General features: G+C 37.4%; 4 protein-coding genes across 10 annotated transcripts; 2 read left to right on the plus strand and 2 right to left on the minus strand.

Annotated features, from left to right (window-relative positions):
• Positions 1 to 697: 697 nt before the first annotated feature.
• LOC139119088 (intraflagellar transport protein 81 homolog) lies at positions 698 to 18,441 on the minus strand. Its single transcript, XM_070682721.1, has 14 exons — positions 18,300 to 18,441; positions 17,855 to 18,012; positions 17,145 to 17,239; positions 16,617 to 16,797; positions 15,681 to 15,836; positions 13,575 to 13,685; positions 12,706 to 12,790; positions 12,223 to 12,386; positions 7,778 to 8,020; positions 4,740 to 4,889; positions 4,108 to 4,236; positions 3,464 to 3,640; positions 2,481 to 2,684; positions 698 to 1,757 (listed from the first exon to the last, which is right to left on the minus strand). Exons 2-14 carry the CDS (start codon positions 17,996 to 17,998, stop codon positions 1,572 to 1,574), a joined length of 2,025 nt encoding a protein of 674 aa, XP_070538822.1. The 5' UTR covers positions 17,999 to 18,012; positions 18,300 to 18,441; the 3' UTR covers positions 698 to 1,571.
• Positions 18,442 to 18,504: 63 nt separating this feature from the next.
• LOC139119090 (signal peptidase complex subunit 2-like) lies at positions 18,505 to 27,243 on the plus strand. The gene is made up of 5 exons (XM_070682725.1): positions 18,505 to 18,671; positions 20,364 to 20,447; positions 21,049 to 21,209; positions 22,972 to 23,106; positions 25,061 to 27,243. Exons 1-5 carry the CDS (start codon positions 18,636 to 18,638, stop codon positions 25,245 to 25,247), a joined length of 603 nt encoding a protein of 200 aa, XP_070538826.1. The 5' UTR covers positions 18,505 to 18,635; the 3' UTR covers positions 25,248 to 27,243.
• A 1,676-nt stretch (positions 27,244 to 28,919) lies between these two features.
• On the minus strand, positions 28,920 to 34,665 carry LOC139119089 (uncharacterized). 3 transcript variants are annotated; one of them, XM_070682722.1, is made up of 6 exons: positions 34,522 to 34,665; positions 32,985 to 33,149; positions 32,610 to 32,718; positions 31,997 to 32,061; positions 31,292 to 31,369; positions 28,920 to 30,410 (listed from the first exon to the last, which is right to left on the minus strand). In XM_070682722.1, the coding sequence occupies exons 2-6, from the start codon at positions 33,124 to 33,126 to the stop codon at positions 30,133 to 30,135; spliced, it is 672 nt and encodes a 223-aa protein (XP_070538823.1). In that variant the 5' UTR covers positions 33,127 to 33,149; positions 34,522 to 34,665; the 3' UTR covers positions 28,920 to 30,132. The 3 variants fall into 3 exon arrangements, with proteins under 3 accessions (XP_070538823.1, XP_070538824.1, XP_070538825.1); XM_070682723.1 differs by lacking the exon at positions 34,522 to 34,665 and adding an exon at positions 34,285 to 34,420; XM_070682724.1 differs by lacking the exon at positions 34,522 to 34,665 and adding an exon at positions 34,267 to 34,291.
• Positions 34,666 to 34,701: 36 nt separating this feature from the next.
• Positions 34,702 to 52,980, plus strand: LOC139119086 (transcription initiation factor TFIID subunit 6-like). Of its 5 annotated transcripts, none has more exons than XM_070682715.1 (14): positions 34,702 to 34,913; positions 37,028 to 37,118; positions 38,823 to 39,070; positions 39,969 to 40,055; positions 41,626 to 41,779; positions 42,046 to 42,102; positions 43,126 to 43,337; positions 43,968 to 44,033; positions 44,666 to 44,845; positions 45,291 to 45,415; positions 45,737 to 45,995; positions 47,302 to 47,484; positions 49,625 to 49,786; positions 51,719 to 52,980. In XM_070682715.1, the coding sequence occupies exons 3-14, from the start codon at positions 38,897 to 38,899 to the stop codon at positions 52,262 to 52,264; spliced, it is 2,205 nt and encodes a 734-aa protein (XP_070538816.1). In that variant the 5' UTR covers positions 34,702 to 34,913; positions 37,028 to 37,118; positions 38,823 to 38,896; the 3' UTR covers positions 52,265 to 52,980. The 5 variants fall into 5 exon arrangements, with proteins under 5 accessions (XP_070538816.1, XP_070538820.1, XP_070538819.1 ...); XM_070682716.1 differs by having other exon boundaries at positions 34,720 to 34,913; positions 38,807 to 39,070; XM_070682719.1 differs by lacking the exon at positions 49,625 to 49,786 and having other exon boundaries at positions 34,709 to 34,913.
• Positions 52,981 to 53,324: the final 344 nt, after the last annotated feature.

Here is a 53,324-nt window from a genome sequence, read left to right on the forward strand (position 1 = left end):
TGAAAGTTAAAACATGTTTTTCATAATGTACATCGTAAATTTAAATGATCCAGCTATGTTGACATGATGCATCTGTATACAGTGCATGAAATACATTGTTTGTAAACAAGTCGCACATGTGCAGTTCTGACGACCGCTTCCCTTTAATAAGACTCCTACTGAAATGGAGGACCCCAACATTTGCAGTGTTGTATTTTACATCAACAGTTCAAAGAAATCAGGTTGAAACTCCTCAACCAGATATAAAGTTATCCTATTAAACATTTTGGCATTAACATCTTGGTCAACAAAGGAACAATATAAAGGTGTTCATAGCGTGAATTTAGATAAATTGCAAGTTTGTGCCAAAGATTGTTCTGAAATGGCTTAGGTTGTCATGCCCAACATGTGCCAATTTTTCTATTCCAGATGAAATGCACTCCTCATGTTTATCAGTTTTTGAGTAATCCCTGTCCATCATTTTTGAGTGACTCCCCCCATCCCCACCCCCATCCCGTCGCAAATAACAACAGCTCCCAAAGTACAGTGTTTCTTTGATGAAAATAACATTTTAAAACAAAAAATTAGAAGAGTTTGATTTTCAGTGTATGTTGATAGAAAATTACTCCACGTTTTGATTCCAAACTAAGGTGTGTACATTTTGCTGGGGTATAGCAGATAGGACTCTATGAAAAGAAAGTGTACAAAGACGACAATGTTGCAACGTTTTTTATGTCGACGTTTAATATTTACACAAATGTGAAGATAAAACTACAATACAATAACTGACAAGACTCTTAATTTAAAGGTGGGGAAAGTTTTTTTTTCATCACGTTGTCGAGTGCTACAAAGTGTAAGTATCTAACTTGAAATATATGGACGGCTTATGTGCTTACCAACTACACGTAGGATAAGCTAGTTTGTTGTAATGAGTTTGGTTTGTTGTAAGAAACTGTCACTGATATGGACAGGCACATGTATATACAAGAGAGTTCAGAGTTCATATTAACAGCACTGAAGTTGTTGAGTCCTTGAAAAGTTTCTCTACAGATTTATGTACAAAGTCATACATAGAAGAGGCCTTATTTTACAATGTAACTGGAATGAAAGTTTGTAACTGGCATAACAATTTCTCTTTTCGGTTTATTTTACACAATTTTGATGTGATGCACAGAGCACTTTTACAAGCCAGGGCACATCACCAGCTTGGTGAGTACATCTTGTATTGACATTAATTCACGTTAATTCTGCAACATAAAACTTGGCACTGAATAAAAACAAGAGTGCAGATTCAAAGATCTGAAAATTCCCTACTCTGGGCCGATTTGGATTTAATAACAGAAGTTCAAGGTTGAGCAAATGACGCTTGATCTTTCTTTATAGGGGAAAAAAAAACTGGTTAAATCTCATTATTATTTCTTTGTTCTTGAGCCATGGCATTGCACTTCTGAAAAAGTAAAATTCTTCAAGACAAAATGAAACAACAAAATAACGGCAGAAAATTGTGAAATCAACACATTTGCAGGCCCTAATTTCTCTGACTTTGATACAGTGAATCCACGACACAATTTCTTTGACTTTGATAAAGCAACCTATAGAACGAGTCTGTCTTCTCCCCCGTCATCCCGTATCACTGTGCCGCTGTCTGGCTGATTCTGTTCTTTCTGCAAACACTGCCTCTTGCAGTCCATCAACATTTCAAAGTCCTTCCACATCTTCATCTGTCTCATGCTCGGACCGTGACTTTCTCTGACGGCCTTCTGCTTCTCACGCAGACCCTGAATAAAGACAGAAAGAAAAAACCACATCCATGAAATCAATGATCACTAAGTATTGACATTTCACACAGTTGATAAGAAGCAGGTTTGCCAAAATGTAGCAGAAAGAAAGATATTAACCCTTGACCTTTCAATGTGTACGGTCAAACACATGAAATCAATCGCAAATCCTATCCAAAGAAAGGGGAATTTGATCCCCATAATACACCTGGAGGGGGATTTGACAATGCCACAAAATTGTAGATTTAATTTTGACAGACATCAAGTCTACATTATCTACATGTAGCCTCTATTTTCCCCCACCCTTGGGTATTTGACATATTTTTGTAGCCTGCTGGTGGGAAATTTGATCTGGCTTGGACAAAACAATGTTAAATTTCCCTGTTAGGCCTGCACTCCCCAGCCTTGTGGAAAACATTGATAGGTGCATAATAATATTTATTTACAACTGTTCTAGAAGTTCAAAAATTATGAATTTTTAATAGTAATGTGTTCAGAAAGCATGCTTGTACAGGAGACAACACCTGCATCTAGCAGGTTCAAGTTTATTCCTTGCACAGTCACATAGCATGTTCCTCCTATAAAGCAGCTGTCTGTGGAGCTCACATTCCAATCGAACCCTTTCATCACCATGGTTTGGCCCAAACCTATTGTTATCAATGGTGAATGTGGACCTGTTTACAAGGAGTTGGGGGTGAACAGGTTCAGGTTGACCTCTCTCACCTTGCCCAAATTTTCCTGTTCTTGAATTTTTCTCGTGTACTGCTCACGGAAAGCTTTCTTCTTCTCCTGAGGGTCTGATGACACATACGCTTTCATTTCGTCGGCCACCCTCTGTTGTTGAAGCTCGATAATTTTTGTCATGCAATTCAGATAATGAAAGCGACTTTCTTCCTGGGCGCACTCCTCTCTGTATGCACGCACTTCCTGTAAGTTAACATGTGATCAATCACACAGTGATGACATATTTTTATGAACTTGTCAATGCAGCCTATGTGTATGATGTCCACTATTATTGTAGATGACTGGATTTAAGTTCATGCTTGGATTAATTTATCAATGCAATATTACATTGTGTTTGCAAGGCTAGTACTGAATATTTCAACATTGGGAATGTCTTCAATTCTGCCCTCCACAAAGTTTCAGTCTGTATTGAGATATTCATAAAAATTTTTATAGTCAGAATGCAATGATCAATCAGGTTTGTACGGGTTAAAGCCTCGTTAGCTGTACCTTTTTGCATTATGCAAAAATATACCATCCAACCTTCAATGAGATGTTTTTGATTCCTGTTACAAGGCCATTTTGTCTTTGAAAATGTCACTCTTTCAATCGTTGGTGAAGAATTTGGTTGACTGTTGACAGTTTTCCTTTACAAGCTCGCAGTGGCCATATTTGACTTGCATGTCAAACTTTTTTTTTAATATTTTAATCTTTGTTGTATATTTGTCACCAATGTTAGAAAAATACATTCGGTGGTCGCACTTCGGTAAGCAGTTTGCTTGGCCATTGACAGTCTTGTAAGTTGGCACAAAAATCTTAAGATCAAGAGTCTTGAACTACTCACTTGCAAGATACTGAAGAACCAGATTCATATAGTGTAATTTTTCAAGGCTGTGGCAATTCAAGCTGCTGTATTTTTAGTACACTGAAGGCAAATTAATGCAGTTAAAAATGAATAACACTGAATCTGAACATTCACTGACCTGTTCTAGCTTGGATCTGTTACTTTCAAGACCAGCTGCCATTGTGTCATACTGTGCTTTCTTCTCATCGTACACCTGTTGTATTTCTTGACAACGTTGTCGTAACGGACGTAATTCTTTGATGACAGGCGCCAGGGCAGACTTCTTGTTTGCAATGGTCTGTGTTAATTTCCTCACCTGTGACAAGTAACAATTGTACATTTCACTCTTGTTGTCACACTGAAACCCTTCAATGTAAATTTTTTATTCTCTAAAAAGTAAGGATGTTCGAAAACAACTATATGAACATATTACCCCAACATTAAAACTTTCACATTCAAAAATTTTAAAGGTCAGAGTAATAGTGACATGTAACACAGTTACTGTGACATGGTAAATTTTTGAAACATGAAATTTTTTTTTCAAGAGTAAGATTTTAGTGTTACTGTGACTTCTCCATCGCACCACTTCTCTGACAATAGAAACGTAATTTGTAAAGCCTTTTTATTTCGCAAAATGTGACAAAGTCGATTTTTCAATAACTGCGAATGTTAGCAATAATCACTTCATGCAATCTTCTTATGTAATTTCCAATCATTCTTAACTTGATTTCAGGTGGGAGGTATACTGGTCACTGGTCAAAGTTCAGAGGTCATCACACTTACCATTTCCGACATATCTTCCAGTGTTTTTCCTTTCATCTCATCCAATTCACTCTTGATGGTTGAGACTTTTTCCAGTTCTTCCTGAGTGTCTTGGTAGCCCGACACACCCTTCTTTGCCTCAAGATGGGACTGTAAAGAATTGACAGATGATGAGGCAATTGACCAATATCAAGGATTCCTAAAAAGCTTCTTCCAGTGTGAAAGTGTTTCAGGCAGTTTTTGTTGATTTCCACTTTTTGCGTGGTATGATTTTCGACAGAACAGACTTTAAGTGCTGTTGCTGTTTTGCTGCATTTGCAGAACAAGATATGGTCAATTCACACATCTTTGGGCATCTAAAAGAAGACCTATATTAGCTAGCTATCATTTAGCTATCATTATAAAAGTTATGAGCAGGTCTTACTACAATTTATAACGGACAGCAGAGATGATGGTAAAATATTGATGATTGATGATTTTTTTTCCCAGAGGGTAGGCGAATTTACATAACACTGCATAATTTGCATCTTCCTTCGTATTGTTGTGAAAGTGTTTGTCTATTTGTATGGTTAATATCATATGAATAGATTGCTCCAAAAACTGCTCAAAACACCCCTTGTGGAGAAGCCTGAAACTGGTTGACAGGGACTCACCAATGCATATGAAACCTGGCCATCTCTTTGTTTCAGTATTTCCTCAGTTCTGGACAGCACGCCGTATTCAGCTCTGAGTTCAGCTAGTTCTTGTCTTTTCTTCTTGTACACTGTACTCTTACCTCTCAGCTTGTTGACGTAACGTTTGAACTGTTGACAACACAAGAAAGCACATGTTTTAAGTTGTAAACACCTTAAAAACCAATGTTCTTTGAACTTTTTGATTTTTAGATCAATAAATCTTGCAGTTTAAATGTTACATGTTATGACTGGATTGCTTGTACAGGATAAACAACAGAAAACCGACACCGAAATATATCTGACATGTAAGCCTTGAGACAGATTACTATCACCTGTCTGGGTGCAAATTAATGTCTTTACGACCAGACCTGTCATTAGGTTCCTTCCTGTTAATGATATGAAATGTTTAGTGTGTGTAAAAAAGATGCATACCAGGCATCGAAGTGGCACGGCTTGCCTGCAAGCGTTGTATTTTCTTTGTCCAATGGTGATTGGCCATTTTCAACGCCACCCAGATGCTATATATTATTATGTAAATTTGCATGCGCTAACTCAGTATAAGTAGGGATTTTAGGTCACGTGACATTTGTGTTGAACGTACGCGTTCGATGCAGGTCTAGTCCGAACTTTCGTGTTAATTCTTAAATAGACCAAATAATCAGAGAAAATGAAACTGTAGTGTTGAAGATTATTATTTTAACTTCATTTTGGGAAATTTTCACTTTTGTACTACAATAAATGGCAAAGCAGCACGACTACAAACTCACGCGTACCGGCGATTTTGGCGTCCATTATGAGCGTTGTGCCGTGACCTCGAATGTCCCGCGAAGGAGATCGAACATATACCTCTTTGATAGGCTCTCCGCATGACTTATTCTGATCGCATCACTATTTTTTAGGGGTGGTACGAAAGTAGAGATCATGGGCTTCATTTTGAGGGGGCAAACGTGAAAATCGCCGAGAAAAACTCAATCTGTGATCAAACTTTGTGTTTCGTTTGTGTTTTTTTGAAAGAAAATCTTGATTTCCTTAAACGTTCGGCCCCAAAATTAATTTTATGATAAATATTAATTGTAATTCTGCAATTATTACGAGTCTGACAATGCGAAAAATGATGCTTAAGGCCCTTTTTAGCGAGTATGGTTTCACCCCAACTTTACATCCGGGCACTCCCAGGAATCACATACAAGTAATCGGCGCTTCGCCGCATGTTCTGTGTCAGGAAGTCTAAGCTGAGTTCCGACGTTCATGATTTTGCAGCTAGATTTGTCTGATTTCTTATCTAACGCAAGGAACTAGAGAAATATACTTTACCTTTTCAAACGTTATCTTGTTCGAAGTAGTTTGACTTCCGGTGATATTTTTCGATAGACACTGAGAAGTTGTCATGCCAGCACTGCACTGCAGTGTAGGCATACGCACGAGCACCACACTTTGCCGATACTATACTGAAATTATAGTTTCTATCTTTAGTTCCCGAGAAGGGGACTATTTTGGTTCTCTCTGAAGAACAAGGCCATAGATTATTAATTTGTTCTTTCCTCATTGATGGTGTCCCGGACTTTGAAAAGTTGTATTTATACTGGTTTGTATTTCGGATCGCTGACTTCGACATGTTCGAGGGTCTATGTTATTTCCGGGGCAGCTTAACTTTGCATCCAGTTTAATGCAGTTGTTCATTCTATAAATGCGTGTTGCTGTTTTACGGCATTGACAAAGGGTTGAGAACGAAGTTTTTTTGACTTTTTGGAAAAGTTCTTTGTTTTAACTTTAAATCGACATTAATCGGACATATTTCATAATCATTTAATAAAAGTTGTAATCACACAAAATTTTTTAAAAAATTCGAAGTTCAAATTAAAAAAATCTAAAAAAATATTTTGTTAAATTTAAATCAAGTTCTAAAATGTCACAGGTATCATTTGATTGTTTACAGGTATTGTTGTTTATTTGTTTACCTTGTAAATATAAATCTAAATAACTTTTTTCATATATACAAAGTAAATATTATGGAATATGATTATCATATTTCTGTAGATGTTCACGATACATAATGCATACAGCGATCAATGTCACAGGTATCATTTGATTTTTTACAGGTATTGTTTTTTTGTTTACCTTGTAAACAGCATTCTAAATAACCTTTTTCATTTAAAAAAAATTAAAAACCATTGAACATTTCGTCAGCAATATCCACAAAAAATTTCATCAATTTTCAATAAGAAATGCTTGAGTTATTGCAAAAAGCACAAGAAATTGCAATTCTAGTTTCCTCAAACAATGTTCAAAATGGGGTCACCTGGTGGTTATGATAACTACAGGTGTCTACCATGGCATAATTTCTAAATAGGAGAAAGTTTTTTTCTAATTCAACAGGATATATCTCTGCATGTACTGAACCGATTTTCATCAAACAAATGCAATCAATTGGTCTTGAAGAGAGCTTTCTTTTGATATATAATTTATTATTATTGTAGCTGTCTATCGATTTCATGCTAAATCCCCAGTATAAGTTGCACTTGAACGATAGTGCAATTCTCTTTCAAATATTTCAAAAGCCAGAAAAGCTGAATATGCAGTAGTGCTACTCATGATTTTGAAAATTTGAACTGAAAATCTATGTAGAAATCACATCACTACATGGTAACATAACATATCATGATGCTTGACTAGAGACAGATTGAACTAAACTAACTTGTTGGCGGTTCATAGAATTCAATTGATCATCACTGCCAGACACAAATGACTCTACATTTTTCCAAAATGTCAGCTGACATGAATATTCATGACTATGGTAAGCCCTATGTATGAGAATGCCTGGAACAAAACAATTATCACCTAACTGTGTTTACAGCACTGAAAGGAGTTATGATTAACATGACACCTGTGATGTATATCGTGTGCAGTGTTGGTTTAACCCCTTCATCACCATGGTTTGGCCCAAACTTATTGTTATGAATGGTGATTTTGGACCTGTTTATTGGGAATGAACAGGTTATGACAATATAAGAACTTACATCATCTCCTTTAAGAACCTCTTCCCCTTGCACACTCTTTGCTTGCTCTCTCTTCTCCCGTACTTCTCTCTGACAGGCCTGAAGCTCTTCCTTTGTCTCCGATAGAACCTCAGCTGCTGCCTCCTTCTTCCTGGCGATGATGGACGCCTGCTGTCTGAAGAGTGACAGCTTGTCATCGATGGGGTCATTTCTCATCATTCTCTTTTCGATGAGCTGGTTAATCTCAGCATTGACAGCACGGATCTGTGAACAAAGCAGGTGTCAGAAATGGTTAGTGAAAATGATCAAATGTTTATCAGGTTTTGATGTAATTTTAGAACTTCAGGACTATTATGACAGCCCCAATTTTATGGACATGATTATTCACTTTTAACATTATGGTTTCATCCAAATCAATTGTTATCCACGGTGAACGTGGACCTATCCATAAGAAATTAGGGGTGAGCAACTTAAAGGAATTTGGCCACCTGTATTTACATTAGCCAATCATGGATTTTCACTAAGGGTGCCCAAATAAAAAAGTGACCTGCCCATACTGTAAGGTGCTCCTGACCTTCAATGAGTAAACAAGGCTGGCATGTCACTTTTACTATACATGGATATATATATGCCAATTTGCAGTTATACAGTTATAACTTATGTATTTAAATTAGCGGTTAAGCTGAACAATTTATAAATGTAAATTTGTGGTTATAGTGAATAACATGTTAATACAAATTTGCAGTTATATTGAATAACTTATATGGAATCACCGAGATAAAATTTAAGCTTATTGAATGGATCATATCACAATTTTGTAACACATTACAACATAAAATATTTAAGCTATAAAGCACACACACAAGATTTTGACCAGTTCACGACATATATGCACGAGCAATAGCGAGGCCTATATGATTTACTATGATTTACTATGATTGCCATGGAAAAAAAAAAACCATGGCAAGATAGGGAAGGAAGCCTGAAAGGCTTATATAATCCCTCATTCTGTTAATATGCTGGTCCAGTCTTATTTTAAAGTCACACACAGTTTTGGCTTGAATAACATGCTCAGGTAAGTCATTCCAGTGGGATACAGTCCGTTGAGTGAAAAAATGTTTCCTAGTGTCCAATCTGACGGTTGATTTGGCAAGCTTTAGTGAGTGTCCTCTGGTTTTGCTTGAATGGGCAAATGTAAATAGTTTGTCTACAGCTACTTTATCCCATCCTTTTAGAATCCGAAAGACCTGAATCATGTCCCCACGACGTCGTCTTTCCTCCAATGTAGTTAAGTTCAAAGCCTTTAGCCTGTCTTATAACACAAATGCTGCAGCTCTGGTATTAACTTGGTAGCTCTTCTTTGTATGTTCTCAAGTAGATCTATGTCCTTCCTGTAATATGGGTTCCAACATTGAATTGCATACTCCAAGTGTGGCCTGACAAGAGATTTGTATAGTTTCATGATGATATATTTTGATTTGTACGTTATGTTCCTTTTAATCATTCCAAGTGTTCTGTTTGCTTTCATTGCTGCTGCTGCACATTGATTGCTTGGCTTTAGTGAGTTATGAATTAAAACACCCAAGTCCTTTTCTTCTGTTGCAACTTTCAGCTGAATGTCATTCATTGTGTAGTCATATGCTGGATTTGTTCTGCCAATGTGCATTACCTTACACTTGTCAACATTAAAGGCCATTTGCCAATCAGAAGACCATTCTGTTAACTTGATTAAATCCTCTTGGAAATTGTTCTTATCATCAATGGAATTTACAATTGTACAGAGTTTAGTGTCATCAGCAAACTTCAACATGAATGAATTTACAGCATTGTCAATGTCATTAATATAGATCAAAAACAGAACTGGTCCCAATACAGATCCTTGTGGAACACCACTTGTAACCGGTAACCATTGTGATTCCGCTCCTCTTAGTACTGTTCGCTGATATCTATTTGATAGCCAATTACTAATCCAGCTTCCAAAATGTCCTGTTATACCATGGGCTTTCAGTTTCGCAGCCAGTCTTACATGGGGAACTTTATCGAAAGCCTTACTAAAGTCTAGATATGCAATGTCTACTGGATCACCATCATCAATAGCCTTTGTTACATAGTTTAAAAATACCAATAAATTTGTCACACATGACAGACCAGAAGTAAATCCATGTTGGCTGTCCTTAATAAGTGTAAACTTTTCTAAGTGGTTGACTATGGAATCTCTAATTATCGTCTCCAGAACTTTACAAAGAACAGCTGTAAGGCTAACTGGTCTGTAGTTTCCTGCACTGTGTTTAGGGCCTTTTTTGTATATCGGTGAAACATTTGCTCTTCTCCAAGCCTCTGGGATGACTCCATGCTTCAGTGATAGATTATAAATGACTGCAATTGGTGATGAAATTTCTTCAGCAAGTTCCCGTAAGACTCTTGGGTGGATGCTATCTGGACCTGGAGTTTTGTGTGGATTTAGCTTCATTAACTCTTTGTATACATCTTCAGCTGTTATAATAATGTCAGTTAGCCAGTCGTTTTCCTTCGTAAGAAGTAGTTTTGGCTGTGGAATATTACTGGTGTCTTCTTTGGTAAAAACAGAACTAAAGAAATTGTTCAATGTCTCAGCTGTTTCCTTATCTGAGTCTATCACTTTGCCTGTATTGTCCTTTAATGGTCCAACAGTGTCTTGGTTTTCTGTTTCCTTCTAATATACGAGTAAAAACTTTTTGGGTCCTTCTTTATGTTACCACATAGTTTTCTTTCGAAGAGGCGTTTTGCTTGGCGAACCTCTTTATTTACTCTTTGCTGAGATTGTTTATACTCATGATAGTCACTGTAGTCCTTAGTGGATACATATCTCTTCCACACATGGTATTTCTTCCTTATACATTTTAATATCTTCCTATTCATCCACAGCGGTCGTTTACCTTTCTTCTTATTTTGCAATGGAGTGATCTTATTACACTTGGCGCACAAGTTATTGGAACACTTAATTAAGTAATTACCCAGCAACTTGGCTGAGTACTTTGCTATTTGACCTGGCGTTTACCTAAACAAGTGTCTGTTTTATTGTCTGAAGACTGATAAGATATCCACCACACTCAGCAGGCAGCTCCTCCACTGAGTAAACTGATATACCTGCACTGCAAAAAACATTTTTGACTGGCAGCTGCATGTAGTTGATGGGAGAGTTTTGAAGGATCGGAATAAAATGTTGTAAAGTGTTAAACATGATTTGCCGCTGTCATTTTGTGTCCTGTTTTTGTATATATGCATGTTATTACCAGTTTTTTAATCACAATTACATACATTGAAGAAAAACTGACTGTCAGAGCAACCATCCAATCATATGATAAAAATGGACTGTTCCATCAACGTCGGTGGTGGGCTCATGGAAGGTGGTAAATTTGACGAGTTTTGTAACTCTAGATTTACAAGGGATGCTGCGATGTTTCAATTCCAAATAACATACAGAGGCAAAACCTGTCAGGTTCAGGCCCAGGACACAAAATGAGTACAATAGATTGTGTTACATCATAATATTTATTCCCCCTTTTCACAATTTTCCCATGAACTAGATGCCAGTTGAAAATGGGTTGTTCCTGTGTAGGCATATCAATTTACTCAGTGGGAGCTGCCTGCTAAGTTTGGTGGATATCTTATCAGTCTTCAGACAATAAAACAGACTCTTGTTTAGTAAATGCCAGGTCAAATTGCAAAGTGCTCAGCTAAGTTGCTGGGTAATTACCTAATTTGGTGTTCCGATAACTCGTGCCGTCGCTGTAACAGTATCTTGTAGTTTAGCATGAAGACTGTTCCAGCACTCCTCAACATTTTCATGATGATATGAAGTGGACTGGTCAAAATCGAGTGGTATACCGTTGCTGGGTGTGATTTATTGTTATTGTATCATAATAGTATATTGAAATTCTGGCATGGAACGTCACAAAAGGATTTTTCCTCTGGCACAAAGCTTGCGTGTGTGCCAACCGTGGTATATCGCCAATATACCATGGTTCTTTTCACATCTCAACCAATCAGATCGCTGCATTTGTGCCATCAATATACTAGTATCATATAATCCCATTTATCAGCCAAAGGGATGATAATATCATACAAGCTGTACCTTATCATCAAAAGGGGTCTTAGACATCAAAATGTCAAAAATAGTATCTTACAAATGGTAACTTATCTTCGTTGGGAAAAGCAACATGAAACTTTGTGTGATAATACTGTACAAATGGTAATTTGAAATCAACTGTACATGTATCTATCAAATCCTGCTCATCATGCCTCATATAGCTGTGTCACTTGACATCAAATCATATCATATCGTATCATATAAGATTATATCATGTGAATCCTGCTAAGATCATATCAGGGTTTCTCAAATAACCAGTATACTGTGTATGTAATATCACAGTACATCCAAAAACAAGATATGATGCATCGTTTCAAATTTGCAAATGTTAGTTCACCTTCTTGTCCAGTTCATCCAGATCTGACTGTCCCATGGCTGGCTCTGAAATCACTCTCTGTAAATCTTGAACTGTCTTGCGTTTGGCCTCAATCTCTTTCGGCAGTTTCTCCTGGCACAGGTAGGCATTCACTTTGTTTTCTTCTTCCAGTTTCTTGATCAGACCTACAGTGTGAGGACAAAATGTTCAGCAATACACAATGTACAGAGCAAAAACTTTGTCCTGTATCTGAACATGAATCTCTATCTACTTCTGGAGTTATGAAGTTCAAACCCTTCCAACTGGACTGGTGGGAGGAATTTATGTCGATTGTGAGGATGACTACAGCCTAAATACATTAGAAAATGCTGCAGTATATTGAAGTTTTAAGAATAAATGATGACTTGTTGTTGACAGACTGACTCACAGACACTCACATTATATCATATCTGTAGTAGAAGACTGCAAGAGTTAATAATTAAAGACAATCTAGATTTCACTCACCGTCAGCTGAGGCCCCTGCTGTTGTCTGTTTCAGATCTTTGAGGGAATGTATTGTTCTTTGGTATCTCTGTTCTGCATGCAAAAGCTGTGGATGAAAATCAGTTTGATTGTAAAGTATAGTGTGTACTACTAGATAGCATTTCATGCAGAACTTGTTGATTTCACTCATTGACATTCATTGACATGTCGTTCAGTTTCCCAGGCCAGTTAGCAGCTTTGCCATTTGAAAGTAGAATGCGCTTAGGGGAGAGATATTCAGACTCTCTAATAGCGCTGTTCACGGTTACAGGTCTGTTACTAAATATAGCTGTACGCGCGCGACATCGGACACGCAGCTTGAAATGCGGACAAATTTTATCAATGTTGCATGCGTGGCTGTTTTTGCAGCTTGTACTCTGAGTCGTGAATATGTTTTTTAGTATTAACTGTTACACTAGCAGTCGCCCACTGAGATGTATTTACGTCGTTTTTGCATGCGTAATTTTCAAAAGCGTAATCTAAAAATGCAGACAAATATTTATTTTTGCATATTAATGAGAGACTGTGAACGGCCCTATTTTTACAATACTTTTCATGGTCTACTACTTGTGGGGCTCATTTTGAAGCTCATGAGTAACTACATTTTTCACCGCTTCACTTTTGTGAAAATCAGAAATTTATTTTTTTCCTTCAGACTTATATGGAAGGTTGCCATGTTGAACTTCAAGAGCTGGTACATATGGGATAATTTGTTTGTCTAGTACCAAATTTTGCTGATACCCTATCAAAAAGCTGAGAACTGTGTATCACAGACATAAGGCATTTCAAGAAAGATGCACTAGCTTTGCTCTCAACACAACCCAATGACTATTCCATGAGAGACTCCCCACCTGATTTTTCTGTTCCAATTTCTGCTGTGCGATGGTTGATTCTCTCTCCGTCTCTTTCCGGTAGTTCCGGGCTATTTCCAGCATTCTTTCATGGTTTGGAACTGTTTCTACCTGTATGATGGGAACACAACCAGTCATGCATTAAGTACACTTTCTTGCCTACAATGTTAGGCATTGATCCATTGTTTTGAAACACTATATATCTCTCCCCTATCTCGATAATTGGTTTATTTAAAATGTGTTTCCATTATTGTGTAATTGGTATTGTGCTACTTGTATCCTTACACCAGTGATAATGTGTTCCTTGGCTGGAAGCATAAAAGTTGAACAAGTTATAATTTTTACTAATTTTTGGAAAGATAAGTAAATGGCTACTGAGCCCGTTTACCATATATGTTGCTCATTATATACTAGCTTTGAAAATACTGTGAGGACACCAGTAACATGACTGGGAACCTTAGTAAAATTTATTCGGGTGCTATTTTGACAAAAACACTGATGTTGGGTAAGATTTTGAATTTGTCCCTGGCACATATCAAAATCCTACACAAGCATGTATACATACATACATAAAGACAGAGACGCTTACACTGCTACTCTGATAGCTCATAATATTGCCATAGACTTACATGTCAACTACATATAGGAGCTTGAACGGCCAGTAGATACACCTTTGATGATTTTTTTCACCATTTTGTTCTGTATGTCATTTGCAAGTACTTGTTCTACTTGCCAGTGCATGTTGTAATACCTACTATCTAGCTTGTCAACACAGTGTCTGTACAATGCCATGTAAAATGCACTGTTTTCGTTTACATTTGAATTCTAGTCTCGACCAGAATTTACTTGTCAACAACAACGATGCAATTTACACATGTACAGGCTGAGTTGACAAGCTGAATACTGCGCATCTCCCAAGCTTTTGGGAGTAGAACAACAAACTGTCATTCACATTAAAAACACAAAACGTAGGGCCAATGTCCCTGAAGCTACTATAGATGGTACAGAGGACATACATAGCATAACACCTGATAAAGTGAGAGCAGAGGTCTTTGGCAATACAGTATATTCTTATGGTAGGGGAACTGTTTCAGTATGGCTCATACTTACAGAGCCCCCTATAAACACAGACATTCATCAATAGACAGCATAGCAAACTGCAATCTATGCCTATAAATATGGCAAAAGTGCCCGAGAAACACAAAATTGCAGATTTCATCATTATTTTGATGCATTATAAATAAGATAACCCCTACAAACCTGCGTACCAAATATCAAAGCTATCAAATGAGCAGTTTTTGAGAGACAAATTTTTTGATCAAAAATGGCAAAAATTGCCCAAAAATTACAAAATTGCAGATTTCATCATAATTTTGATATATCAACTTCAGGTCATCACTACAAAACTGTATACTAAACATCAAAGCTGTCAGATAAGTGGTTTTGATGAAATAACTTTTTGACCAAAAACGACAAAAACTTCCTTAAAAATACAAATTTGCATATTTCATCACAATGAGAACAAATCTATTTAAGGTCATCCCTAGGGACCTGTATACCAAATATCAAAGCTGTCAGACAAGCGGTTTTGATGAAATAACTTTTTGACCAAAAATGACAAAAAAATTCCTTAAAAATACAAATTTACATATTTCATCAAAATGTAAACAAATCTACATTAGGTCATCCCTAGGAACCTGTATACTAAATATCAAAGCTGTCTGACCAGCGGTTACGAAGAAGGAGATTTTTTACCAAAAACGCCTTTTTTAAAATCTAATTTGCATATTGTCAACAATATCAAAAAACAAAAAAAAAGTTTCTCATAATCATATTTTGCTTCTACACAACAAATATCAAATCTGTAAGTACTGTGGTTCTCAAGATATTTAAGTGGATGGACATCCTCACAAACGGACACACATACATACATACATAGATACATACATACATACATACATACAGACTGACAACGGATGCTGGATAGATACCCATCCCAATAGCTTCTATAGACTATAGTCTATAATAGCTAAAAAATGAAAAAATCATCAAAATTACAGCTACGAACCCTTTAAGAAAGATTATATTTATCCATTTCACACTTACTTTCTTCTTCAACCTCTCAATTCTTTTCACCAACTGTTCTTTTTCTTCTTCCATTTGGTTGATGTCCTTTCTGATCTCTGACGTGGAGAAGGTGGAGTTCCTCAGTCGTTCAGCCTCCTTGTGCAGCAACTTGAAAGTATCAACAAGTCCTTCATACTGGTGGGAGAAGTGGAAAAGAAATACGGTCAAGATGGAGAATAGTAAAATTAACCACATCATCATGGGGAAAGCAAATCCAATCAAGATTTGCTGATTCTTGTACAGGTACCATGCAACTTTAGGGGTCATGTTCTCTAATTCCTAATGCCTGCATGTGCTGTTTTATCATACCAGCGCACTGTTTTCAAACATCACTTTCACCAACGAGACAGCAAATGGTTAAATCCATACATTTAGTGATCCAAGATGTGGCCCTTGACACTGCCCACCCCTGATAAATAACAACAGGTGTTACAAAAGAATAACAGAATGACCTTTGCAAGTTCAATCTGAAGACTCTTGCGGTTCAAGCTTTTTCCATGAAATGATGTTTCTCATTTCATTATCAAACGGGCAAGAAGCCAATTTACAGGATGAGGTACCCATAACCCATTAACCAATTAAGGAATGAGGAGTAAAGTGCCTTGCTCAAGGGCACAACACCGAGCTAGGGTCTCAAAGCTAACCGTCCCCTGTGGGAGAGTCCACCACTCATGCCACTCCCAGTCTCGAACTCACCAGCCTTTGATGATGAGTCTAGTACTTCTGGGCCATGATGCCTTATTTGTACCACTATGGGAATGATAGCAATCATAGCGGGCAACTTATGGTTTCTCATAGGATTTATCAGAAAAATACCTTTTGCCACTGTATGGATTTTTTTATGTGTGTACCACTTCCCAATGCTACATGTTAAAAGTTCCCTCAAAGCCTGATATTATCTTACAATAGCATTACCTGGGTATATATTTCAGCAACCATATCATCAGCCATGAACTCCTCAGGGACCTCGACTTTGACCAGATATTTGGCCAAATACGCACGCTTTTTCAGATCTGGTATCCTCTTCAGCAACCACTGTAAAATCGGATGTATTACTAACTTGTCTCCGGTGACTAAGCCTTGTCGAAATTGACTCCTGCACAGCAAGGTAAAAAGTGATGATCATGAAAGCCCTTCATTCATACCTTAGGTTTGATATCTCATAAGTTTTGAAACAGGAACAAATTTACTTCTTCAGGTAAAGTTCTGTCTGGTGTCGGTTCACATTATTGATGTTATGAAGAGAAAATGGAAATAACATAGCCATCGCATCTGATCACATCCTCTTTTAGTTCACACAGTCACTGATCATCATGCAAAGAAACCCTATCAAAAATAACTTGGGTGTTTTAGTTTTGCGAACAAAGGGTTTACAGCAAAATGTTCTTTTGAAAAGTTGAAACAGAGAAAAGCTGGCGGTGAAACTTTTGGAAAACGACTTACGGATCTTCTTTCGGTACATATTTCAAAACTTTCAAGGTGCCCATCATACGTACAGCAGTCTGATCTGCTTCTTCCTCTCGGATATCCATTTTGTTCTGGAAAGACAATGGTTTTGAATGTCTTATTCGTGTAGAAATATTTTACTTAGTACTTTACAGCAAATACAGGTTTGGTGGTCTGTATGAATCTTATTCACGATGATCAATTACATACACTGTCCATATAGGGAAAAAGGTGTCTTTTTAAGGCCACAGTATGCTGGTATCATTCAAACATTCCGATGTAATTTAATACCAGTTCCTACAGTACACAATCTGGCAAAAGATCATTCTGGTGAAAAGACTGAAAAATCTGTATTTCTTCCTCATCAATCTACAAGTATATTCAAAATAAAAATTTCAAATATACAGTGGTCACGATTCTGATACAGTGATATTAGTTCAGAAAATACAAATGAGATAAAAAAAATTGAAGAGAAGAGTGGTTTTCATAAAATGATAAGTTTTGAACGTGTTCTTATGTTTGCCACTGTGAGCTTAATTTTGCACACTCAAAACATACACTACAGTAAAAGAAGTGTTGTCTGTAATGGTGTGGTGTTTTAGTTCATTTCTCACAATGTTAATCTCTTGTTCATTTTATTTTGAGTCAATTAGCCCTGTGGAAATTCATCGGTCGTCGATATCATCCTCTGATATTTAGCATCCTACCTGTGGATTGATTTCTGCAAAGACATCGTTCAGAATCTGTAGTAACTGGTGTCCCTCCAAGGCATCAAAACTGATGAGATTATAACTCTTGTTGAAAGGCTCCTTGTTGAGTTGATCAACAAGGTATTTCAATTGTTCACTCATGGTGGCTGTTTTAGCTGTAATAAAAGGAAACAGTCGTGATACACCGCGTTTTGCGCTTTCAACGTTGCTCGATTTACCTCTCAACACATTGTTTTCAAAACACTGAATTGCACTGTCAGAGCTAGACACATCACGGATAGCGGGACAGGTATGCGTGGCGTGGGTACGGTTGTCAAGAGATAGTTTGTGTTGCAGTTGCTACACAAACATCAACATCTTCTGCAAAATATAAAAGTACTCTTTTCTAAGAATACATATCTAATAAATCTTTGTTGCAGTATTCAGAATAATGATAACTCACTTAAAATGTACCATACGTCTTCTCACTTTCAGCTCACTCCAGCTTCGGTTTTCACCAAGGCGCTCAAGAATGTGAACTCCCGGATGTATTTATCATCGATCACTTGTGTGGCTTTAGATTTTACGCTGAAGGTGTCGCTTTTCTTTGAAGCGTAAAGGAACAAAATTTCAGGTTGATTTACAATATCTTATATATTTAGTGACAGCTTATAGCAGTCAATTGCGTAATAAGATAACAAGTGGGATAACAAATGCTCACAATATTCTCTACCCGCCATTTCGCTTAAAAATGTACAGTTAAAGGGTTTGCTGTAGTGGACGTGTACTTCCGGTAAAAATGTCCGCCAACAAGAAAGACGGCGTGCTGAGCAAGGTAAGAGATTTTGCTTGCGCACACCTCAAGGAAAGTTTTTCATTAAACAATGAATGTGTCTTTTATTTGATTTTGGTCCTTGGTATTCAAGTAATGAACGGGATAAATGTCGAATATCGTTTGTATGAAATAATGAAATTTCAATGAAGCAGCTGTTTCATTGTGGAAGCATGTGTACAATATCTGTACAGAGGCCTCTGTCCTTCGATTTTGGACTTCCTCATTGTGTCGTTAAAATGTGATCCAGAAATATAGGTAGACGTGAAACCTGTCAGCAGTCTCTAAAATCTTTGTTTCTCGTTTTACGTGCGCTAAACATGGACAATTGTTCGAAATACTGCTACAGAATGTAAAACACACACAAAAACCTATGTACAAGTTTGTATAAAGGCCATGTACCACCGGACGATATTCTGAAAGAAAAAAACGTTTGTGTTATTTAATCCGATCATGCCATGGATGTCTCGCTCCTGCCTTCATTGTCCGATGAACGCCAACTCAATATGCCAGCTCTCATAGGTCAACATACAATTTTGCAGAGAAATTGATACACTGATTATCAGTAACAAATTACTATTTCATAGGTTTGCTGCGGTTTGGGAGTATTTTCCAGAACTGCCATCACACACCCAAGGCTCCTAATAGTACTAGTACTAGATACTGCCTGTGATTGCTGCAGTTTCGTAGCAACTCCCCTTGAAGACTTCTTTTGTGTTGGGGAAAAAAATCTTCAAGGGGAGTTGCGGGGCTACGAAACTGCAGCAATGCCCGTGACTGCTCAAGGAAAATTAGAGCTTCGCCTGGTCTTTTTTTGCAAAAGTTCAATGATCCATCTTATATTAAGCATAAAATGCGTAAAAGAGTGGCGGGATTAGTTGCCACCGACTATTTTCTGTCGATTTCAGACAGGCATTTTGTGGCCTGGGTAGGCTGCTTGATCAGTCGATCACCTGCTCAGTGCTTGTATTCTTCTGAGGTAGAGGGCAGAGCACTGGGTAGGTGATTGATTGATTGAGCAGACTACCCAGCCCACAAACACCAGTGATGTCAGAACCTGGAAGATGATACTCCATGAGGATAGCCATAGCCAACTTGACTTTAAGATGATACCACTTTCTTATAGGGATGGCAGACTGAGTATCTGCTCAAGCAAAACAGTCGTCATTTGAACCGAAAATGCAAATAAATTTTATCGGTATCTGCTTTTATCATCTTGTGAAATTCCTCTAGTTTGAATTTAACAGGTATTTTCTTATTGGATAATTTTGAGTGGGAAAAATTCCAAAAACTGTATGCCTTGTATTGAACAAGTTTGCATGATGGCAAAAGAGCCAGAGTTACACATGGATTTGCTGAGTAAAATCAACAGAAAATGGGTGTGTGGTTACTAATTTCACCACCTCTTTAGCACTTTGTGCTCAATAAATTGATTCATTGGAATTTAGCTAGGTGAAGGCGAAGCCCACACTTTCCATGGGCAGTCCTCCTGGCAGTCACTGGCAGAAATTAGCCGGACCACCTAACCAAACCTTTTGATTTTCCCGCCATCAAGAAACGAACCCTGCCATACGTATTTAGATCTGGGGTGTCCAATGTGGTATAAAATTACTGTTGAGTGGACATTTCATTCACCTGTGTCCATGCCCTTGTATATTATGACATAATATAACCCAATACCATTATGCTTTTCAGTGGTCTCTAGATGGGGCTCCAATAAAGATTGATAAGTGGGATGGATCTGCGGTGAAAAATGCATTGGACGACGCAGCCAAGAAGGTAAATTTTGTATCAGTGAAGATTTCTTAAATTTCCATGTGCCAGCTAAAAAGAAATAACTTAGTTATACTATTGTGGTTTTATACTGTACATTTCATTATGACACTGTTTGAGTCCGTATTTCTGTGGACTTTTATTGGTAGTCTAGTCCTCAGTCTCTTCCCAGCATTTTACTTGTAGGTCTGGTTACCATAATGGGAATATAATGTAAAAACAGAGACTTGTATCAGGAGCAGTAAATCAGTTCAATTTTGGATAGTCAGAGGGCTAAGAGTCAACTGATAGTATCCATGCGGTTTCTTCCAAATGTCTTCAAAATTGACCTACTGTATGGGTTCTAGACAAGAGGACTAATATTGAGGCACAGTCATTGGCTTGCCAGTGGAATTCGATTGTCCTGGGTACAGTTATATCAAATATTACTATTAGGATCAAGGTAACTTGCCCATAGATCATTACCATGCCATTGTCCACTAGACCACTATAAAGGCAGAATTACTGATATGGGCATAATTTGTCACTTTCACTGATATTAGTCCCTCAAATAAAAGAATTTTCAAATAAAAGGATTGTTGTTAATGGTTTTTCTTTGCTTTTTCAGGTACTGTGTGAAGGCTATGGATACAAAGAGAACCACAACTTGATGGACATCCGTCTGTTTATTTGTACGGTGTCCTGCATGTGTGCTATTATTGCCTTAATCTATGACTATCTGCATCCGTTTCCAGACTCACGCCCTGTTCTCATTGCCTGTGTTGTGTCATATCCTTTCTATGAATGCCCTGCTTTTCTTTCAGACTACGTGCAGTGTATTCGGGTTTGAAAATGGTAGGCTTCATGCATGGGCAGTAGATAGTGCCTCAAAAATGTCTGTCACAGAATGTGTATATGTATATTATCCCATAATCAGAAATATGTGCAAGTGTCAAATTAGGGCTATTTCATATGCTCACTTATCAGGCTGATCAAAATCAACTGTGTAATTTTCCTGGTAGTACCACACAACACACAACCATTAATATCACAGTGGAGCCAATCTCAGACCTCAACAAGAAGGGGCTGTGCCAATGTACAGAGAAAGTGCAACAAGTGGCCCATATGTAGCTTTTGCTTCAAGTCACCTTATTACTATTGTCTAGGGGGAACAGGGTGACAATGTTAGAATATTGGTACAGGATTATTCTTTATGACTCTGGCAAATTTGTCATTTTACATACATTGAAATGTTAACAAGTTTCATTTTACTTACAGATGGCAAATCTGTCATTTTACATATATTTATGTGTAGAAGATTTGATTTTATCTGCATAACATATGGCCAATCTGTCATCATATTTACATTAACATTTGACAAATGTTTGGCAAATGTTTCATTTATGTACATTGATATTGACAAATGTGCCATCTTAATTATGCACAATGGCATATGGCATCTTTGCGATTGTATGTACATTGACATATTGCAAATTTATCATTGAATATCGCTGACATACTTGGCAAATTTGTCACCAACAACATATGACAATTTTTTCATTATTTGTGCATGGACTTGTGGCAAATTGATCATCGTTTGTATATTAATATAGGGCAAATTTATGATTGTCTTTAGTTTAAAGTGACATTTACAAATTTTTAATGTTTACAAAATAACGTGTCAAATTTGTCATTGCACATACGTAGATCTTTGGCTTTGTCAAACAAATTTCAAGGAAATTTCTAATTGGTTCCAAGACAAGAAACTGACCTCTTTAATCTAACAATTCTCTGGTGGTTAATAAGCTCAGAACCCCCGGTAAATTATGCATTTTCTGAAAGCCTAGATATAGGGAACATTTTGGTAACCACAGTGTCACCATTGTTTACATAACTATCACGTGACAAGTAATTTGCATAACCTTTCAAAAATCGGTTTTCCCTATGTTTTGTCTCAATACTTCAGAATATCTGACTAAAACTTGCTGGAATGCAAGCTGTTACAACGCTCTTCAAAAGTGTGTCTCAGATTTTTTATATCTTGCTTAGTTTTTATTTGAGCACAATTTTAAAGAAATCAACTAGGGTTAAATTCACCCCTCTGGAAGTTTTTCTGGAATAAAAATTGTTTAAGAAAGTTTTAAAAAATTCTGAGACACTCTTTGGAAGATCTTTAGAACAGCTTGCACTCACACAAATTTCAGCCACATATCTCAAAGCATTGAAACAAAACATAGGGAAAACCGATTTTTGAAAGGTTATGCAAATTACCTGTCATGTGATTGTTATGTAAACAATGGTGACACTATGGTCACCACAATGTTGCCCTATATCTAGGCTTTGCGGAAATATATAATTTACGGGGGTTCTGAGCTTATTAACCACTAAAGAATTGTTAGCTTAAAAAGGAACCTTAATTTCATGTCTTGGAACCTTAATTGGCTCAAAGACATTTACTATCTGATTGGTTTGGTCCCCCCTCTGGCATCATCTTTTGTCTCTACGTCTTCATTATCTATTTGTCTTCATAAACTCCTTAACTGTGTCTCACATATTTCATTCTGATGGGTGTCATCACTGCCTACACATCTCTCAAGGAAAAGAATATTTTCATGGTAGCACACAAGAAAGACCCATGTGGAGTTGATCCCGATGATGTGTATGAATTCTCTTCCACTCTAAAAAGGTAAATTAACCGTTAGACTTGCTGCAGATGACAAACTTGCTCAGAATGCACACGTGTCTTCATATTTCATTTTCATTATTCTCAGAGTTGCTCATGCATGAGATACTTTGTTTTAGAAAGCAGTTACAGTGAAACCTGTCTAAACTGAACCATTCAGCGATTGAGAAAATTGTTCGGTTTGGTTTATAGAGGTCCTTTTAACATACAGTTCCAAAAGAATGGGACTTGGAATAGGGTTCAGTTTAAACAGGTTTCTAGTTTAGACAGGGTTCGGTTTAGACAGGTTTCACTGTACTTTGTTAGTCCCCACGGACACCGTCCGGGGGGACTTATAGGTTTGGTCATGTCCGTGCGTGTGTGCGTGCGTGCGTGCGTGCGTGCGTGCGTGCGTCTGTGCGTCCGTCCGTCCGTCCGTTCACGCAGATATCTCAGAAATGCCTGAAGCGATTTCATTCAAAGTTGGTACAAGGATTACTTCATATGTCATACAGATGCACGTCGATTTGTTTTGTGATACGATCCAATATGGCTGCCAGGCGGCCATTTTATTACGATTTTTTCATATACAGAGCCATAATTCAGGCATGTTTCAACTGATTTTATTCAAAGTTGGTACAAGGACATTGACCAATGTCATAGATATGCACGTCAATTCTTTTTGTGATACGATCCAATATGGCGGCCGTGCGGCCATTTTGTTACGATTTTTTCATGTACAGAGCCATAACTCAGGCATATCTCAACCGATTTTATTCAAACTTGGTACAAGGACATTGACCAATGTCATACATATGCACGTCAATTTGTTTTGTGATACGATCCAATATGGCCGCCAGGCGGCCATTTTATTTCGATTTTTTCATGTACAGAGCCATTACTCAGGCATGTTTCTACAGATTTTATTCAAAGTTCGTACAAGGACATTGACCAATGTCATAGCTATGCACATCAATTTGTTTTGTGATACGATCCAATATGGCCGCTGTGCGGCCATTTTGTTACGATTTTTTCATGTACAGAGCCATAACTCAGGCATATCTCAACCAATTTTATTCAAACTTGGTACAAGGACATCGACCTATGTCATACAAATGCACATTGACTTGTTATGTGATAAGCCATAACTCAGGCATATTTCAACCGATTTTAATCAAAGTTGGTACAAGGACATTGACCTATGTCATACATATGCACATTGATTTGTTTTGTGATTCGATCCAATATGGTCACCATGTGGCCATTTTATTGCGATTTTTTTCGTGTCCTGAACTACAACACAGACATGTATCAAGCGTATTTATTCAAAAGTATTTTCATCACAGACCTAATGAAGAGGACTCTATCCTCTCTGAGGACCTGTAATCAAAGCACCCATTAACAAGTGGGGACTGTGTCATCAACGATGACTGTACTTTGTTTTACAAAGTCCTCGTATAGAGCTTATTTTGTGGCATCACAGTATTTTGACTGATAGATCAGTGAACTTTTTTGCCAGGTAATACCCCTTCTGGTATCTTACAGAAATGAATTATCTACTACTTGGAGTTAATAATGTTTATTCATGAAAAGTATACCTCTTACTGTGTGCAAATCCAGCGATAATAAATATTTATAGATAATAGATTGTGCATTGTACAGAATAATTTTGAATATATTTAGGAATTAAAACTCTAGACTTTAGAACAGTATTAATCACCTCTCAATGTAGACTGGTAAATCCATTCTAATTTGCTTTATGAAGCAGTTTCACTGAACTGGTTTGATCCTTCGTTCTCACCAGCATTCAAGTTCATTTCTAACTTTCATTCAACCAAATAGTTTACATCTTAGACTGTCCAGATGATTCTGTATTTTTCACTAATTTGATGACTGAAGTTATTGCTCATGAAACTTTATTCACACGTACACATATCTCTATACATGATAAGTTCCAACATTGTATTTCAATCCACAGATTTGATGACCTTTATACGTTAACATTGGTCTTCACCGATGGGAAGTCATCAGACAGACGACAAGCACAGATACAGAAGTCTGTAGCCACGTGGTTTGACGAAAATGGGTTGCTGTTAGCCGACAAATTTGAACCTGAAGTGAGAGCACTGCATGACGGCATTTCTGGAGAAAAGAAAGACAAATAAAAAGATATTTAACCCTTTCACACCATATTTCTTTGTAAAGATCCATTCAGCCATTGAAAACTATGAAGTTTTACCACATTACAAGGATGAAAGTGTCAACTCAAGGCACAAGCTAACTTCCATCTTCCATGAAGTGTCTTTGATACAAGAACCTCAACTCTTTCAGGCTTTAACACCCGTAAATAGGTGTTGATCTGAAAGGGTTAAAGGTTAAAGTGAAGCAAGTATATCTTGTTGCTTGCTTTACATTTCTTCAAAGGAGTGTTTTCTTACATCTTTTTTCTTAAAGACTAAGTCCACACTGTAGCATGTGTGGCAGGTTTGCATTACGATACTAGAAATCTTTCATGCTTGTCATGCTATGCTTTACATAGTCAAGATATAGTCAGCTACTATTTTCCCAAGAATTGTATTTTTATTGTTTTATGTTTTATTTTTCTGCACAGAGTGCACAGTATTGTCATGCATTATCTATATTCCTACAGTAAGATATACCAAAGTACGCATAAGAAATAATTCTTGCATGTTTGGCCTATGATCAGGTAGCCTGCTATGACAGACTACTTGTATACACACACAGTGTAGTCTTCATGTATCTTATACAGTTTATTTTATACACTGGTACTTCCATTGCATGATGATCAATGAAGCATCATGTAGCAAAAGAGCTGTGAGTGAAATATCTTTGTCCCGTCATTAACCCTTTGAGTGGCGAAGTCAATTTTTGTCGCCTTTAAAAAATATACCCAAATCCAATTATTTTCAGATTTTTGCCAAAATTTTGATAAAAAACTGGAACGCTGAAATTTGAGGTCCATTTAGTTTGAAATTATCAAAAAAATTACAGAAAAATTCATGAAAATTTGTAAAATGTTGCACAAAAATTTTGAAGGGAAAAATTACTACACTCGAAGGGATAACCAGCATTGTGAAAATAGATTACGTTGGTAATAACTTGTAAGGGTACCAATAATGGTAAACTCAAGTAATTTGGATGTACCCAAGCACAGAAAAGTTATAAATTCTGCCTACATGAAATCCAATTTAGGCTTTGCAACCATCTCTAGTGCAGACCATGTTTAATAGCTGTAGATATATTGTATCCAATCTTGTCACGGAGAACAAATGAGTGACTCATGGAATTTGGCAAACGGCTTCTGTAGCCTGCTTGTGTGACAAAATTGGTATTAAAACATGGATGTCATGGTACATCGCTGGATTTTGTTCTCATTTCAAATCTTGACATTGACAATGAAATTGGAATTTGATAGCTTGTGCTATTGTCTGCATTTGGTACTTAGAATTTTGAAGGGGAAACACCATTCCAAACAGTTATAAATATAACAAATGGAAACCACTTTGGATTTTGGATTTTTTTTTGCAAACATTGCTCTGTAGGTAGTATGAGTCCTTTCGTCAGAAATCCATAAAAATGCTTCTAAACCTCTAAAGATTTGCTCCTAGAGCAACTGTCCACTCATTCCTGAAACTTCTGTATCCACATTGCACCCCAAGTATGTACTTATGTTGTAGTTTAAGACCCTGTACCCTGTAATTTTTAAAGAACGCAATTTCCTAGTTCTAACTCCAAAGTTTAACCCTGTCATTACCATTTCCAAGTGTGTAGGACCAATTTTCTGAGTTTGAAAACTCCAGCTTTTACCAAAATAAAACTGCAAATTATACCTTTTCACACCTTCTGCAATGTAAGATGGTCTAATTTTGCCATAGAAACAAAAGCCTGGTCCACAATTTGGTGGCAAGGGGGGTCAAACATGTGGAAATGGTTCAGTTGTGTTGATGTATCATTAGTTGCTCGCCAAACACTTTTCAAGTTGCTTCACTCGTAAACCTTAGCTATGTATTAGTTTAGCTAATGAGATTTCAAGTTTACAAAGTTACCTTTTTGAAGATCTTTTTTAAAGAAAATGTTCTATTGTAATGAGAATGCTTGACAAAATCACAGAATAAAGATTTTTTTTTTTGCGCAAGTTGATGACTATTGCACGTATCATAATTTATAGATACAATACTAGATAAAGCTAGATTGAATACTATACAGAGAGAGCTGGGTACACAAGTTGCAATATTCACAATAAAGATAGTGCAATGAGCTTTCCAAATAATGCTGAATTTTACTCTACACATTCCATGATTTGGACTTCTGATTGTCACATTCGACTTGCAAGAGGTCCTCGACAAATCGGTGAGTGGCAGCACCATGCACAGACCAGCACCTGCTTCGAAAGTGGGGATTACAGTCAAACTTTTGCTGAGGTTACCTTTGCAGAATGGTCAAGTTTTGACTGTCACCCACTCCTGTGATACAATGACAAGAAATATACTGAATGCAAGTTTTTATTGTCACAGGTTGCATATATTCCTGTATGAATATTAATTCTGAAATGAAATATCATGGTAGAATTATGAGACTCGTGTTTTGCTAATTCATTGGTATTTTTCATATTCACCAGTCAGAGGGTCATTTTCCAAAAAAGTAATACGCACAGCTATCCCACTGCAAAAGGGCCACATCTGCATATTATGGTCCCCCCATATTTACCGCCATTTACTGCCAACTTGAACATAATGCCATGATAGTATTACTCATCTCTCTACCTTTCCCTATAGCAGCCACACATTGCTGACGCTTGTGTGGAGACGTGTGGAGCAGTGTCAAACTTGTTTTTTCTTTCTATGAACTGCAACGTAATCAATTTCAACTGTTTGATAAGGGACTCAGAAAATGTGACCACTGTGTTGAGGTGGCATTTCGACTCAGGGTGCATGCATGTGACATGTTTGGTTTAGGTGGTGTGCTGAGTGAAGTTTAAGAAAAGATAACAGCGAGAATAAAATTAAATATTGTATATCTCTTGAAAATCTTGATATATTTATTGAATTTCTGAAACAATTGTCACACTGACGTATAATCAATGAAGTACACTCCTTGCTTTCAGTCCAATAATCTTTTTTCAAAGATCATTCTGAGTCAGATATGCTGACCATTATACACAGGTTTTGTACCAAATTGGAACAATTCTGTGTGGCCATGCATTGACCATTGATTGGCTGTTCTGTAGAGGGCCTTCAACATGTAAAGTGATATAGGACTGTCAAAAGGTGAACACTATAGAGAGGTGACTGCTTTGTGTAATGGGAACCACTAAGACAGGTTTGACTATACTTTATACATGTAAAATCTGGTCACTCTGTTGTTTTTATTATAGGAGTGTAATTGCAAACAAACTCACTGTTGCTAAGCATTACAAACTCTCATCAAATTGGACTTGCCATCTGTTCCATTATAGTTTGTATTTATTACAGTGGAAAGAGATAAGGCACTCATGTCGGCAGAGAAGCAGGCAAGCGACTGTTATGTTAAGGAATCATTTAGGTCTGGTATTTGTTATTCTTGTCTTTGAGAACTTGCCGCTCGCAAGCAATATTGTGAGGTACTAGTGTAGTTTTAGAAATAAAGTGTCTGATGTAAATTAGTAATTGAGTAAGGTATCATTTAATCTCATCGTCTACTTTCCGTTGAGCATAACTGTAAGCACATACCAGTTGTGAAAACATTCCCTGAACTGTACGTGCACCACAATCATACTTCATTGCGACATGTCACTGGTAGAAGTGTATACAATCAACAACAAGATATGTGTCCCTGGGTATGATACTAATAAAATATTACTTTAATTTTCTCAAAATGTAATTGACATATTTGAAAATCTATTTGAAAAATATACAGATTCGTTCTAATAAAAACTATATCACGTTTATTTCCAACCATGGAAAAAATAATCTTAACTGGATTTTCCCTTCTCTCACTTAATCTCCACACCTAATCTTAGAAAATGTTATCACACTGACATACATGTAGAGCTGTAAATTTCAACATGATTTCAGTTTATGTCACTTAAATGATTTTATCAAGACAGGTTTCCAAGAATGCATTACAGACAAAACAGTTCTGTTTTGAATAATCACATTTACAGAAAATGTTTCTGCAAATGCTTTGGATCAAATTTTTGTCAGTAAAAGACACTGATTTTTGCAATCTCCCCTGATTGATTTTTTCCTGCTTAAGATACCAAATTCATTCCGTTGTATCATATTGCTAAAAGTAAAAAAATAATTGGTACTCTATTCTTGAAAGAATAATATGTGTTGACAAGTGAACTAAATAAAAAGACTTTGCTAGTGCATTTTTATTTCAGTGTCTATCAGACCCTTGCACAGCATATTCAAACACCAAGCATACAACTTTACACTGCCAAAGCCCAAAACCTTCACAATGGTGGAAACACCAAGATTTCAAAAGTTTTCATCCATTTGCATCCCTTCAAGAAAACCATATGCACAGGAAGTCAAGAATACACCCCAAATACTAATGAACGCAACAAAAACTTTACCTATTTCTGTAAATTGCATATTATGTAAATTGTTAAAACTACCTACAATTATGAATGAAAGACAAAAAACATTTAAAATTCGACACAAATATTTAAGTATCTTTGGCTCTGATAACCCGTGGGAGGTATGTATTCCTGGATAAAGACTAATCTGAACGCTGTCAATTACCAAAAAGTAATACGGTAGTATCACTAATGTTGTGAGACAACTTGCCTTTTTCCACATAAATATTTAAATTCTTTGACACATGGAAATCTACATTGTAGAAACAAAAGGGAAGTTGTAGCATGTTCTGGTTTCACTTGGAAAGGAAAAACAGAATGTTGGTCACAAGCGCAAAGATATGACATTGGTATGTGGTCATCAACAGATGTGTAGATCTTCAGGCAATGTGATCATTATAATATTTGGCTCTGTAAGATTATCTCTTTCTCTGAGAAAAAAATCTAATTCATTTTGGTGTTTGTTTTCATAGGGACCATTCTCTTGGTCTTGTCACGGTGTCATCCCATCCTCGTTTGTTTTGCCGCACCAACGCAACGTGTGGCATATGGTACTTCGGTAGTGACGGGCTTGTGATGAAGTCATCGTCGTAGTCTTCGTCGTAGAATCCATGTATGGGGGTGCTGCGGTAGCTGTATGTCAATGACGGTGATCGTTCTCGCATTGTTGCCGCTTTGATGTGATTGCTGACTGAGTGGCTCAGGTGGTAGCTGCGGCTCGTTTCAAACCAGTCATCTTCGTAAGCTAAAAAGATAACAATATTTCATTTCGCTATTTTGATGAGGTAGATTTCACCTTAAATTTCTATAAAAGCATAAATTCACCACATGAAAAACAGCAACAGTAAACTGGTTTATTTTGTCAGTAAGTTTGGACATGCAGTTTTGAATTACTTTTATCTACTTCGCAGTACTTTCTGAAATATGAAAAAATGGCCAAGGGTTTATCGGCTGTCTAATGTTTTATGAGCAATAATCATCTGTTAGCCAATGCATATGTCCTGTGAAGACAAGTAATTCACTTGTTAGCAACAATGATGTAAACTATACACATGCTAAAGGCATGTTGTGATTTTAAAATGTGGGGTATTGTAATATATCACTCAGTAAATGTACAAAGATGCTGTAGTTGCAATATAAAAATCAAATGTCCACCAACTCCATCAAATTTATCAAATTTTGAGTTACAAACGGAAATATGCTTTTTTTATATGATTGACATCCTCTTGCCTTTCCACTTCTGTTAACTAAAAAGTTGAAAAAGTCTGGTTTCAAGAACAACTGCTTTTAGCTACTATGGACTGTAGTCTATAGAAACTATTGTTTTCTTTTTTCAAGCTCAGCTCAGGCACCCCATGGGCAAACTTAATGATTTAATACTTCATGGGAAAGTGCCTGAATAATGTAAGCTGCTGAAAGTTTGCCCAATATAAAATAGTGTCAATATCTCAAAGTGAAAATTTTATATGTCTGTGGTGAACAACTCTTAAAAGCAATTATACTGTACTCTGAACACACCTGAAAACAATAAAAATACACTTTCGTAGAGAATGTATTATATGCACATACCATATATGGAAATGTGGACAGTGAAAAAACAAAAAAGGCAAAAGAACATGTGCTTACGTGAGAATGCATCGGTGGCCATATTAACATAGGAACTTGACACCAAAGCAGGGTCTGTGTAGCTCCGTACATAAGGCTCTGAACAAAAGGAAAATAAAACACTTGTACAGTACAAAACACAGGTACCGTAATATGTACAGATGTACATGTTATTATGTGTTACCGTTAGAATTTTATAAGTTTGGAAATACAATCAGATCACTGTTCTGTCACTGTAATTTTGGAGATTTAACAAATGACATCGTAACTGATGTCTACAAAAACCCTTTAACTTTCCTTAGATTACACTGAGTAGATAAATTTTGAAGAGTGTTACAAAATGCATGATACAGCCCTTCATTTTGCCAGAATGTCTTCGAAATCTAACAAGGTAGAGTCAGTAGTTCAAAGTCTTTACATCATCTGTAAGGCCATTCAAAGAAAATTCTTTGTTTTACCGTTCTTGGAAATTTGAAAAAACTACCAGCCAGACAGGGTAAAAACAAACACAGACAAAAAACACAAGCGTATTAACATAGCTCAATTTTTATTTGGTTTCTTTTGGAAAAAGAATATTTAATTTTTTATTTGTAATAATGTTAACATTGTGTTTGTTTTCTTAATTATCTCTGAAAACCTACCAGCACGCGGACGGCAAACAAAGAATTTTATTTAAAGCTCCTAATCAAGGATACATAATAGTATTAGTGAATTCACGGTACTTACTTTCTGTATGGAACAAGGGTTCTTCACAATATGATGGTTTTATTGAATGATAATTGTTGAATAAACTGCAAAAGAAGAAGGATCACGTTGTTAATTTCAGCATGGTTTTCAATGGTTTTAGCTTTTCAACCTAGCATCTAAAAATCTTGAAAAAATTCTTAAATATCCCAAGAAAAAAGTACCAAAAGGAAAAACCATGGTGGATGGTAGATGGCTTAAAATAACGTTTCCAAATACAGGTTCTATTGTATCCTTTCCATGTGATAAATATCCAAAGATTTTGATGATGTAGAACATGATATAGTGTTTTTGCTAAGGTTTTGGTACATTGGTAAATGGTTTTGGAACCCTGTACCATTTCTGTAGTCCCTAAACTCATTGCATTCTGAGGGAACCCTGGTACTATGACTAGGGAACCCCAGTAAAAATTTATCTGGGCTCTGCCCCTAACAAAACCATTGTGATATATCTGTAAATTACAAAATCACTGATCTGTCGTTTCTCACAGTTCAAAATTCATACTGGCAAGGAGTTGTAAATCTGACTATACAAGAATATGGGAACAAATTGGTTGAAGTGAAAGAATAAATTATTTTATATGTGAATGTCTTACCATCTCTTCATGGCCATAAACCTAATTCTAGATGCATGGATGAAAATACCATGGCCAACTTTACAGCTAAAGTACTGTCTGCCTTGAAACAGACCATTATGTTTACCAACTGAAACAGGAAAGGAAGATAAAATTTACTGCAAAACAGCAAACAGAAACAGTCATGTGTATTAAATTAAAATATTAAAATGATTCACAACATTACAATTCATAGTTGTTTCCCTTTATTTTCAAAAAAAGTTTTCAAAACTTCAGTTTATCAAAAAAATATTTATTTGAGAAAGCAGCCACAATATCTTTGAAAAGAGCATTATATGTTTTACATTTGCAGACAAATTTTTAATCCATGTCACATACAACTGATTTGTATCTCACCTGGTTCATCTAATTCTACACCAACCCAGTCACCTTTAATTAGATTGATTGCACCTTTGTACTTAACAACACCTGCGTAAATGTGCCCTTTGTATTTGACCTCTACCCTCTGACCAACAAATACATTTTCGAAGAGCACCATCCTATCTTGAAACTTGAGAGACTCTGGAAGAAAGAGTTGTACAAATAGAATGAACGAAAAATGTTCAAGCACAGTAATAGTTGGGATATATGCAATTGCTCACACATTTAGAACTATAAGGTAAATGAATTCAAAAGAAGTTTGTAAGCACTAAATAATAGAAAGATATATTTGTTTCCTTTTCATTATAAGTTTGATAAGTTCTTTGAGTTTTGGTCAATTTATATGGAATTTTAAACGCCTGGTTACTTTATAGCATAAAAGTAAACAGGATTTCCCTTTTTCTTACCTCATTTGCACATTTTTGACACGGACATGTTCATTTGAACAACGTCACATCTCAACCCCTTCATCTACCTGTACACCAAATATTGAGATGGTAGCTTTGGCGGTATGGGAGCTTTTGTGTGTGGCGGACATACATCCGCACATACAACATACCCACATACATACAGACATACAGACGCCACCGACTCACCATATAAGCTCTTTTTGGTATTTATATACATACCAAATATGAGCTAAAAAATGATGATAAATCTCTCCTGGCAGGCTCTGGAGACCCTGGCCATATGTAATAAATACATGTGAAAATACTGTCATAGAAATTTTGACATGAATAATAGCAATTGCAGGACCATCAATGATTGCAGTAATGCATGAAACTAGAGAGATGAATCATCATTTACTATATCTGAAGGCTTTTCTTATTTTTATACCAAATTGTTCTTTGAATCGAGCATATTATATTTCTCTGAAAAGATAAGTGGAAGCTTTTTCAGAAATCAATAAAATTTAATTTAATAGCCTTTAGCTAACAATGTCTGAGTGCACAAATCAACGAGATTTGTAGGTAGCCTTACTCACTGTGACTGTGTATAGGTCCGCCATTTTCAAAACATTGGAAAACCAGGATATATTATATGACATATATTATATAAAAAACGGTGACAATTTAAAACAGGAGTGTTACAAACCACACACATAGATTACGTCCCACCCAAAAAAACCAGTAACATGTGATTGATTATCATATCAATTAGAAATTATTGGATAAGCACATAGCTAATTTGCAGACACATGAAGTTGAGGTCGAAAATAAAAATAAATATAAAATAGATATAAAAAGACCAATAATACACTCTTATGTGACGCTACCAGGAGTTGGCTAAACTCAGAATCCATTCCCGGAGCTACGGTGATGAAATGAGCGAACGGTAGCTTGTTGTACTATCCTTGACAAGTTAATAAGTTAGTTATGAGGTAGTGCTGAGAGTCCGGCTTCTGTTCAGCGAATCTCTGTGTGATTTTTACATCCGTGGTGTGAATAAACCCGGTGAATAACGCTCTGGATATACTGGAATTACGTGCTGACAAAGTAAATCGAGACCTTACCTGACGAATCATAAAATCGACAAAGGTGCTGAACTAAAATTGGATTTACAATTATGTTATCTCCTCAAGGGGATTGATTTTGCTCTCCCCTTGTGTGTACGGAAGTGACGTACTGTGCGGGAAGTTTAAAGGAGTTGCTAAGTGACCGCCGCGTTAAGCAAGCTCTCGCTGAATATCGTGTGATTTCATTCGAGAAGTGGTACAACAGCATCGTGGGATTGCAATGGCGGCAGAGTTCAGCGGATAAATGAAAACAATTAATCTCACCACGGATTATGGACGCTTAGGGGCACAAATCAGGGTTAACGAGCAAACTGAATAAACTCTTAGCGTAATCGGAAAAATCGCGAGTGTTGACGAGGTCTTCCACTGGCGATAATTGCTGCGTAAAGGTAGGAAGATACCGCTTTTGATATCGCCTTTGCATAGACTACTGCGGTATTGTGAATGACATACAATGTTCAGTACCTTGCTAGCTGCAAAATTGTACCTCTACGGTGAGGCGGTCGGTGAGTTTGGGTTTTTGCGACCTCGCTCACCAGTAGAGCTACAATGCCGAAGGCCCTGTAGCATACAAAATAAGCGCGCCACACATGGCGCGGCATTTTCATGTAAAATCCCACATATTTACTGCATTTGGTCGTGCCGACTACTGAAGACTAAACACTATACTACACTAACCTTGTCGTTTATGGGGTTTGGTATAAGCACAGAGACGTCGATCGCGTTCCATAAACATTGAGCGTGTTTCTGGGAGCTGCCATTACCGAAGTTGGAAATGGCGGCTCCAAGAAATGTTTTTGGAACGCGATCGACGTATTTGAACAAATACTAAACCCCATACACGACAAGGTTAGTGTAGTATAGTGTTTAATCTTCAGTAGTGATAAATCAGTATGACCAAATGCAGTAAATATATGGGATTTTACATCAAATGCTGTGCCATATGCAGCGTGCTTATTTTGTATGCTTCAGGGCCTTCGGCATTGTAGCTCTACTGGTGAGCGAGGTCGCAAAAACCAAACTCACCGACCGCCTAACCGTAGAGCTACAATTTTGCAGCTAGTACCTTACCAGTGTGCGGGGATGTTAACGGACACCGCGCTGTGACTCGTCAACTGCATCGGTATCAAAAACATGTACTACGGCTGCATGTGTGAATAGTGTAGGGCTTTAGATGATACAGAAACAGTCTGCGAAGCCTGTAGCTGATGTACAATTTTCCGTACGACAAACGTAGACCATGGACTTGTAAAAACAAAGACGTCCACTGTCCAGGCGCAGACCAAGTTTTGACTGATGTTCGGTGCAACAACAACCAACATGAAAGAAACCAGAGCGGGGCTACAATTAATGCAACTACTGATTTCCTTAACGTTACACAGCCACGTTCACCTAGCAGGCTGGGAACGAATTCAAATAATTGGGCACAAACCTTTCAGATACGAAGATAGTAGATACGAATCGGGGGAGGGGTGATCATGGACGTAAAAAACAGAGCTGCATCACAGGCGTTATGTGGACTGGGTAGTTTGTGAAAGTGTAGTTTATGCTGTGAGTTTATGCATAGACCCTGGAGCGAGGGTGCATGGCTTATGCTACATTCCGGCGCTCTGATACGTAGCCTAACGTCCGAACGTAGCATAAACTCACAGCATAAACTACACTTTCACAAACTTCACAGTCCACATAACGCTAGCTGCAATAATTGTAGCCTTGGTTGTTGGTGGGGATTGGGCTTCTGTCGTGCGGCTCGCGCCTTGGTTGGGGCAAGGCACGAGCCGCACGACAGAAGCTCAATCCCCACCAACAACCAAGGCTACAATTATTGCAGCTAACATAACACCTGTGAGCTGCGTTACCAAAACTGTAGCCTTCACGAAGGGTCGTCCGATGCTCTTCGATGTTGACTTTAGTATTTGCGAATAAGGAAGTCAACATCAATCCACATCAAATGACCCCTCAGGCTACAGGTTTTGCAGCTATGGGAGATGTTTGATCAAATAGATGCGGCATGCCTTGGGTGTTGTTGTGAACTTGAAAACTCCTTTCTTGAAAAAGCTGCAAACCAAACTCTGCACCAGAATTACAGTATATCATGGAACAAAATGCCCCCATTACATAAAGATCCAGACACTTTGCACCAAAACCAAGTCGTCCCATGCCACTTCATTCCAAAACTATTTCGAACCAAAACCTTCTCATCCCAAGTGACACATCATTCCACATCACTTTGTACCGAGCACCACCTTTGCCAAAAGCCACTTCACCCCAAGTGCCAAGAAGGCTTACAAAAAAAACCAGCCAATGTGTGATAGGACTCAGGTGTGTGTGCAAAGCCCCATTGCAGGTGGAACTAAAAGGAGAGCAATATCATCAAAAGTACTTTGATTAAAAGCTGAACATTTTCAGCAAACCCGAACATGACTTACAGTGGTAATACTTCATAAACTGAGAAATCACAACTGAAATTCAACATGTGTTTGTTCTTCCTACTGTTCTGCAGGAGATGTTGCTGACACGACTTTAATTTGAAATCACTCAATGAAGAATGATGTGACTCACACAGTATTTGAAATATTATAAGAAAAGAACAGGTAATGGATTTCTCTATCTGCTTGAAAGTTCATCAGACACTTTGATCTCCGAGTATGATTTCCAAACTGTTTAGGCCAAATGGATTAAAAATTTTCTGCTACTTTCACATTTGTCCAATGATGTCTTATCTATCCAACAAGGAAATTACACATGAACATTGAAAGAGAAGAAATAAAATGCACATTTTGTGTAATTCTGACAAGAATTTGACTTTCTCCTTCAGATATTGTCTCTTTTCTGAATCTATTTCAGTCCATTGCATTTCGTTCTCTCTCTTTGTTTTTTCATAAGTTACTGAGATAAAGTTACCACAACATCATTAAAATTAAAAGAAAGAAACTGATGAGTACCAGTACAAAATTTAACATTGAATTTATCGGAGAAATCATAATTTTGCAAAAGGTCTTTCGCTTCTGTAATGTGATGTCCAGTCAATGGTATTCAGTGCTGAAAGAATGGTGGAAAATTACAGAAAAGAAAACAGTCAAAATAATCCACTTCATCAAAATGAGACGCAGTGCTTCTGACAGTTTGATTGTTAGTACTCTTTGTGATTTGGTCTTGTCTACTGAATACCATTACTTTCAAATGCACGGTGTGATGGTAAAGGGAGGACAGGATGATGTGAAAGCTACATATATAACCAGCTGATCAGGTCACATGAGCTACAGACCATTAAAGGTATACAGTCACCTGTAATCTAAAAGTATGCCCATATATGGTCAAATGGGCGTTCCTTGGTATTCAAAATGCCCATGTGAGGGCGTTGTTTTTAAAAAGCGGCCACCCGCTTAAAATCTGTGATTGGTTAGATTTTCTCTTTTCATGGTAACTGTGGCAAAATTGGAACAAGTGACAGTATACCTTTAAAATGATGGATCTGTTGTAGAAGTATGATTCTGACTGCTCCTCCCTGATATGTTTTGCTACATATCAATTGTTATCCTACCAGTCTTCATTCTGCTGTTACTTACTTGTTGAGCCACTTTTCTCTGCATCTGAACTTTAATAATTTAAGTTTGCTAGGACAACTCTTGGGTAAAGGCATTCTAAGGCAATATTATCATAACCCACAGATTACATGTAGGAATAATGCTTTTGAAATGCCATTGCTGTCAACTACAATGACAAAACATGGATCAAACATAGTCCTAATAGTTGTTCTGTCAGACTACTCATACAAAGAAAGTCCATATCAACCACCTTTCTTCATCAATAACTTCTAGTTTCGAAGAAAGCATACTCTTGATACATGATCATATATTAAATGAATGATGTATATCTTTCTAGTCTTGTATCACTTTTGTTCGTCAACTAGATATGAAAGTAAACAGTCATCAATATCTTCCGAGTTATGTAAACTGAGTTGTGGTGATAATTGTAGTCTTAAAACTGAAAAAATAAGGGAAATCTATCTTGTTGAGTGACAACTTTGAAGTTTGAATAAAAAATAAGGACAGCAACAAATTTGCTTACTCATGTCTTCACATAACTTGTTAAATTTCAGGTAGATGTCTTTACATGCAATATGAAAGGTAAACTGGAAGATCCGTCGGGTGAGGGTGCTCTCTACGCTCCCCCCTCTTTAAGAGGAGGGGAGCATAGGGAGCATCCTCGAGCAATGGATCTTTCAGTCTATATGAAAGAATGTATATAAGAAAACTTTACTAAATTACAATAATATCAGGTTTTTGTTGACATAGACGCTGACTGCCTCATCTTGGAAGAAGCTTGGTTGGGATACAGCTCAGGGAACAGTGGGATTCTGGCTGTGACAATGGCCAAGGACAAAGACAAGAAGAAAGAAGGGAAGGAAAAGAAAGTGAAATCATGTTTGCCGAGTGAATCCATGAAAGTGATTGCCGAGTCTGTCGGAATCGATCGCATGTCTGATGAAGGACTGACAACCATAGCTGAAGATGTCACTTACAGACTGAAAGAAATGACTCAGGTAGGATTACAAATCGTAGTGCAGAACAGAGAGTATTATGAGGTTATTGTGACAGTACAGCAAAATAAGTATAAAGTTATCAGCGTGGGTGGCATGTTTCTTGACACGCTGTGGAGGTCTGTGCATGGTAACAGTGTCTGAATGCATTCTTCTTGTGTAATGACAGCCATTTTTTTAATAAAATCGTACATCATTGGACCTCTCACATTTGTGATCTGAGCATCAAATGGGCGGTATCTTTACTGTTTTCGTCTAAGGGCTTAACAATTTTAAACGCCAGTAGTGAGTGTCATCAAAGATGCACTCTTACGGTGTGCAAGGCAAATCTCGGCAGTCAATGTGCGGAGAAATCTGCAAAAGGTATACTGTGCTGTAAGTGCCCGAAGACTATCAAAGTTACAGAATGGGCATTCTATGCAACAGTTACGATGCACTTAAAGCTCCTTTTGTTCTCAATCGCTTGTGTGTGTAAGACAGTAATAATCTGTTGACTCATTTTGCATCAATTGAAATCCTTTGAAATAATATTGTGAAATCTTGGTGCTCTTATACAGAAGTGTTTACTGATAACATTTGCCTTATGTTGATGTACCTGTAGTATTAATGGGAAGTCAATGAGATTCAGTGGACAGCACAGTACTCCACACATCGAACGGTATATGTTTCAGTGTTCGCGCTGGAAAACGAGAAGAATGATACATTTACATAACAATGTGTAATTTGCATATTCATTTGTTGTGAAAATATATTCTTTTGCTTGGTTATCAACATATGAGTAAACTACTTGAGAAACGGGTGGCCCACCTGTCAAAGTCCCCTTGTAGAGAACCCTGGTGTTATATGTAACTTAACTTTTGATTTTGAAGTTGTTAACTAATGGTTACGTTTGTGTGTACAGGAAGCGGTGAAGTTTATGACACACGGCAAACGGAAGAGACTGTCCACTGCTGACTTCGACCATGCGTTGAAACTCAGAAATATTGAGGTGAGACTTTCACGTAGTAATGTCTTCCTGCTGCAAAATTGCTCCTGTCTGTCCGTCTGGTTCCATCAGTTGAAAGAGAGAAAAAATTTGAAATAAAGGTAGTCAAATATAGTTATAAAAGGAGAAAATCAAACAGGATGGTTGAATTGTATATGAATAATTGTGTATTATTAGAGTAGTTAGTATTGTTAGTCAGACAGTTTTCAATATCTAGAGTAATGAAACTTACAACTATCGATACCAATGTGCCCAGTAAGATTCAAAATCCCCTTGCAATTTTGCTAAAAGATCAAAATTTACAGGCCAAACTGAGAATCTACCACACACATACATTTCAATCTATTTCTGGTCAGCTATAGCTATTACTGTCGTATGCAGATAAGAATGGACAGTGAAATTGATCTAAATGTTATCACACTTGTGTAATTGGTTTGTAAAGTTGTTTCAAAATTTACTACAGGATCGGTAACTTTAGTTGAGTTGCGGCAAACTAAAGACGGATGATAGTGTTGTTTCACAGTAGGCGTCTGCTGTAATTGTTGATATAAAGCAATAAAGTAGACACTGATAAGTGTCTGTGTGTGTAGGGTAAAGATTTCCTGACTTTCTATCCCCGTACATTTCGATAACTTTCTCACTTACTACTTCTGGCGTATGTACACCTCTTTTCCTGTAGATCATGATTTTTTTGCCAAAGAACTTCATACAATGCAAAGGCAACAATAGTCTAACGACAACTAGACTCTGACTTGGCTGTGATACAATGTAACTCAAAGCAGCGGTATATAAGGAACATAATATGAGTCTGTGTATGTGAAGTGCACTGCAAAGTGTACTCCCTGGTGTGTGTTTATTATGGGTCCATAAGAGCTCTTTGATTTTCACCGCAGTTATAACAAGTCAGTGCAACTTCTGAGGCAAGTTTTGGAACAAGTTTACAAACCAATTACACAAGTGTGGCAACATTTAGATCAATTTCACTGTCCATTCTTATCTGCATACCAGTGTAACCCTTTGAGCGCCAAAGTCTATTTTTGTCACTTTTAAAAAAATATACCATAGTCAGTTTTTTTCTGATTTTTGCCAAAATTTTGATAAAAAACTGTAGTCAATGAAATGTGATATCCATTTGGTCCAAAATTATGAAAAACTTTACAGAAAAGTTAACAAAAATTGGTAAAATATTGCATTAAAATTTTTGTGGGAAAAATTACAGCAGTCAAAGGGTTAAATGAAGTTGGATCGAAAGTGCTAAGACTAATAAGGCATACAGTCCATAAGTATATAGTGTTTGTGTTTGATACATTTGCACTTGTTACACTTACAGAGAGATGAACAGTTGCTCATCATAATCATGCCTTCAGTTTGAACAAAGTTATCAGCTGTGTGTGAACAATAGATACTGGTACATCTACTCTGGTGTGAAATTATGTGTTGTAAATTTGTAGGAGCTTAACATAATTCAAAAGTTGACATAACCATCATATGTTAAACTGGCATCTTACTTCAAACTATCTTTATATTATTGATACGACATGCATATTTTAAGCTGTTGCTTTTTTCTTCACAGCCACTGTATGGGTTCCAGACTTCCGAGCACATTCCTTTCCGCTTTGCCAGCGGTGGGGGCAGGGAGCTGCACTTCTATGAGGAGAAAGAGTTGGACCTTAATGACATCATCAACACAGCTTTGCCAAAAATGCCAGTAGATGTGTCAGTCAAAGGTGAGATACAAAAACACATCAAGGAATATTTTCTGTTACTGTCTTACAGCAAATTTTATACACTGTTATACATCCTGTGAGCGATATAAATGAGAAATTACTTCCTTCACAATTGAAAGAAACCGGTTTCACACTCTTCAATCTATCAGTCATCATTTTTTGGCTCACATTTTTCTTGCGCTGCAGAATGCGAAATTGTAGTATTGTTCCTCTTCTCATTGGTTGATTTCATGTGAATTTTTTTGATGTTTTCTCTTTCCGTCCAGCTCACTGGTTGAGTATCGAAGGGGTTCAGCCGTCAATTCCAGAAAATCCCCCACCAGGTATTGTACCTACTTTCTCATTTCAAATTCTGTACACTGATTCCCACCTACATGCATACTACCTGTTGTTGTTCTGGCAGAAATAGCACTTATTACAATGATTGGTTGTCACTAAACATAGCAACACATATGTTTATTGGTTGCTGCTGAAAGTATATTTGACAAATTTAGTCTAGTCTGTGTCTGTGTAATTCCTGTAGCTTGTGTATGGATCCTTTGGCATGTGATTTTCATAATGTACCCTATTTTAATTTTAACAAAGTACTGTGCTGATCAGTCTTTTGATCTCGATTTCAGAAAGTTCTCCAAAATTTCAAACAGATTTTCCGTGTTAGTAGAATAATAGAACTCCTACATCATTAGAAATCACCTCTATTTTTTCTTTAACCCCTTTGACCACCATGGTTTGGCCCAAAACCATTGTTAGCAATGGTTATTGTAGACCTTCTTACAGGGAATGGGGTGAACAGATTAGTAACAAAATCTTGTTTATGACTGTTCTTTGCCATAGCTTTTGTTACACACCAGGGTGAACGCACCTCATATGATTTTGACTTTAGGATTGTGTGCAATGCTACTAAATGTAGCATTGCACACATGACCTGGCTGTTGCTCTCAGAAATTTCTACAACTTTTTTCAATTTTACACCTTTGTTTATTGCTCCAGGATGTGCTTTGATCCACTTATAATAGATTACAACTTTTCAAAGCGAATAAATTACCATAATCGGCACTTTCTGTTGGATGGCAATTTTCTAAATTTGTGTAAAGAATCTTGGATATTTATTTATTTTAATAATAATAATTTATTTATTTTGGCAAATTACGAGTCGGTCCCATTGCTTTGGCATTCACAGTACAATGTTTTGATGGAGGATAACATTTTAAAAAAAAAAGAAAGAAAAACATGTCTGTACTGATATATTTGTGAGAAATTCCGATGGTTATTTTGATACAAATTTTGACCCGATGTCACGTGCACAGCAATAACTGAATTCTAATGTTCTTTTATAAAATGTTCAGTTGACAGGGACCAGCAAAAGACTGAGTCAGCGTCTTCTCAGACGCTTAGCAAGCCATCGAGCAAAGACGTCCTTCCACCGGCGTTAGTTGGCCTGCCAGGCCCCAGTGGCGGGACAGACAACAATACCAAGAGCAAATCCAAGACCAATGTATTAGCAGAGACAACATCTCAGGTCAAGGTCAAGTCACTGGTCACACATGAATTATCAGTGGTAAGCACAGAATCTCATGAAATGTCAAATTTTCAATCCCTAGGTTTCTCTCAGTGCAAGATGTGATGTGGATTAGTATTCATTTATGCAATATAATAATGAGCATTTCTTTGTTATTCAAAATTTATGCAAATGATTCTTTATTGGTGTTGATTGTTCATCTAACTTGCATCTTGCATTGTATGCCAATTTTCACAATTACCATTATGCCTGATTTCCTAGATAAATATGTAAATTCATGAAAAGTGTCAAGGAACATTGTATCAGTATCGTAATCAAATGCTGATGGCAAATTATCATTGGATATCAAAGAATATTCATTGTCCTAAAGTTATACATAGTGTTATTGTTCAGGGAGGTGTCATTGTTTTCCAGTTTTATTGCCACATCTCACTGATGCAGTTTAAACTGTGTTTGATCTCTCATATTGAGGATGAAGGTTTATCATTCTAATAACAATTCAAGATTTTTAAAATGTCTGATTTTAATATGGTAGTGGTTCCTTTCAACTATTTCAACAAATTACATTTTAAAAGACACATTTTTAATAGTTTACTCATGCTATCAAACCTTAATATACCATGGTCAGCACCAGTGATTTCCATATCTTTGTAATGCTATACATTTCAGGAGCAACAACTCTATTACAAAGAAATCACGGAGGCATGTGTTGGTGCTTGCGAATCCCGCAGATCTGTGAGTATTACTCCGCAGAGCTCTCTTATTTTCAATTCAAACTTTGAATCTATTTTGGTATTTTGACGCACCCATCTTCTCTTATTTGCAATAAATTGAATGGGCATTGTCTGGAGATATGATGTTTCCAATTTTTCTTTGAAATGGGCTGATGTATCCTATACATTGGGTTGTCCTTACTATATTTCTGCCTAGAGAGGATGCAAGCGCTTCTTAAACAAAAGTTCAAGTACAATGTATTTAATTCTTGAACTTGGTGGTTAGTCGGTTACAATTGCTGCTCGCTTGGTTAAACTTCGAGTTTGAATAGACCATGGTACAAACAAAACCTTGTACAGAAACGAAGATAGAACTATGTGTATACCTTTGGGCGTGTTTATCCTCATTTATTTGTTTGTACCGCTATAACATTGTGTCTTCGTTGTTGGTTTAAAAGTCAGAGTGCTACATTTCATTTTGACCCTTTCACCCCCAGATCCCTGTATACAGGTCCAACTTTACCATAGAAAACAATGGATTTGGGACAAACCATGGTGGTGAAAGGGTTAAGTAGCCCCATTGTGGTGTCCTTTTCAAGTTCTCATTTCATCAAAAATTTATCATCTTATTCATCTTCCTCTTTGCTATATCAGGAAGCGCTACAGAGTTTGTCCAGTGACCCTGGCTTGTATCAGATGATGCCACGCTTCAGTACGTTCATCGCGGAAGGTGTCAAGGTCAATGTCGTCCAGAACAACTTGGCACTCTTGATTTACCTGATGAGAATGGTCAAAGCGTTGATGGATAACACAACAATCTATCTTGAGAAATACGTAAGTTTTTTCTTTTCCTAGGTTATGTCTGTGTTCAATGAAATCCTTTGCAAGTTCAGACAGAAAATTTTAACTTGACATGACCAAAGTTGTCTGTGCTCATTATTATGAAATTGTATGCTACAAAAGTGCAGGAAACTTTCTATTGGTACAGGATGGTGAAATTTCATATAGAGATTCCGCCATATGCCCTCAGATCTTGAAATTTGTGTGTCATCAGACAGTCTGGGAATTATACATGTTTTTGGTTCATTTAATGATAATGAAATGTCGTGTATGGAAGATCTGAAATTTTCAATCCTAAATTACCTTTTATAGAAAATTTTGCCTTAATTCATTTTTCATTTCTTTGAAATCATCTGCAGCATCTCTTTGAACCACATTGATAACTGTAAATTAGGTACCGTGATGTTGATAAAGAAAACACTTCTCTTTCTCCTTGCAGCTTCATGAGTTGATTCCAGCAGTGACTACATGCATCATCAGCAAACAGCTGTGTCTACGACCTGATGTGGATAATCACTGGGCCCTTAGAGACTTTGCTGCCAGGCTTATGGCATCTATGTGCAAGTAAGTCACACAAGAGAAATGATCGCTGCAGTTGTACACTTCTGAATGTGATTAAACTTATGCCATATCTTTTGGATAGATAGACCTGAAAGAGTGGAATCTTGGAGCATTTTTCAGTTTAGAATTGCGCCCTCTACAGTTTGTTTTTGATTTTTCATAACTGACGTCTATAACAGGAGAATTACTGACACCAATATACAGTTTGTGTCGCATGCTAGTCGTAGAAATTTACATTTAACTGATCATTCTCACTCAGAAAGCATCTACAAATAGTTTGACGATCAATAAATTTCAAAAATCTATCACTTCTTTGTTCACCAGGAAATTCAGCACAACCATAAACAATATGCAGGGCAGGATGAGCAAGCTGTTTGACAAATCTCTACAGAATGAAAAAGCTCCATTGGCGTGTCACTATGGTGCCGTTGCTGGCCTCTCAGAGTTAGGCCCTGAGGTCATGAAATCTCTGGTACTGCCCAGGATAAAGTTCCTGGGTGATCGAATTAAAATGGCCACTGAAGGACCTGTATTGAGCAATGTGGACAAGATTGCCGCTGAGCATCTCAAAAGTCTTATCTTGGTGAGTCTAAAAGCCATTTCACCATTATCTTTGTCCTAATCTTATTTCTTTAATCCAATCTTTACCACTTAGAACTTTCTAGAAGGTCTGTCGTCTGCTTGTAACATTTCAAAAACAGCATAAATTCAAGTCAGAAAAACTTTAAATAGTAAATCCTATGGAAAAGAGCTTAAAGCCTGTTTTGCCTTTACTGTGGTACCAATTTGCCCTGTGTTCCCAAAGTGTCATAGAACAAACAGTGGCTAAAATGTTGCATGAGCAATAACATGATATACAAGATACAGAGCAGCAACAGATATCTGTCTGTGTGTGAAAGATTTGCGATATCTTTCATTCTTTAATACTCCTCGATGGCAGGTGTTGACGTGTGTTTTTGAATCGGTATGGCAGACTTGAATGTGGAGGCAAGGGTGAAGATTGGTAGACACGGTCCATGATTTGCATTTATCACAAGCAAGCTAGGGATTCCTGATGGTTGTTTTATGGAAAGAATACAGTACTGTACTAAGCAAGAGACCCCTAGGAAAACCCTTTTACAGTGCGTTTCACCTAGGTACCGCAACTCAGCGTATGAGACAGACACATTTCACCTAAAAAACAAACGATTAGCTTGGGTATCACGGCACATTTCAAAGTCAACGACCCCTTGATTAATTAGAGTAAACCAGCATGGGGCAGCCGCAGTCTAGACTGAGAGATACACTTGATCTACAATGTAACTGTTTTTACAATTTCAGCTAAGAGCTGAAGAGCTGAAACTTTAACCTTGAAAGAAATGAAATATGCAGGGCCCGAACACGGTCAGTTATCAACGCAAGAAAAGTTAAAGTTTCGTATTAACGTTTTATTTCAAGAGCAGACGTTTCTGTTGAGAAAACCTTCAGCTTCAACTCTTAGCTGAAATTGTAAAAACAGTTACATTGTAGATCAAGTGTATCTCTTCAGTCTAGACAGAGGGGCTGCTCCATTCTGGTTTACTGTAATTAATCAATGAGTTGGTAGCTTTGAAATGTGTCATGATACCCGAGCTAATCATTTGTTTTATACATGAAATGCGTACGTCTCATACCCTGAGTTGCAGTACCAAGGTGAAACGCACTGTAGTTCATATCCTATGGTCTATGTGTACATAAATCTTCACTTGAGCCAAAACACAAAATGTTAGTAAACGAAAGACTTGTGTGACTTATAACATTGTGGTGTCTCTTCAGTTGACATAGAAACATTTGGTACATAATTTATGCTGATGTGAAAGTGGCACATCATTTAATCAGTAACCTTTGACCTCATGGTTATCTGCATACAGAAACATTGTGGCACTTACTTGAAGCTGACTCGGAAGCCCCCAGATGAGATTGAAGCATACAAGCAAGAATTCGGCTACCTAGGGGCTCTGCTATGTGCCAATGTCATGAAGCTAAGGACTCAGCCAACGACCACTGCCACCAACGTGGCACAGATGCAGAGACCAACCCTGACACTGAGTCAGGTAAGGGTTTATTGTGTTGCAGTAAATTTGGAAAAGTGGTATTTCCGGTTATCAACTCTTGCGTCTTGTCAGGAATGTAATAAAGGACAGGCATTCTGATTGACATCAGACAGGATCATGTGAGTCCTTTGTGATTCCATCAACCCTGTCATCACCATGGTTTGGCCCAAATCCATTGTTCTCAGTGATAATTGTGGACCTGTTCACAGGCAGTCAGGTGATAACACGTTGAAGTGCAGTCTGCTCATTGTAATACATCTTTGTAAAGAGTTTCACAACTTGTGTTCTGAAAAGGTCCAGGACTCCCATGTTATGTTTCAGTGACTAACAATTGAACATCCAATTTTCAAATTTCGTTGTCAGTTTTTGTTTCACAAATTGCAAAATAAAACTGCCAATTTGTGCAACAGTATTTTGTTTATAAAGAAGGCAGCTTGAACTCCATGAATGCCACTTGATGGGTTTTTGTATTGTCTATCAGGAACTCTTATACTAGTAACAGTGTTACTTCAGCGAGGCCTGGCCTATAATGGACGAAGGCAAACTTTGCACGACTTAATGTACGAGGCAAAGCTGAGTACATGATGGAGTGCAAAGTTTACTTGAGTCCATTATGGGCTGGGACGGGACACATTTTTGTTATTATTTTATACTTTTGGCAATGCCAGTGAATTTGTAGATATGAAAAAAAATGTGGAGCCGCAATGCTTGATAATGGGATACATTATCAGTAATAATCTTGGCAGATGACATCACAAATTTCACTGCTATTGACAAAGCTATAATATAATTATAAATATAATTTAACTATCCAAAGTTTAAGGGTTTGAATCAAGAAAATTAGGTCATATCACTGTATCAAATTCACAAAAATTATATGGTTTTTTTTGGGTTGCTTTCTCTGAAAAGTAGAGCATTACTGCCTTCTGTGGTTTTTTATTGTCCTTACATTTTACTGACAAATGTCTCCGCCATCTGGTAACTGGACAACCCATTGATAGAACAAAATTGTGCTATTCCGTCAAATACAGCCTCAAAAAGCTTGCAACATAAGCAAAACATTTGTGTTCCTTTTTTAAAAAAAAAAAGCTGCAGTATGTAGAAACGCTGATGGTAAGGTTGTAAGGTATATTTTCTGTGCTTTGTTCAAAAGTGAAACCTACATACATGATGGTAGCGGTGATATGTGTTAACATAAAGCAGAATTGTTGCTGTTTTCCAAATGTGCAGAAGACGTGGTGTGGTGCTCTTGCAAGTCGTGCCATTGAAAAGCAATGACTTGTTACATTCATGACCAATGATGTGCAGCGCCCTCACAGACCGTTTCCAAATTTTATTCTTCAACTATGGTGCATTCAGTTTGCACGATCATAATCGCCCTTTCACTTTCAAGATGTCAGGTTAAACTTCACCCGGTGCCAATCGTGATTTACAGCCACGTCATACATGCTCAAGAGCGTGATTTTGCGTGAAAACACAATGGAGGTACAGCTGTAAACCAATCGTAAATGACAAACAGGTTGTTTGGAGCAAAACTAGATGTCATTACAATCACATATGTACGATACGCTTATGGTTCACAGATTTACATTACAGTGTTTTAATCAAGTTTCTTTATGAAACTGTTTGTATGCGTGTGAATCATATAATTATTTACTCTGTAGCACTTGGCAATTCAAAAGAAATATTACATTTAAAAAATCATCATGTGGATTAGAAAATAAAATATGAACAAAGATGAAAGCATTTTTGTGAAATTTGAAGCCAAGATACAAGGTCTTTGAGAAGAGAAAACCAGACTTTGGTAGGGTAAGATAAGGGTGCTACTCACCAGTGCTTTTTTTATTTGCTTTATAGAGGGTCTTTTCCCCCCTAATGCATGGCTTGAATATCTAATTCTAGTTATGATGCTAATGTTGACTGCTTTGCTGCACAATGCTATCTTATACCTGCTTCTATATAGTGAATGCCGTCTTGTGTTACACCTCGCTGCGAATAAACCCCCTCCCCTCCCTATTGTTACTCACCCTATTGATTTCCTATTGCCCTCATGTTTGCTTTGATGTTGTGTATTTTTTCTCTCCCTCTCTTCTCTCTCTCTCTCCGTCTGTCATTGTCTGCCGTACTGTTGCCTTCACAGCCAAGGTCCACCTCTATTTTGTCCGGTGCACACAGACTCTCGACAGCTGGCATTGGCCGAACGCCTTCCACTCCTAGTACCCCCACCACAAACAGTAGCCAGCCCAAGTTTGTCATAGTTGGTAGCGGACGACCCAACACTCCCTCAACAACATCTGACCAAGTGAGTAGGCCATGCATGATGACCCTATATAAGGAGACATGAAGTGGACGAACCCACAGAAGAAAAAACAAAAGAAACACACTAACTTAAGGTTGAGGGGGTCTTTCTGCTTACTGACATGCACCAGCTCTAGCTTAGCAGTAATTTATCATGGATAATTTGGTGTGGGTACTATGTAGGTTGGTGTTCAGGCTTCCAACTACACTTTCTTAGCTTCTTGGTGTGATTATTCCCCAGCATTCACATGCAAATGGTCAATCATACCACAAAAGTATGTAGGTAAGACTAAAGTTTTGCTGTGAGTGGGTATTGTAGTGTCTATGTCGGAGTTAACGCCAATGTATTGCTATGTGAAATCGCAAATGTCTGATATTGGTTGCAGTATTGTGATCTGACGTTGATATGAAATTTCAAAATTATGAATTTGAACGTCAAGCATGATTGGAAGTCATCATCTGTGTTGGCAAGTGGACCCTGCAGAAGATGAGCCTTAATTGGCTGAGCTAGTCATCATCTTTAAATAAAGTTTAATAATAAAAATTGAAATAGTATTTTTAGATTTTGAATAAAGTGTAGTGATACAGTGGTTTGTCCTGAACTGGAGGCAATATGGGAACTAGACATACTGTCTAGATTGGAGTTGCTGACACTGTTAGACGTGACTATTGCCTAGTGGAAATATCAGTTGATAACAAAGAAATAAACTGTGCGATAGTTGAAGAAACATTGTCAGGAAGGAAGTCACGTGTAGTCAAAACAACACCACACTTCCACTCACATCCAACTAGCTGTTCAGAATGCATCATTTTCAAGCCTCGCTTGTACTGATCTAGTGGTGCTGTTTTGACTTCTAGACAATGTTTCAACTTTCCCAGAGTTTATTTCTTTGTCCTTGACTGGCATTGCCACCAAGACGATAATTACACCTGGCAGTGTTGGCAACCCCTCAATTTAGAAAGTATGTGTAAAGTATGTGTAGTTCCCATATTGCCAACGGTTCAGTGCAAACCCCCTATATATTACAGTTTAGACGTGTAAAAATCTATGGCGAAGTGATTTGAACCTATCCAAAACATAATCAGTTGTGTAAATACATTGTAGAAGTGTGTAAACTGCCAGCAGATTTTTGAACAAGAAAAGTTTCAAAAGAAAATCTAAACAGTGATTTATTTTCATGCATACTAATGATTTCCTTGTGTGAATTTGTGTAAGGTCATGAATAGAGTGCTAAATTCCCTCCCACATATGAGGAATGTGTGATGTGTACGCCAGGTGAAAAGGTCCCTTACGTTATGACTTCAAATCTGACCCGAGAAATTCACTGAATTTTATTCATTTGTCATGTGTTTTGTCATTCTTTGTTGTCGCTACTAGATTCGTTTCAGCTGACACTGTTCCTCTAACAGCTCTTTGTCCAACATTTGCCGTGTTAAAAAAAATCTAATATGCAATAATGGCCCTCACCTCCCTTGTCTTACCCATCCTATCACATATCGTCAATAACCAAAATATTAACATTAAGTATGACACATTGAGTAAAATGATGCAGCTTTGTGGTCAGGATCATAAGGTTATTCGTATGCCAACCATTCATTGGTATCTCATATTTTTATTTTAATATTGCAATTCTGTCAACACTGTAATTAGGTCGCAACCACTGTTTTCAGAGCTGAGTTCTCTGAAGAGGATATGTAAGTTTATAAGGTTAACTTGATTCTTCGATCATTCATAGTGTGGTAGATAATTCATCGGCAGTTAGATGCTGTGGAAGTCAGCACTGAGGGCGCTCTGCCTTTTCCAAATATGGATAATCTAGTCAGTGGTGCGATTATTGTCTTTCTATGGTGTTTTTAGATTTGTAAAGCTGATTGAAACTGTTGGTTTTCTATATCCTTGCCTAATGGAAGTTCTTATCAATTTTCTCTCCTGCAGACTGCATCACAGCCCACCACAGTGGTGAAACTTGTCAGTACAAGCAGCTCGTCCTCCACTCAAAAAGTGCTGACATCGAGCTCTGGCGGTAAGTATGTGGTCATGACACTGCCATCGTCCGGTACACCAACGCAAACCGCAACTGCCACAGTGACTGCATCCTCACAACCGAGCACGCCAGTTCAGAAGTCACCGATCACATCGGGGGCCACCAGCATGCTGATGTCGCTAGCCCAAGCCGCCAGCGCGCAGAGTCCCGTGACCACGTCAAGCCCAGCTGCCATCGGTGGAAGTACACTCCCCGAGGCCAACACTGAACTGAAGATGCCAAAACTGGCGCCGATATCAAAACCAAGCCCCGCTACGTCTCAGCAGACGACTGCGACGTCAGCCAACACAACGACAGTGCAGCAAAGTACAGCAGCAACCAGAACTACGACTCAGCCAACTAGCCCCGTTTTCAAAACCACAACACCACAAACAGTGACTGTCACAGTTAAAAAGGACAACCCAACTGCAGCGAAACAAGAGCCCTCATCTCCGTAATTTCTATTGGACACGCTTTTATTCACAGTCTTTCTCGCACTGTGAAATGTACAGCTGTATTCAATGTGTATGGCTTTGATGCCAATTTTAAGTCCAAATCATGATCAGAGGGAATTGAGATCTTGACTGCATTCTAGAACCAAACTTGAATTGTAGCAAATCAAGAAATAAAACAAGCAAAAAGCAGTGAGAAGTCTACAAGATTCTTGAAGTGTAAAGTAGTCGTATTTTTGTTTAGTTAAGAGTTCTTTCATGGTATCCTTCGACTGCCACTTTGTATTAGGTGATCCTCATTATCATGATGAAAAGACTAAATTTTGGAAAGTTTTATGTCAAAATAAGTTGTATGTTAAGAAGGATGATTAAGAAAAATGGTTTTGGTGTGAATACATGCCATCACGCTGGTCACATTTGTCAGAGATATAATTTTCAATTTTTGAAACAGAAGGGCAAAGATTCGTTAACCAGCATGGTGGGAGAACGAGTGAAAAAAACAGGACAGGCACTGAGAACCAAGGACTTAGTACCAAGTGGTTGTCAAATATTGTTACATGTAATTGTAAGGGTCCAGGTTATGTCTCTGCAGTCCAAGTGTGCTTGCAGAACCAGATTAACTTTCTTTTGTAAGAGAAGTTAAAACAGAGAAAGTTTTTTTTTGTTTTTTTTTTTATGAAATAAACTTTGATGGCAGATATGTCCACCATCAACAAGAAGTATCAAGTCTACGTAACTGTCAATAATAAATAAGTAAACAATGTGCAAAAAAATAGCTGATAATGTCGATCACTGAAATGAGAAGAGCGCCCTCAGTGTTGACTTCCACAGTTCTTTCTTGTTGCCAGATAGCAGTGCTGATCACAAAAGTGGTGTGTTTTCGAGAGCCATGTGATTAGTTTCATATTATTTCGGTTTAGCTACTTTGTCTGCTAGGTCTGCAACTTTTGAGGGTGAGAGCATAACATATTGCAGTGTCCCAAACAGTAGACTAAATCGCAGAGCGAAGTGTGTCAGTTAAGAATGCTCTATTTTGGCACCAAATTTCTGAAAACAATACCTTAGG

This window comes from Ptychodera flava, chromosome 19, assembly GCF_041260155.1.
Source record: "Ptychodera flava strain L36383 chromosome 19, AS_Pfla_20210202, whole genome shotgun sequence".
Lineage (NCBI taxonomy): Eukaryota > Metazoa > Hemichordata > Enteropneusta > Ptychoderidae > Ptychodera > Ptychodera flava.

Bases quoted from the DNA above. Each gene is read 5' to 3' on its own strand.
- LOC139119086 (XM_070682715.1), top strand. From the start codon at position 38,897: ATGGCCAAGGACAAAGACAAGAAGAAAGAAGGGAAGGAAAAGAAAGTG. The intron at 45,416-45,736 runs GTAAGTCACACA...TTTGTTCACCAG, and splicing joins CTTATGGCATCTATGTGCAA to GAAATTCAGCACAACCATAA. The intron at 47,485-49,624 runs GTAAGGGTTTAT...TTGCCTTCACAG, and splicing joins CAACCCTGACACTGAGTCAG to CCAAGGTCCACCTCTATTTT.
- LOC139119088 (XM_070682721.1), bottom strand. From the start codon at position 17,998: ATGAGTGAACAATTGAAATACCTTGTTGATCAACTCAACAAGGAGCCT. The intron at 12,791-13,574 runs GTGGGGAGTCTC...TTTCATCCACAG, and splicing joins AATTGGAACAGAAAAATCAG to CTTTTGCATGCAGAACAGAG. The intron at 1,758-2,480 runs GTGAGAGAGGTC...GTCTTTATTCAG, and splicing joins AACAGGAAAATTTGGGCAAG to GGTCTGCGTGAGAAGCAGAA.
- LOC139119090 (XM_070682725.1), top strand. From the start codon at position 18,636: ATGTCCGCCAACAAGAAAGACGGCGTGCTGAGCAAG. The intron at 18,672-20,363 runs GTAAGAGATTTT...TATGCTTTTCAG, and splicing joins AAGACGGCGTGCTGAGCAAG to TGGTCTCTAGATGGGGCTCC. The intron at 21,210-22,971 runs ATATCCTTTCTA...ACTGTGTCTCAC, and splicing joins CTCATTGCCTGTGTTGTGTC to ATATTTCATTCTGATGGGTG.
- LOC139119089 (XM_070682722.1), bottom strand. From the start codon at position 33,126: ATGGTGCTCTTCGAAAATGTATTTGTTGGTCAGAGGGTAGAGGTCAAA. The intron at 32,719-32,984 runs GTGAGATACAAA...TTCCTGTTTCAG, and splicing joins TGTAGAATTAGATGAACCAG to TTGGTAAACATAATGGTCTG. The intron at 32,062-32,609 runs GTAAGACATTCA...CTTCTTTTGCAG, and splicing joins TTTATGGCCATGAAGAGATG to TTTATTCAACAATTATCATT.